This window comes from Malus domestica, chromosome 05, assembly GCF_042453785.1.
Source record: "Malus domestica chromosome 05, GDT2T_hap1".
Taxonomy (NCBI): domain Eukaryota; kingdom Viridiplantae; phylum Streptophyta; class Magnoliopsida; order Rosales; family Rosaceae; genus Malus; species Malus domestica.
The window spans coordinates 12,731,933-12,804,021 of record NC_091665.1 but is presented as its reverse complement, the minus strand read 5'-3'; the positions used below and the strand labels follow the sequence as shown (position 1 = coordinate 12,804,021).

The 72,089-nt window shown below is 38.1% G+C and overlaps 4 protein-coding genes across 5 annotated transcripts; 1 reads left to right on the top strand and 3 right to left on the bottom strand.

Annotated features, from left to right (window-relative positions):
* The first annotated feature begins 29,020 nt into the window (after positions 1–29,020).
* Positions 29,021–33,282, top strand: LOC103439151 (putative proline-rich receptor-like protein kinase PERK6). Its single transcript, XM_008377702.3, has 10 exons — positions 29,021–29,153; positions 29,416–30,438; positions 30,690–31,205; positions 31,331–31,417; positions 31,513–31,583; positions 31,702–31,778; positions 31,895–32,042; positions 32,284–32,445; positions 32,531–32,724; positions 33,069–33,282. Exons 2-10 carry the CDS (start codon positions 29,508–29,510, stop codon positions 33,070–33,072), a joined length of 2,190 nt encoding a protein of 729 aa, XP_008375924.1. The 5' UTR covers positions 29,021–29,153; positions 29,416–29,507; the 3' UTR covers positions 33,073–33,282.
* Positions 33,283–33,961: 679 nt separating this feature from the next.
* Positions 33,962–41,054, bottom strand: LOC103439150 (coatomer subunit gamma). 2 transcript variants are annotated; one of them, XM_008377701.4, is made up of 18 exons: positions 40,696–41,054; positions 40,135–40,229; positions 39,990–40,040; positions 39,728–39,841; positions 39,439–39,639; positions 39,266–39,367; positions 38,769–38,876; positions 38,463–38,693; positions 37,755–38,005; positions 37,452–37,623; positions 37,213–37,368; positions 37,039–37,089; positions 36,503–36,643; positions 36,210–36,407; positions 35,976–36,107; positions 35,727–35,900; positions 35,100–35,339; positions 33,962–34,527 (listed from the first exon to the last, which is right to left on the bottom strand). In XM_008377701.4, the coding sequence occupies exons 1-18, from the start codon at positions 40,739–40,741 to the stop codon at positions 34,330–34,332; spliced, it is 2,661 nt and encodes an 886-aa protein (XP_008375923.1). In that variant the 5' UTR covers positions 40,742–41,054; the 3' UTR covers positions 33,962–34,329. The 2 variants fall into 2 exon arrangements, with proteins under 2 accessions (XP_008375923.1, XP_017188797.1); XM_017333308.3 differs by lacking the exons at positions 37,039–37,089; positions 37,213–37,368; positions 37,452–37,623; ... (7 more) ...; positions 40,135–40,229; positions 40,696–41,054 and adding an exon at positions 36,850–36,864.
* Positions 41,055–42,135: 1,081 nt separating this feature from the next.
* On the bottom strand, positions 42,136–47,516 carry LOC103439149 (guanine nucleotide-binding protein subunit beta-1). Its single transcript, XM_008377700.3, has 6 exons — positions 46,967–47,516; positions 46,758–46,852; positions 45,253–45,677; positions 44,316–44,673; positions 43,137–43,250; positions 42,136–42,525 (listed from the first exon to the last, which is right to left on the bottom strand). Exons 1-6 carry the CDS (start codon positions 47,070–47,072, stop codon positions 42,490–42,492), a joined length of 1,134 nt encoding a protein of 377 aa, XP_008375922.1. The 5' UTR covers positions 47,073–47,516; the 3' UTR covers positions 42,136–42,489.
* Positions 47,517–56,131: 8,615 nt separating this feature from the next.
* Positions 56,132–61,425, bottom strand: LOC103439170 (glucan endo-1,3-beta-glucosidase 7). The gene is given in 5 exon segments (XM_017333235.3): positions 56,132–56,385; positions 56,639–56,901; positions 57,131–57,462; positions 58,955–59,631; positions 61,380–61,425. Coding segments are annotated over 5 exon segments (1,482 nt in total). The 3' UTR covers positions 56,132–56,221.
* Between the last annotated feature and the right edge of the window lie 10,664 nt (positions 61,426–72,089).

Below are 72,089 nucleotides of genomic sequence, written 5' to 3'. Positions count from 1 at the left end.
CAAACATTTCCCCTATGTAACAATGCAAACACTACACTCGTAGAAAGCTTCACACACTCTTGATCATGATAGTGTGAAGCAAAACCAATTTATGGTGCCAACAAGAGCTTCATTAAAGGCGTTCAACCACAATTCTCAAAAGCTTCATACACTCTTGATCAAGACAGTGTGAAGCAAAACCAATTTATGGTGCCAACAAGAGCTTCATCAATGGAGAGCAACCACAATTCTTAAAATCTTCACACACTCTTGATCAAGACAGTGTGAAGCAAAATCAATTTATGGTGCCAACAAGAGCTTTATTAAAGGAGTTCAACCACAATTCTCAAAAGCTTCACACATTCTTGATCAAGACAATGTGAAGCAAAACCAATTTATGGTGCCAACAAGAGCTTCATCAATGGAGGGCAACCACAAATCTTAAAAGCTTCACATACTCTTGATCAAGACAGTGTGAAGCAAAACCAATTTATGGTGCCAACAAGAGCTTCATCAAAGGAGTTCAACCACAATTCTCAAAAGCTTCACACACTTTTGATCGAGACAGTGTGAAGCAAAACCAATTTATAGTGCTAACAAGAGCTTCATCAATGGAGGGTAACCACAAATCACAAAAGCTTCACACACTCTTGATCAAGATAGTGTGAAGCAAAACCAATTTATGGTGCCAACAAAAGCTTCATCAAAGGAGTTCAACCACAATTCTCAAAAGCTTCACACATTCTTGATCAAGACAGTGTGAAGCAAAACCAATTTATGGTGCCAACAAAAGCTTCATCAATGGAGGGCAACTATAATTCTCAAACCTTCGAAGCAAATTCAAGACTGTTCGAAGCAAATTCAATTTATATGGTTCATCCAAACCTTCGATTACTACAAGGTGTGGCTTGCATCACAATCTCTTGCTCAACAGTGTGGAAGCAAAATTTGTATATGTTGTCTCTCCCACATTTTCAAATTTCTAGTTTCCCAAAAAAAAAATAAAATAAAATAAAATAAAATAATTGGGAAATTCAACAAAGCTTCATGAATGGAGGACAACTACAAATTCTCAAAAGCTTCACACTATCTTGATCAAGATAGTGTGAAGCAAAATCAATTCGGGGTACCCAACAAAGCTTCACCACAAAAGCTTCACCAACAAAAGCTTCATCAATGGAGGACAACTACAAATTCTCAAAAGCTTCACACTATCTTGATCAAGATAGTGTGAAGCAAAATCAATTCATGGTACCCAACAAAAGCTTCAACTCCAAAACTTCACCAACAAAAGCTTCATCAATGGAGGACAACTACAAATTCTCAAAAGCTTCACACTATCTTGATCAAGATAGTGTGAAGCAAAATCAATTCATGGTACCCAACAAAAGCTTCACTAATAAAAGCTTCACCAACAAAAACTTCAACTCCAAAGCTTCACTAATAAAAGCTTCATCAATGGAGGACAACTACAAATTCTCAAAAGCTTCACACTATCTTGATCAAGATAGTGTGAAGCAAAATCAATTCATGGTACCCAACAAAAGCTTCAACTCCAAAGCTTCACCTACAAAGCTTCAACTCCAAAGCTTCACCTATAAAAGCTTCATCTACAATAGCTTCACCTACAAAAGCTTCACCCATAAAAGCTTCACCTACAAAGCTTCAACTCCAAAGCTTCACCTACAAAAGCTTCACCTACAATAGCTTCACCTACAAAAGCTTCACCCATAAAAGCTTCACCAACAAAAGCTTCACCCACCATAAAAGCTTCACCCACCACAAAAGCTTCACTCATAAAAGCTTCATCAACAAAAGCTTCCCCCACAAAAGCTTCCCCTACCACAAAAACTTCCCCCACCACAAAAGCTTCACCCACAAAAGCTTCACTCACAAAAGCTTCACCCATAAAAGCTTCACCCACCACAAAAGCTTCACCCACAAAAGCTTCACTCACAAAAGCTTCACCCATAAAAGCTTCACCCATAAAAGCTTCACCCACCACAAAAGCTTCACCCACAAAAGCTTCACCTACAAAGCTTCAACACAAAAGTTTCACCTACAAAAGCTTCACACTATCTTGATCAATTCATGGTACCCAACAAAGCTTCAACCTCAAAGCTTCACCTACAAAGCTTCAACACCAAAGCTTCACCTATAAAGCTTTAATATATATATATATATATATATATATGTTTTTTTTTCGAAAATTCGAAAATTCGAAAAAAAAAATTGAAAAAAAAAATTCGAAAAAAAAATTGTCTAGGCCTCCTCTTCTTTGAGCCTAACAACTTTCATTACAAATATATATGAAGAAGGAGTTTTGGGCTACCACTTAGAAAGGAAATGCCTTATTCGTCAACTCTCTCGACCACAGACTTGGGGGACTCCTACCATATGCTATTGCACCTTAATACTCGGAAGTCTCATGTCCACTCAGTAACTTGAATTTTTCAAGTCTCCAAACGAGAAGTTTTCCTCACTCGGGAAATTAAGGGAGCACTACCTCAACCTACATGCTTCACTCACAAAGCTTCAACATACAAGCTTCAACAAAAGGAAAAATTCAAAGAACTTAGTGAATAAGGCCTTGGTGTATTTAACACAATACGTTGAAATGAAGCAAAGTTTGTTTATTGATATCTCCGATAAGTTACAAATATGTACATATACATGAATCAAAATAAACAAACAAGAGGGAGCCTTCACAAAGGTTGCTCAGGAGAAGTCTCAGCAGTAGGCAGAGCCCTAGAAAGAGGAGGCACCAAAGGGTGATTATTCGGAGCCTCAGTACTAGGTAGAACCCCAGAAGGAGGAGGCACCGAAGGTTGATCATTTGGAGCTTCATTACGCGATACAGCCCCAGATCACGAAGGTAATAAATGCCTTTGGAACAAACCCACAAACCTCTGATGATCAAGTAAAATCTGACCATCAGATTCTTGCAGCTGGTCGAGTTTCCTCTTCATGTTTGTAGCATAGTCAAGTGCGAGCCTGTGTAACTGTTTATTCTCATGCTTGAGCCCTCTGATCTCCTGTTTGAGACTTATCACTTGAGCCGCCAATGATTCAACTTGGCGGGTTCGAGCAAATAGGCGTTGGGCCATATTAGACATAGAACCTGCACACTGAACACTGAGAGCCAGAGAATCCTTAACAGCAAACTCATCAGTTCGTTTGGAAAGTAGTCTGTTATCTTTGGGAGTGAGAAGGTTCCTGGCCACCACCACAACAGTCATATCATTCTTCATCATAGAGTCCCCAACGGTAAGAGAACCAGTAGGGGATAAGAAGGATGAGCGTCATATGTTGTCTTGAGAAGGCATGGCTGCCTCTTCACCAAAGTTCAAGTCATAACGACGGTCGGATAGGCCAGACATTCTCAGAAATGATGAAGGAGAAATGAGGTGCAATAAATCTTTGAAGTAAGGGGAAAATTCCTACAAGCAATAACTCTCTGAATGTACTTCTTGCACACAATTGGTGCCCTTATAAAAGAAAGGGCAACAGGGCCGTTGGTTCAAAAATCGAAGAGGCACCACTTTCCGAATTTCGAAGAGGCACCACTTTCCACACGCAACATCAGCTCCTCGGGTACCATATATAACTTTGCCAAAGATCTCTGACAAAGTTTAGACACATAAATTTTGAAGGTCCAGCTATCCTACTATTACCTACAATGGTAAAGGAACAGTACCGCTGCTTGATAACTAGAAGGTCCCAATGTGTGTCAACCTCTGTGCTCTGTGGCAAGGCAGACTGGAAAAAATGCCTAACCTTTACTCATATTCGAGAAAACACTCCTAACAAGATTGCTTGCTCAAAAATTGAAGAGGCACAACTCTCCGAATCTCGAGAACTAGACTTCCAATAGGATTACGTGCTAAAAAATCGAAGAGGCACTACCTTCCAAATCTCGAGAGCCAGACTCCCAACAGGATTACTTTCTCAAAAATCGAAGAGACACTGCTATCCGAATCTTAAGAGTCGGACTCCCAACAGGATTGCTTTCTCAAAAATCCAAGAGGCACCGCTCTTCGAATCTCGAGAGCCAGACTCCCAACAGGATTATGTGCTCAAAAATCGAAGAGGCACCGCCCTCCGAATCTCGAAAGCTAGACTCCCAACAGGATTACTTTCTTAAAAATCAAAGATACATTGCTCTCCAAATCTCAAGAGTCAGACTCCTAACAGGATTACTTTCTCAAAAATTGAAGAGGCACCGTTTTTTGTATCTCGAGAGCCAAATCATCGACATGATTTCTTGTTCGAAAATCGAAGAGGCACCGCTCTGCGAACTTCGAGAGCTAGATTTCCTTGGATAAAGCTTGTCTGCAATTTTCACATGCAACATCAGCTTTCCAGATACCACATACCACTTTTTCAAAGTTCTTTGACAAAGTTAAAATATGTGAAGCTTGCAGCTCCCACTACATTGCTATGACCAAGAAGGGTTGAGGAATAACAGTACTACTTATTGTTAGGGAGACTCCTATATATGTTGACCTCCATCCTCTACAGCTAGGCAGACCTGCAAATAAAAAAAATGCTAAACTTTGCTTCACATCCGAGAGGGCACTTTCAGCAGAGTCTCTCGAAATATTCAACTTCTTTTCCTCCCGATAATACCTTTGCAAACAAGCCACACCAGAGCAAGAGTATCTCATATCATCAGGGTTAAAAGCAAGAGTATCCCATATCATGCTTTTTCCCTATCTTTTCATTTGGCCTTGTTCTTACCTTCAAGACAAGGAGAAAGAGAGCAATCAGTCAGCACTTGGAATCAAGCTTCCAGTCAGGGAATTGACTGCCTAGAACCCCTTGCCTGATTACTTCCCTGACATTGCTCTCGAGTACTCATCTTCAACATCTTATGCTTATAGAGAAGATACCACATCTGCCTGAGGAACAGATAAGGCATGTGGAGACAAGCGTAACATAACATGTGCCGATACATCCACTACCTTGTCAATAGCAAAAGTATTCCATATCATCAGGGTCAAACATACTCTAGATTTGATGGACTTGTTTTGACCCTCAAATTCTTGAGTCGGCCTTATACTTTGGAGGAAACCAGAAAATCCTCTAGCTCGGTTTAAAAATAAGCATGTGGAAAGTTACTTCTTCAAAAGCAAAAGTATCTCATATCATCTCTTCTCCATTTGCTTCTCCATATCCTTGTTGCTATTTACGACACAAGGAATAGGAGAACAATCAACAGGAAGCCGAAGTCAAACCTCCAATCCAGGTTGCTTGATTGGAAGTCTGATTGCTTACCTTGTCTGTTACCTCCTTCAATAAATCTCCTAGCTCGGCGACTTGGGGGACTCCTACTATAGGGTTTGTATCGCACTTGACCAAGCCCGAAACTACAAGTAAGCTTCAAGTGAAATTGATACATTACCTTGTGCATCTTCATCGGTTAAAGATACGACCCCTGGATGGAGAAAAAATACTTCTAGAGAAGATGCCACATCTACATATGAGACAAATAAGGCAAGTGAAAATGATACCACACTTCGGTACTTAGAAGTTTTATGATTACTCAATGACTTAGATCTTGCAAGTCCTCAACCGAGGAGCTTCCCTCACTTGGGAACTTAGGGGATCATTGTTTGTACCATACTTGACCAATCTCGAAACTACTGAGCACCGGTCAACGTTATACCGTCAAGGAGCCAGAAAAGTTTCCCTCCAAACAGGAGACCAATCACAACGCGACATGTGTCAACATCAGAAGCCAATCATAACGCGACACGTGGCAACATCAGAAGCCAATCACGTCGTGACACGTGTCGACATCAGAAGCCAATCATAGCATGACACGTGTCAACATCAGAAGCCAATCATAACACGACACGTGTCGATGTCAGAATGAAACTAGAAACTCTCTTCTATAAATAGAGATCATTCTCTCACAATATTTTCGAATGTCATTTGTACTAAATCATTCACTAGTACTCACTAAAGGAAAGCTTGAACCTATGTACTTGTGTAAACCTTTCACAATTAATGAGAACTCTTCTACTCCGTGGACGTAGCCAATTTGGGTGAACCACGAACATCTTCTGTTTGCTTCCCTGTCTATATCCATTTACATACTTATCCACACTAGTAACTGGAGCAATCTAGCGAACATCACAAACTTAACATTTTCTGTTGTACCAAAGTCCTTACTGATTTTGTGCATCAACAATAACCATGGAAGAGCTTTGACCATGGTTAATAGTAGTAGCACCTACTACATTGATTTCACAATTAGTGACAGGCTCAAACTTTAACTCTTCTAATCAACATTTACATTCCCAACAACCGACATCATGAAGTTTAACACAACTTATGCTTATTTACAATTTCAAAATCCTTTAGAAAGTTAGATAATGCTTGAACCATAAAAGATCATTGAACTGTACAACAAACATCACCCATTGTCCACCTCAAAACATGCAAGTTGAACTATAGCTCAAATATAACAATGTTACCGGAGTTATCTTCACCCAATCTCCACTCTACTTGAAAGACACAAAAATTATTCTATCCCAAACTACTGTCGAGAAGACAAAAGAAAACTAAAATAAACCCATTGAATGCATAGAATTCAAGATGAACCAAGGTGGAAAATAAAAGTGCAGTTAAATAGATTCAATTGTTTGAAGAAAAAAAAAACACAACTTAACAATAGATTGCAGTCAAAGAAAAATTAGTACCCTTCTCAGACCAACTGCTAATGTTGACATGACTAGATTGCAGTTAAATACGTTTGTTGAATTGAACTTAAACAACTCAAAGGAAGCCCTTCTCAGACCAATTGCTAATGTTGACATTTTTAACATGACTAGAAAAGCAATTAAGTATTTCATCATGTTGCTTTCTAGTTAATTTTCACATGATAAGAGCTTTTGTCACCCTTCTATACAATCAGATTCCAGAGATGTTCCCTAATTTTCCCTCGACTGCATGTTCATATATATGTGGTTTCCTAGGCCTTACTAAAACATGTTGTTGATAACTAATTAAATTGTTGCAGGTATTCAATCCATAAACTTGTCACACCCTCTTTTGATAGTAACAAAGCATAGCTCATCAACAAGCACAACCCATTAATTTAAATTTCCAATCAACAGAGTGTAGCTCTTCAACAAGCAGATGTTATAAATGGCATTGACTTTGTAATTGAAGGAAAAATTGTGAAAAACATGTTCATTTGAGCAACATCAATAGCATGCAATTAACAAATTTAAAGGTGGAATCATGCTTGTATGCACTCAAAAACAAAACATTACCCATGAAATTCAAAGCCTAGTAGATTGGTGAACCTTGACTCAACTTAAAACAACATTTGTTAGTTGAGAAATTATACCTTTTTAGATTCCTCTTTGCATAAGCAAAGGCTAATCACCCAAAGAGAGGGCCTTCATTCCTTGCATCTTAGATCTATGGATTTGGATGGATGAAATGGTTCTCCAAGTTCCCAAAATTGAGAACCTCTAAGTCTCTTCACCAAGGTTAGATTGGAGAAGAAATGAGTGACCTTGGAGTAGTAGGATTGCTAACTAAACCCTCCAAGGAGGCCGGCCACTTTAGAGAGAAAGGAGAGCTTATGTTCTCATCCTTTCCCCAAAAGAAAACCCTAAATGAATTTTGGCTATAAAGTCATATTTATACCTTAATTCATTAGATTGGCAAACTTGTAAATAAGTCCAAAACTCACTCCATCTCTAAAATGGCCGGCCTTAGGGTATTATTGGGCTAATTGGGCCTTTGTGAATCATTTGTCATTAAGTTGTCATACAACTTAAGTCAATAGGCTTGACGTTCGAAGCCCATTGGGCCTTGAGGCCCAAAACTAACCCGTGGTCTTTTAACGAACTTGATTCGTTTGATTAATTAACATATTAATTAATCCTTGCCATAAATAATTAAACCATTTAATTATTCTTACTCATCTCCATTGTTTCTTCAATCTATGCCTTACACGGTGTACGATCCATTAGGTTCCTTTTAGCGAGGCAGTGGGCGATTAAAACTCTTTCAAATCGATTGTGAATTGAAACTTACTTTCAATTCTCCCTTTAGTGATTATACACGTTTAGGGCTTCCACAAACCATGAGTGACACCTAGCAGTATGTCATGGTTACCCAAGCTAATCAGAAGAGGTGGATAACCTATTCAGTTTAGGATTACAATGCAATACGGTCTTTCTCTAATACAATACTCTTGATCACATTGTTTGGATTGATAGTTTATTCATGTCTACTATCCAATGTGATTCGTGTGTGCTTATATGATTACCTTGAATGTGATTTGGAACGACTTCCTAAATATCATTCATACTCTGGCCAGAGATTCTTAATCATATCATAGAGTATTCTCCCTCAAACGGTTTGAAGGTTAGAGATCCCTTGTTGCACATTCACTTGCCTCCATGGCTAAGTGGCTTAACCCCAACTATGCCGTGGACACCCTCTGACGGGGTGACTTTGACATAGTCAAAGATCAAGGACCTAACCACAAGACAACTATGATGCCTCAGGTCAAATGACTACTTTGCATTATCCCAACCATGAGTTCTCATGTGACATGAGTATGAGAACTCTTCGTTGATCGTGTTCAGTGAACTCATTCTCTATTGAGCACCTACGTACTTGTCTTGATGTCACACACACCAATGACTCGAGACTAGTCACTCTCCCTGAGAGAAGACACAGCACGTACTGATCTTAACGGACTGTCAATGCCCAATTGGCAATCCTATGATCAGGAACGTTTAGGATGTGTCTACGAAAGAATGGTCTCATGAATCTAACTTCTTTAGATCGCATTCTCCCAATCACATATTCCTTGGACTTATCGTTTAAGCGTATAACATTTAAATGAGACGGCACAAACAATAATCTTTGCCCTTGATATTAAACTAGATTAGTTTAACATGTGAAATGTCCGTAAAGTATCATCATATGATTGGTCTTAGGGCACATTTCCAACAGTAATACTACCTTTTCTCTCCTACCATGCATTTGCAGTCGACAGATTATGTGTATAAACATCAATTATAAAAATCAAAGCAATTATCATAGTAGATTATAATCAAAGCATTGGATTTTGAGCAACCATAAATCAATTAATTATAAAAATTGAAGGACATTAAAACCCTAATTCCTAAATTTACTAGAGTTAAGTAAATTGAAAATTAGCTCAGAGAGAGGGTTGTCATTGGAGGAAGATAGAGGGTTGTTATTGGAGGAAGAGAGAGGGCCATTAGAGGAGGAAGAGAGAGGGTTGTCGAAGGAGGAAGAGAGAGTGTGAGGGAAAGCTGAGGGAGATGGCTGTCGGAGGGAGATAGTTTACAGAAATGAATAGGTGAGGAGAAAGTGTTTGTGATTTCAGTTTAATCCCGAGGTTTTTGCACGGCGAACAGAAGATATTCGTTGTGCAAAAAATTCAAATTTTCACGAAATTATTTTCGTGCCCGCCAGAAAGTTAAAATTTTCAGCTCCTTGCGTGATGAAAGGGAAATTATTCATTGCGCAAATAATATTTGCGCGACGAATAATATTTTATTTGTCGCGCAATGAGGTGAAAATTTAATTTACTCGAGTAAATTTTTTTAAATTTATATTTATTCAAATAAAAACAATTTATTTATAACATAAGATAATTAAATTACAAAAAAATTCATTCAATATGTTTTACTTAGCAAGTCACAAATAAATTGCATTATTCATCATTTGAACTATAATAACTTTCGCTATCGTCACTATCATCACTTTCAGTCTCCCAATCCTCCTCGATAAGTACGTCACCGTCGTCGTTCGGGACCACTGCACCATCGTATCGTGGAATATTACCGAGATCAATTGTAATTGACCGAATCAGTATTTTGATTGAAGCCACTCCTTGTATCAGAAACAGTTATTGGATAAGATTTGTATCTTGAAGTGTTTCCGCATCATTTTTCATTGAAGATTCTAAACGTTGGTCAACAACGTTGTTGACATCGTCATCAGTAAGGTCTTGTTCTGGTATAGCATACACGTTCCTCTAATCCATCTTCTGAATAACTTTCCAACCTCTCTCGACTTTAAGGTCATCTAGATACATAATCTGTTTTGCCATGTTTGCCAAAAAATAAAGGTCGTCATTGTACCAAGTTCTGTTAGTGTTCACAGATAGTAATCCATGGTCGATTTTAACATTTCCCTGCCTATTTGGGTTTGTATCAAACCATTGACACTTAAACTTGATCACTCGGTATCGGTCTTTGTAAAGTAATTGCACGATAGTTGTTAGTTTGCCATAGAAATCAATGTCCGTACTTTCACCTCCACCTGGGACATGGACACCATTGTTTTGCGTACATAACTTATCATCTCATGCAATCCCCAAAAACTTGACGTCATTAACATGGCAACCCGAGAACAATTTAGCACGAATCGGGCCAAACGTCAAGTTATATAACTCTTCACTGTAAGTGGGGGAATTCGATGCTTTCAATTTATTCACCTAATATTATACAAAAACATACACATGTTAGTTTGAGAAAATTAAATAGTACAATATATATCACATATACAAAACACTTATAACTTACATATTCAAGAAACCACTGTGGAAACAATTCTTAGTGTTTCTTGGCATACAAATGTGATGGATGTTCTCGCTTCATCATCTCTTCATGCTCATGTAGGTATGCCATTATCTCATCACAATTGTTCAGTATGACCAATGCGCTATGTCTATGTCATTTTTGGAAAACGACTTACCTCATACAGGATCTCTAAAGGGTCATGTGCATTGGGCAAAAACAGAAAGTTTCTTTTTCTGACACCCCCGTCATTATTGCACTGAGGACGATTGAAAGTCGTCTCCACATCTTTTAAATACATTCCACTAAGAGTAAGCACCTCATATTGAACCCAAGCCTCTATAATTGATCCTTCGGGCTTCGCCCTATTGCGTACACTTTTTTTCAACTCCCCGAAAAGCCTGCCAAAATAAAACGATATGATACAAATTAGTAAACGTGGGTTAATGATGCATAAAAAATGATGAAGATTATATACCCTTCTATTGGACACATTCATCGATAGTTGGCAAGACCAGCAAGCAATGCCTCTTCGGGCAAGTGAACCATCACGTGGATCATACTTGTGAAGAAAGCTGGAGGGAATATCATCTCAAACTTGCATAGGACTTAGAAAATGTCATGGTGTAACTGATTAACGTCCGTCTTTCACAACGTTCTTATCGTCAGTTGGGAAAAAAAATTCTGGACAACAACATGATTGGCTTCACAACATCTTCTGGCAATAGGTGTCGAATACCCATAGGAAGTAGGCGTTGCATAAACACATGGCGGTCATGGCTCTTTAGTCCAGCAAATTTACCCCCATCAACATTCATGCAACACGCGATATTAGAAGCATATCCATCGAGAAACTTTATAGATGATACAAACTTTAAAAACTCTTTTTTGTCATTCAGTTTCATGGAAAAAAACGCAAGATCCCTTTTGGCTTTATCACTGTCCCTATTCATCCGTAAACCACTCCGTATCCACATTCTTTCCGAATCAAGACGGGCTTTGATCGTGTCCCTTGTCTTGCCCTCGATATCTAGAATAGTTCCCACCAATGTGTCAAATACATTTTTCTCAACATGCATAACGTCGAGGTTATGTCTCAATTTTAGTTTCGACCAATACGAGAGCTAAAAAAACATAGGCTTGTGCGTCTAGTTCATATGTGTAGCAGGTATGGTCCTACTCACTGTTTTCCCGAATGGAGCAAAATCCAAACGGTTAAGCTATTCCAAAATCTGATCATCGGACCATTCTCTAGGTCTGAGGCAATGCTCTGTTTTCCCGTTGAACTCTTTATCCTTTTTCCGCCACTCATCGTCCTTTGGCAACCATATTCGATAACCAAGGTAACAAAATTTTTCGGCGTGCCAACTAGATGTTACATCATCCTTGCATACAGGGTATGCCATATAACCCTTAGTGCTTCACCCGGAAACTATTGCATATGCGGGAAAATCGTTCACAATCCACATAACTGATGCCCACAAAGTGAACATCTTCCAAGTGCACTTATCGTCCGTGCGCACACCGGTTGTCCATATATTCTTTAGCTTATCAACCAACGGCCTTAAGTAAACATCGATTGACCTACCAGGATCTTCAGTTATCAAAATAGTCATCATCATGTATCTTTTTTCATGCATTTCCAAGGCCGCAAATTATATGGGAATACGAAAATCGGCCAAATGCTATGGTGTTGGTTTAGAACCCCGAACGGATTGAATCTGTCAGTGGTAAGTCCCAATCTAACATTTTGAGGATTAGCAACAAACTCGGGGAACGTTCGATCGAACTCTTTCCATGCCTCCCAATATGCCTCATCACATCGTCGTCTACCCGTTTTTCCTTATGTCATCTCATGTCGGTGGCAGTATGCATCGATATATACAGTCGCTGCAACCTAGGTTTCTGGGGTAGATAATGCATGACTTTTTGTGGGATCTTAGTTGTTCTATTCTGAGATGTCATTTTGAGCCTCGACTCATTGCATACAAAGCATTTATCCAATGCTTTATTCTCTTTGTAGAATAAAATACAATTGTTTTTGCAAGCATGAGAACCAAAATGGCCATGAGAACCGAAAAGCTCTCACACCCTGAGTATAATTCTTGGCTGGTATTTTTTAATAGTTTTTCATGTTGTTCGAATGCTGCAGTGTCCATTGGTTTAGGCACATCATCTTCCCCTTCCCAATTAGTGTTTGTCGATGCAAAATGGAAAAGTATCATTTATAATATCCATGACTTGTCCATTAGGATCCACAATAAGTTCAACATTGTCCACTCTTGTGGCGTTTGAAGATGAAGCACTGTCTAATTGTTCCCCATGATGGTTCCAAGTATTATAGGTCTCACTTACTAAATGAAATTGAACATTTTCAAAAGTCTCCCTTAACGTGTTGTTACACCTCCTACAAGGACACCGGATTCTAGTTGCACCCGGGTTGTGTGTACTTGCAAAGTCAATGAAATCCTCGATTCCATCCAAGTATTCGTCCACGCATCTATTCGGGTTATGTATACATGTCTTGTTCATAATTCCTGCAACCACAATAACAATACAGCAATCACAACAACTTCATACAAATGATAGTGTCATCTTATGCCTCTAGTAAGGGCCCTATCCCATTCGGAAGTGCATAGTTATGTCACATAATTTACGGCTACATCAGTTTAGAATTTTGCCATTGATGAATTTCGGCAGCATCTTAGTACAATTCTTCAGATGGATGATGTAGATATGAAATACCTATGAGCCACCCGAAAAAAGTACAGAGATGACACCGAAATCTCCACAATCAAAACCTAATCCTTCAACCATAAACTATGCACCATAATTGTGCATTCCCAAACTGTCCAAATAATGGGACAATTCAAGAATCAATTGGACTGCAGTCATGCTTTCACATCCATGGGCGAAATCCAATTAATCCTCGAACGGAAAACTAAGTTTTACTAAAAAAGAAAAAACAAGTACGAAGTTAATTACAATTAACTCCGTACATCACAACACAAATTTGTATGTCATGTACAAATTTAACAACATAATATAAATATAATTTCAAAACACAATATAAACATAACAACATAAGTTCAACATAATTTAATTAATTTTATTTATTTTTAAATAAAACGAAGAAAATACCTTCTCAACCGTTCTCCACCAATTGCTAATCACATACAATATCCCTATAAACAACGAAATTCATGGCGTTAGTATGAATTTACATTAATACTTTTACCCTAACAAAAAAAAAACGCTTACTAGACACACCGAGACAACTCGATCAACCTGGAGATGAAGATGAAGGGAGTATTAGATGATGAAATTGAAAGAATTTAAAATTAAATAAAAGCCAAATGACTTTTGAGTAGTCAAGCCACTTTCAATCCAATCTCATTTACTTCTTCACTTTACCAAATTATTTTTTGAACAAACGATATTATCTACACTAAGGGGGAGGGGTGGGCTTAGCCTCACAATGGGCTAGCAATAATGCAGTTCAAATTCGCCTTTGGTGAGAATCAAACCTAAGACCTTTCACTTACAAGTGAAGAGGAATACCATTAGACCTAGACCGTAGTACTAAGTGGCTTCACTTTACCAAATTATAATACCTAATTGGCCATCCACCATTCCCCACTCGCCCAATCCAGCCGTGAAGGCCACCAGTAGCAGCACCAGACTCCCTTTCCAATCTCCACGTACAAGACCAGACCAAGTCCACCGTGGGACCCGATGTTTGTTGGCTGTCTCCTCTCACTGTAATATGCTGTCTTTTTTTTTCCGATTCCACCACTACTTAATTCCCTTATTTCTAAATTTATGTAAGTTTCCTATTTTAGTGTTAGTTTATACATATTTATTGTTATTTGTTAGGTTTTTTGTGTTAGTTCATACATATTTATTGTTAATTTGTTTGGATTTTTTATTAATATTATTTGGATTGTGTTAGTTCATACATATTTTTTTTAGTTTCATCAATTAATATAGTTATTTATTAATTTATTAATTGATATGTGTAGAAATTAAAAGTATGAAACCATATTAGAAGCGATTGGGTTTATGGTGCACATTTCTAACAAGCACATCCTAATATGACAACACATCCTAATATGGTAGCAACTCCTAATGTTGCAGCAACTTCTAATATGGCAGCATCTCCTCACATGGAAGCATCTCCTCACATGGCAACAGCTTTTGATCAATCCCTACACACTACACAACCATCACATAATGCCACAAACAACAACTAATTCATCACCATCATTGCCTATTTTGACAACATCCATAGCATCAATTCACTTATTAATGGCACTTCTCCACATCCATTGCCTTATGCCTTGGCTTCCGCTATGGATGATCCACTTTCTCGTGAACCTTCAAGCTATGGTCAAGCTTCCAAGCACGTACATTGGCAACTTGCTATGAAAGCTGAATATGATGCTCTCATGCATAATCATACTTGATCACTCGTGCCCTATTCATCATCTTTGAATGTCATTGGGTGTAAGTGGGTCTTCAAACTGAAAGGGAAATATGACGGTTCTATCGAAAGTCATAAAGCATGATTAGTTGCTAAAAGGTTTAATCAACAAGAAGCTTTGGACTACGAAGAAACTTTTAGTCCCGTTGACGAACCTTCAATTATTCGCACAATTCTCTCTTTAATCGTCTCTTTAGGTTGGACGCTCTAATAGTTGGTTGTTTGCCATGCTTTTCTCTATGGATATTACAAGAGGAAGTCTATTTGAAGCAATCACCTGGGTTTGTTGATCCCAGTTATCCCAAATATGTGTGCAAACTCCATAAGGCTCTTATGGCCTTAAACAAGCCCCTCGTGCTTGGTTTCAGCGACTCACTTCATTTTTACTAACCCATGGATTTTTCCATAGCCACTCCGATGCTTCCATATTTATTCGTCATGATTCATAGTCCTCTATTTTTGTGCTTATCTATTTCAACGATATCATTATCATGGGCCATAATTCCATGAAAATCTCTTCATTTATTAATGTGTTGTGCTCCAAAATTAATTGTCGCCAAATGGGTGATCTTAGTTGCTTCCTTGGAAGAGATTAATCGTACCTCTACTACGATTTCTCTTTGCTAAACTCAATATGCACTTGATCTTCTCAAGAAGTTTAATATGGAGTCATGCAAACCGAGCCATTCTCCCTTGAGTTCCTCTACTCAACTATCTTCTTTGGAAGGTGACCCTTTAACTAATCTGTCTACTTATCGAAGCATTAGTGGCTTACAATATCTTACACTTTATCAACCTGACATAGCTTGCAGTTAAGCAAGTGTGTCAATTCATGCATGCTCCACTCACAACACATCTTCAAAGTGCAAAATGTATCCTCCACTATGTTAAGGGTACTCTTTCCCATGGTCTTCTTTTTACAAGGCACCAAATTTCACTCGTTATGGTTTCTTGGACTCCGATTAGGCTGGGAGTGTTGATGATCGTCGCTCTACAATGGTGTGTGCATATTTATTGGACCTAATCTTCTTACATGGACTTCTAAAAAGCAATCCAACATCTCAAGGTCTAGCATGGAGGCTTAATATGGTGTTGTTGCCACTACAGCCGCTGAAATTCGTTGGTTTTGCTACTTATTTTGAGACCTTGGCATCCATTTTCTTATGCCTCCCTGCATTTTTTTAGGACATGGATGCTCTTCATATTGCTGCGAACCCTATCTTTCACACAAGGACAAGACATCGAAATTGACTATCGTTTCATTAGGGCGCTGCTCACCTTTGGTGTTCTCCGAAAAGAGACACACAATAGTTAGTTGTAATATTGTTATAAGTTTGTTACAATTGTCCATGTAACTAATACTAGTTTAGTGAATTAACTAGGTTTAATTAGCTACTAAGCTATTTATCAAAGTGTATATAAACCTGATTGTAATTCCTTATTCATTAAGAAATGAAATACTAGAGTTATTTCACATATGGTATCAACCGCTTCTCTGCTCACGTACCGATCTTAGCTTCCTCTGCAATCTTCGATTTCTCTGATCAAATTTTCCTTTTTCTCTGTAAATCTTGATCGTTAAAGGTGTCTTTTACTTCTTCGCTTGCGAATCCAGAAGTTTTATCTCCTAATCCCACCCTTTCTCATCGAATTCTGCTTCGATGAACCCTAATTCTTTGAATTTCTTTCCAATTTATTCAATTTCCATCCAAAACATCATCTACATGGTTCCTACAAAGCTCAAGAGGGACAATTATTTGACTTCAAAAACTCTCTTCACTCCACTTTTCCAGTGATATAAACTCATATGCATCATTGATGGATCCGAGAAATGTCCACCACCTTTTGTTCTTAATCAATCTGGTATGAATACTGGAATACCTAACCCATAATTTGAGATATGGTATGAAAATGATCAAAATATCCTGATCTGGTTGAATTTAACTGTTTCTGAAGACCTAATTCCATCATTGTCGGTGTAACCTCATCTCAAGAATTATGGCAAATTATTGAATAACGATTTGGCGATATCTTGGTTGCTCATATCTATCAGCTCCGATCGCGTCTTCATGCGATTCAGAAAGGTGATCTACCTATCTCTCATTATCTGTAGCATATCAAAGGCATCTCAGACACTCTTCTGGCTGCTGCAGCCCCAATTTTTGAACATGATCTCATTATAGTCACTCTAAATGGCCTCTCTGATGATTACAAATCCTTCATTGATTCTATCATGCTTTGTATTTCATCTACCTCCTTAGATGAACTCCATGGATTACTCCTAAACAAAGAGCTCTTCATGTATCAGAAAAAGAAAGCTCAAAGCTCTACCACTACAACAAGATCTCTTACCTACGCCTTCTCTCTCACAGGCATATGTTGTTCAACATTCCAACTACAACAATCGTAGCAGTTTCCAGTGCAATAATTGTGGCCGATGTAATTTAAAAAAAAAAACAATTGAGGTAGAGGCAATTATCGTGGCAATTACAACACCTTTCATAATAATTCTAACACCTACAATCGTAATTCTGGTGGTTATAATTGTAATTATAGTGGCCGGACTCCCTATCAAATCTGCAACTCCTTTTATCATGAGGCAATTGACTGCTATGATCGAATGAACCATGCTTTTGCTGGCAAAATTCCACCTGCTAAACTTGCTGCTATGTGTGCCAATTCTACCTCTTCTTCTCAACCTACATGATTTATGGATTTTGGAGCTTCTTCTCATGTCACCAATGACATCTCATCAGTCTCTCCTCCCATTCCCTACTCTAGTGAAGATAAGTTTTATGTTGGTGATGGACAAGATATAACAATTCACCACACAGGTTCATCTGTTCTTAAAACACCACATGCTGCCTTTCGCTTAAATAATGTACTCCATGTACCAATGATGCAATTCAATTTGCTCTTTGCGTATCAATTTTTAAGAGACAATTATTACTCTTTAACTCTTGATTCTGATGGTTCTGTCATCAAGGACCGTTTCACTGAGAATATGCTTTTTCGGGGTCCAGTTAGGAATGGTTTCTATCCTTTCCAAGGTCAACCACTCAAAGCTTCACACTTTGCACTTGTCAGCACTCAAGCTTTTTTACAACAATGGCATAAAAGGCTTGGTCACCCTTGAACTGCCATTATTCTCAGAAGAATTTTACATAATAATAAACTTGTTCATGCTAGTTCTGCTTCTATTAAGTTTTTCTATGCAAATTGCGCAATTGGCAAAAATCACAAGTTGCCTTTTCCATATAGTACTACTACTATTTCTCATAGCTTAGATTTAGTTCATTGTGATTTATAGGGTCCTTGTCCAGTTTTATCTGTCAGTGGCTATAAGTACTATGTACTCTTCGTGGATAAGTTTAGTAAATACAGTTACATGTTTCCCCTAAAACCAAAGTCTAAAGTCTTCTCTATCTTTGTAATTTTCAAAACCTATGTTGAAAAATTACTTGGAAATAAAATCAAGACTTTCGTAACAGATTCAGGGGGTGAATTTACAAGTTCTGCATTTACTTATTTCTTACTTCAACATGGTATTTCTCATCAGTTTAGTTGCCAATGGGTGTGTTGAACGCAAGCACATGCATCTCATCGAGACTGCGAGGACATTTCTTGTTGCTTTAAAGGTTCCACATAGATTTTGGGTAGAAGCATTCTCTACTGCACTATATGTTATCAATTGGTTTCCCATTTCTGGTTCTTACAAGTCTCCATGGGAAATTCTTTTCACCAAGCCTCTTGATTATTCCAAGTTGAAAGTATTTAGCTGTAGTTGCTATCCTTGGCTCAAACCCTATGTGCACTCTAAGTTGGATGGTAAAAGTAAACAATGTATATTTCTGGTTATAGTCTACAACACAAAGGTTATATGTGTTTAGATGTGCTTTCTAACAGGGTATATATCTCAAGACATGTCATCTTTAATGAAGATCATTTTCCATTTCATGATCCATCTTTACTCCATGGTAGTCCCTCCCAGAGTTCTTCTACCTCTACACCAACTACATCAACTGAGCTCTTATTGCCATTTTCTCAATTACACACACCTGTAACACAACCACTTTCAATGTCACAATTACCTTATAGACAAAGTTCATGCTCTTCCCAGAGAGACTTTTTCTTCAACATCACTAGTCTCAGTGTTCCAACAATCACAACATCAACAACAAACTTAGGAGTCTACTTTATCTCAAGAGCATCACATTTCTCCTATTTCAGTTCCAGTTTCAACTCCTACCAATACTCATCCCATGACAACCACATCTAAAGATGAAATTTTCAAGCCTAAAGTTTTAGCAACTACAAAACATCCTATTGATCCAAGTTCATTTGTACCTACGACTTATCTGCAAGCCTCCAAACATGACCACTAGAATAAAGCAATGCTTGAATAGTTTCAGGCTCTTCAATCTACAGGTACTTGGACTCTTGTGCCCTCCTCCCAACATCAAAACTTGGTAGGCTGCAAGTGGGTATTTCAGATCAAAAAGAAACCTAATGGCTACATTGACAGATACAAAGCCCGCCTTGTTGCTAAAGGCTTCCATCAAAAGGAAGGAATCAATTTCAAGGAGACATTCAACCCTGTTGACAAACCTGTTACTATTCGAATACTTCTCACTCTTGAAGTGCAACATGATTGGTTTTTAAACCAACTTGACATCAACAATGCTTTTCTCCTTGGAAATCTACAAGAAAAGGTATTTATGTAACAACCTCTAGGTTTAATTGATTCCTCCAAGCCTTCCTATGTTTGCAAACTCAACAAATTTCTCTATGGCTTAAAGCAAGCCCCTAAGGCATGACAAGCTCTTTCAAACTCTAGTCTCTCTTGGTTTTACAAATTCACAGTCTAATTGCTCTTTATTTGTGAAACTTCACCCATTCCCTGTGATAGTACTTGTATATGTGGATGATATATTGGTAACTGGCCCCAATGTCAACAATTTATTCAACAACTTAGTTCCTTATTTCCAGTTAAGGATTTAGGACCATTACATTACTTTCTTGGCTTAGAGGTTCACTGATCCAATGAAGGTATTTTTCTGTCTTAAAGCAAATATGCTTTAGATCTCTTAGTCAAGACACACATGGAAGGATGTAAACCATGTGTTACTCCTTTAGGAACTCAGAAGCTTGATCATATTGGTGCCTTTGGCTAATCCAAAAGAGTACAGATCCATAATAGGAGCACTACAATATCTTACTTGGACAAGACCTAAGCTTTCCTTTGTAGTGAATCAGGTCTGCCAATTTCTTCACTGTCCAAGGGATTCACACTTACAAGCTGTCAAAAAGATCTTAAGATTTTTAAAGGGTACACTTGATCAAGGTATGTGGTTCAAGAAAAGTCCCCTACATCTTACAGCCTTCTCTGATGCAAATTGGGCAGGTTGTGTGTTTGATAGAAGATCCACCAGTGGATATTACATCTATTTGGGTAGAAATTTGATTAGTTGGAGTGCAAAAAAGAAACATATTGTTGCTCTATTTTCCACTGAGGCTGAATATAGATCTCTTGCACACAGTGCGGCTGAACTGACTTGGGCGTGTAAGATTTTCAGAGATATGGCATTTTAACTCACTATTATTCCCAAACTTTGGTGTGATAATGTTTCTGCTATAACCTTGGCCTCCAATCCAGTCTTTCATGCTCGCAGAAAGCACGTGTAATTGACTACCACTACATTCATGAACTTGTTCTTGCAAAACTACTTAGAGTGCAATATGTTAATTCCAAGCATCAGGTTGATGATATCAAGGTCTTAAATATCGATATTATTGGCGATATTTCACTGATAATATCGTTTTTTTGAGAGGGGGATATTTTCACACGTATCCACCTTATTTTCGTCAATATATCGGGATAATATCGATAATATCGGTAATATCGGTAATATCAGGATAATATCGATAAAATAAACATAATAATTCTGCGTGTGTGTGTCTGTGTTTGTGTGTCAGTGTGTGTGTGTGGTGGTGTGTGTGTGTTATGATTAGTTACATAATATAATATATAATATATATATATATATATATATATATATATATATATATATATAATATAAATCCCCTAAACGGGCCAACTTTTGATAACTTTTGACAACTTTTGACAAGACAAAAAGTAGTGGTGGTTGGTTTCATACTCAAAACCGTGTGCCACTTCCAACTCTTTCACATTAGGAGTATCAAATCATCACACCTCTATTACATTACACCTTTTCGTTTCTTCTTCTTCCCTTAGCCCTTTCAGAGCCTTTCCAGAGCCCTTTCAGAGCTTCAACACAAAGGGTTCCATATTTAAGGTAAGTTTACAAACTTATATTTATATTATTGTAATTCATACAACAACAAAAAACTTTGTGTGGACTCGTACATGTCATCTAAGAACCAAATAATACTTGCATGTTAATTTTTTGAAGTAATTAAGTAATGTTGTATAATTATTCCCTAGGATAATTTTAATATGTTTAATGTTATTTATTATTTTATTAATATTAGGTTTTATTATCAAATTGGATTATTATTCATTAATATTAGGTTTTTCTTATTATCAAATTGGATTATTATTCATTAAATTGGATTATTATCAGATTGTATTATTCATTAAATTGGATTATTATTAAATTGGATTATTATCAAATTGGATTATTATTCATTAATATGTTTAATATTAGGATTATTTTATTATCAAATTGGATTATTATTCATTAATATTAGGTTTTATTATTCCATATTATTTTTATAATTACTTAAATTCTTACAATCATTTTCTTTACTTCATATTTAATTTTTCTGTAGAATAATTTTATTATTTAGGTTCTCTTATATAACCGTCATCACTACTATATTTTTTGGCCAAAAAATAATTGCCTAAGTTCCATGAAAAATAAATATAGGTACGTTTAAGATGTCTAGTGGAGTTACTAAACGTGATCCAGCTTGGGAACATGGAGACCCAATAGACGGAAACAAACATGGCACAATTTGAAAATATTGTGGTCGGGTAATGATGTGGCAGCCTGTCCCGAGATTTTCATCGAGAAATGTGAAATGATAGAATTACCCTCGGACGTTATTTGGGGTGTGAGTTATGTTTGGTTTAATTTTGGGATTTTTGGAACCAATTAGAACTAAGATTCTTCTTAGTTTTGGTTGGTGGCTGTTTGGACCACACAAATCCCTATCACTCACTCTCTCTCTCCTATCCCGTACCTCTCTCTTTCGCAGAACTCTCTCTCTCTCTCTTCCCTCACGTATAGACCACACCCAAAGACCCTTAAATTTTCACAGATCGAAGGTGTTGAAGGTACCATTGTATTCCTCATGGTGTGGCAAGTCCAGGGGTATCATTTTCAGGTAAGAAACCTTTCGATTTCACGTCGAAATATCAAACTCCGAATTGAGCACTGTTCACGAACTTTGTAATGGTTGGTTTTTAGGACAATCCGAGCTCACAGTGAGCTCTAGGAGGTTCCCATGAAGCTCGGGGACATTCGTTTGGAAGTTTTGGACGTCGGGAAGCCCTAGTTCGAAGGTGGCCGGTTTTAGTGAAATTATCTCGATGAGTTTTCGAAGGATTTAGAAGTTTTATAAGGTATAGCCTTCTTCCTCTCGAAATTTTGAAGTTTTGGTGAAAACTTCATGGGAAACGGTGTAGAAATGAGTGAGAAATCGACATTTACAAGTTTGCCCAGTTTCCGGCGCCGGCGAGATTTTCCGGCGTCTGGAGGTAGGGGATGATGCGCATGGGGGCGCGTGGCACCGTGCCCCTCTCGGCGCGTGGGGGCGTGTGCAACGATGAAAAATTATTTTAAAAATATCTCAACGTCCGTGACGTCGAGTAGGTCACTATGTATATTCATATACTCAAATTGAGCAATGTATGAGAAGTTATTAGCTAGTTTTGCCTATGTGTTTTAAAATAACGTTTTTATAGTTTATTCGCATATAGGTGAGACTTATTCCGAGGATGAGCGTATCCACGGGTGAATCGGGGGCTACGACTCTTCGACTTATCGGTGAGTGGGCTTTTGTTTTCAGTATATAATTATATACTTGATATAATTCCCAGAAATGTGTTTTAAATGAAAATATGCTTTGAAATAATATATGCCAAATGCCATTATATTTTGAATATGCATTTCATGGTTACATATATATATAATTGTGGTGATGTGGAGGCACAGGTAAGTACAGGTAAGTTATGTTTGGTATATGTGAACTACGAACGGCTTGATCCCTGTTTAGGGTACGTAGGCAGCCTAACGAAATGTTAGGTGCAGCCATACAATATATGACATGAAATAATTGAGATATAAGTTTATTTGAAGAATTGAGTAGCATGATGAACATGTTTGGTTGGATATATGAGATGTGACTGAGAAACGATGAGCTCATAAACCTGCACCTCGGGTGATTACGATTAGCCAGAGAGAGTTGGCACAGGCCTGTAAATTATGTCACCTCCTGCACCATATGCTCACATTGGATCTAATTAGGTGCACAGTCTTGTCGTACAGACCACTATAGGTGGTTCCGACTCGTAGGTGATTAATGTATTATCGCACAGCTAGTATTGAGCATAACTGTATCTCACCCAATCTTGTCGTATAGACCCCTTTTTAGTGGTTCCGACTTATGTGCAGTATATTGCCGTATAGGTCATAGTAGTGACTCCCACTAGATTGAGTTTGAGCTATGAATTCAGCCATACAGACTACTCAGGAGTTTCGGCTAACATGTCATACTTCTATGAAATCATTATTACCTGGATTGTTACTTATTATATTTTGGCATGACATACATATGAAAATGATTATGTGAAGCATGAATTGAATGGTTATGAGGTCAGATATTTATATATGTGTATATGCTTACATCTTGATTCTGGGAAAATAATACATGTTTTACAGCGAGGGGTTAGATATGTTGATAAATGAAATGATTTTGTAAAACATTAGTTTTTGCTCACTCACGTTTTCTGTTTTGTACCCCTCCAGGTTTTAAGTAAGATTGTTGTTGGTGGCTAGAGAGGACATCGGCAGTTCTGACTTATCCTTATAATAGTAGGACATTCCTGGTACTGTATAACTAGTACATGTCCTGCTGGACTGCACCTAGACTTTATGCTCTGATTAGGAGTGTTACTGTTATGCTTAACTCCTACCACTTTCTGTTTCGAAGTGCACACTAGTAATATGGTTTTTAATTGTTCGTATATTTGCAATATTTATCACTTCCGCACTGTGCACATGGCTACGTCACTCTCACATGACGGCCAGCATGCCTTGACCTCGGTCGGGGTGTGTCAAATGAAGAGTGGTGGAGTGACACAACTTAAGTACCATCTTAGTGGACTAGATCCAGGAAATAATGTCCAACGATGCGATAATGTCCCCCCGGAAGTGAAGGCATTCATCACCACATTATTAAAAAATAAAAAACACCAGAAGGAAAAGAAAACACATGGAATGGAAAATATTCAAGCTGGGCTACGAGGATAAGTCATTGGCCAAGTGGTTGACAGTGATGATGATGACGATGAGGACGAATGTGATGATGACATGGGACCTGAAAAACGATGTAATTTCAAATAAGCATTACGTGCCTCCAAACAGTCAGCATGGGAAAGAGAACACCTTCATAAAATTCCTAATAGAGCACAAGGTTCCGGGACAAGTGGTGGTGCACAAATGAGATGGGGAGCAAGTGTTAGAGAATCACAACCAACACCACCAATAGCCCCAAGTTTATATAAGTCATCCAAAGCACGTCAAAAGAGTGTTTGGAGTTATTTCACGGAGGTAATGTGAAGGAGGGAATGGGGCGTCTAATTGCAAGTTATTTATCTATGAAAATGTCCCTGCTGAGAAGGCATCATCACATCATTTCAAATATATGGTATTGGGATGTCAACAGGGCGGTGTTGGAGTACAACCTCCCACTCTCTATGAGGTAAGAAACAAATATTTGGAAATGGAGTATAAAGACATTGGTGAGTATGTTAACAAGTTGAGGTCAAAGTAGGAAACTAATGGTTGCACAATCATGTGTGACGGATGGACTGGCCCGACCAGATTGTCTATCATAAACTTCATGGTATACTCCAAGGGAAAGACAATTTTTTTAAGTTCGTTGATGCTTCAAACCATATAAAGAACTACAAGTATATTTACAAATTATTGAGGGATGTAATCATGGAGGTGGGAGAGCATAATGTTGTCCAAGTCATGACCGACAACGGTTCTGTATTTGTCAAAGCTAGAAAAAAGTTAATGAAGCATCATAATGTGTTTTTGACATCATGTGCAGCACATTGTATTGATCTCATATTTGAGGCAATGGGGAAGAGAGAGAATATTTCTAATGTCATAAAAAGAGCTAGAACAATCACTAATTATATTTACAATCACGGTTGGTTGTTGGCAAAGATGCATGAATTTTGCAGAGGAGAAATTATTCGTCTAGCTACCACTCGATTCGCCACCAACTATATTGCATTAGACAGCCTACTTAAGAAGAAAGCAGGGTTGAAGCAACTATTCACTAGTGACGATTGGGCCAACCACAATTTCAGCCGCTTAATTGTAGGTCGTATGGTGGAAAGTATAGTGCTTGATCATGCTTTTTAGACTTAATCAGAACATGTGTGCCAACTGTTTGAACCTCTTTACAAAGTTTTACGGATCGTTGACACATAAGTCTATCTTACAATGGGGGCAATATATGAGTTGATGCGTGTAGTGAAGGAGACTTGGAAAGAAAACATGGTGCAAGGTGGGTCATAAAGATAATTGATGATAGATGGTATAAAACATTATACCACGATTTGCATGCAGCAGGTATAAATTATGTCATAATTTGCAATTCATTTCTTTAGTTGCATAAGTATTATTTCTCTTATTAGAGTATGTGTTTCTTTGAATAGCATATTATTTGAATCCTCGATACCAATACAGACGCGGTGTTGGAGATGATGGTACCCTTGTATGTGTTGTACATAATGTATACTCAAAATTAGACCCTGCATCACCAGTAGTTGGCCAATTTGGAAATGAGGTACACAATTACTTAAATTATAATAATTACATTGTTGGATTAAACTAACATGATTTATTGAATTCAGCTAACATTGTTTAAAGATGCAAGAAGAACTTTTGGAGAACCAACATCAGTTGTTGCTTGAACAAAAATGTCTCCTATTAAGTGTAAACATATTTCACTATCAGTTTATAATAAAATTTGTTGGAGTTATTAGGCTTATCAACATTGTTTTTCATTATAGCTGAATAGTGGATCATGTATGGGATTGATGCACCAACTGTGAGAAAGTTAGCAATCAAAGTATTATCACAAACAGCTTCCTCATATGCTTGTGAAAGAAATTGGAGTACATTTGCACTCATACACACAAAGCAAAGAAATAGGTTGGCTCATAGTAGGTTGGAAAAATTAGTTTATTGCCATTACAACATGAAGCTTCAAATTCGAGATAAGGAAGCAAAAATTGATCATGTCGACCGTGGTGACCCATTAGATGTGTTTGATATTGTTGTTGAAGATGATGATACAAAGGGTAACCAACTTTATCAATGGATTAGACCTCTTCATTTAGATGATGATGAAGGCAACCCAGCTCTAAGAGTTGCTGAAGAAGCACGTAATGAAGGGATAAATGTAGAAAGAGTATTAGAGAAGGAGGTGGGATCTACCAGCGCTGACTCTTTCGAAGAACTTTTTCGCCCAAGACCAAGAAACACTAGAATTCCACATTCTTCCAATCCTACACAACCATAAGATCCTGCTGATACTAATGATAGCTCTAGTACAAGATCAGAAGACTTACCTACCATCGGAGGTGGGAATGATGAAGGATATAGTGGAGCTGGAGGTAGTGGTGGATATGGAAACTATGTTGGGCCACCTCCCAGATTTATGAGCCCCTTCACTGGTGAGGCAAACTTCACGCATGCAACACAGGATGAGGACCATGGCAGTAGGCGGGCAAGACCAAGAATTGGTGCCATAGGTAATGACTATACTCGTAGAGAAAGAGGCAAGGGAACTTTGTCAAGTCAAGAAGATGACTCGTTATCTATAACTTCGAACTTTGTTGAAGTGAGAAGTAGTTACTATGGTTATACTTATAACCAACCATTTCCCTACCCTTCATATCTCATTCTTGTTGGGATGGAATCGAGTGACTCATGGAAAGAATCCAAGACTCAATCTTCAAATGATTTTGCTTATGGACAACGTTAACCAATCTCGGATCCATATGGGTGGCATGTTAACAATTACATGCAAAACTATTTTGGGGATTTATCATTTGATGACTACTCTTCACAATACACTTACTCTACACATAGAGATGATGAAGATAGTGAAAATTTTGAACCTCATAGGAACTCTATGTGGTACTAAGTCACTCATGTATCTTACCATGCAATGTATAAAGTTAAAATATTGTACTAATTCATTATATATAAATGATTATGGTGTGTTTAAACTTCTTTCATTAATTACTACATATTTTCTACACTCATAATGTTTGCCAGCTTGCTATATAATCAACTTAAATTAGTTAAATCCATCATGCAATGCATTTCCTTCCAATTTTTTTATGATAAACTAATAGATAATTGACTAAATAAACATCCTGCAAAGTTTCAATAAAAATTTCCAAGTTTTTCTTACAATTTCCGTGGTTTTTATTCAATTTTTATCGATATCGATAATATCCTGATATTTCCATCAAAATTTCCATGTTTTGGACTACCAATATTTCCGATATCAGCGATATTTTAGACCTTGGCTGATTTACATACCAGTCTCTTTCTAAAGCTCGGTTTCAATATCTTCAATCCAAGCTTTCACTCGGCCCTCCTCCGTTCAGCTTGAGGGGGTGTAAAGAGACACAATAGTTAGTTGTAATATTGTTATAAGTTTGTTACAATTGTCTATGTAACTAATACTAGTTTAGTGAGTTAACTAGGTTTAATTAGTTACTAAGCTATTTCTCAAAGTGTATATAAACCTGATTGTAATTCCTTATTCATTAAGAAATGAAATACTAGTATTATTTCACATACTCCGCACTCGCTACGTCTTATCTGCGCATCAAATTGCCGATGCCTTTACTACGGGATTGACTTGCGAACGTTTCATGCTTTAGTTCCCAAGCTCAAGCTCCACTATGTTTCGTCTCGCTTGGGGAGGGGGTGATGAGAAATATATGCCCTTGACAAAGCCATCAGCTAAGTCATCTCCTGAAATTATGCGAACTCAAGAAAGTCCACCCTCACAAGAATGTGGCTGATTTACTTTCCTTATAATTGCATGATTTGCTTTTTTTTGTAATTATTCAATTTGTTTTGATTGTGTAGATATACTTTCTGTATATGGGACTCTCTAGGTCCACTCTTGGAAATATATATGAATGAATACAATGACTGATTGAATAGTCAAGAATTCAGCAACAAAAGCTTCGTGCCACAACCATTCCAAAAACCTAAGCTGGTCCATATTTCGTGACTGCTGAATCACAATTATCCTGAGATCTGGCCTGTAAGACTTAGCTAGCGACTTCGTATTGTGTTTTTTTTAAAGTGCATTGGCCTCCACAAAAACAAGGTGGGAGTGGAATCAATAAATCCCACATCCAAACTCTCAGGTGTTGATCATGTGATCAGTTATTGATTGAGATTCGAGGTCCATAACATTTCAAGAAAAGATGACCATCCGATTCGGAGGGATGAAACAATGTTCAGTTTTTTTAGTAACTATTTTTGGATAAAATGTGTCTGTTATTGTGGACGTGTGTCGCTAAAATAGATTAAGAAACAGAGAGGAGGACAAGGTCAATGAGGGACAACAATATGAACTTCCTTAGGCCAGTTTTTTACCAAAGAATTAAAAGTGCAAACTAAAAATAGCAAAACGGAGAAATATTTGAATAAAAATAGAAGTTGGTTGGAGAAATCTTCCTCATTTGTCGGGGGAAGATTTATTTCCTCGAATTATTACCATAGCACTTGTTTTCCTCTCTGAGAATCCTCAATCCTCCCCTGTTGCAAAGCCCTTCTCCTTTGGTACAATCTCTCTCTCTCTCTCTCTCTCTCTCTCAACCCGATGCACGTAGCTAACTATGCACACCATGCAAACAACAACATACTTACGTGCATGCATGCATGATTGAATAACCTTTTTTTATATTTGATTGAATAACTTTGGACGTTCTTATTTGTTCTCTGCATGGCATGCATGCATGACCCGAACACACACTTTTTTGTATTGGATTGGTCTGTTTTTAACCCGTGACTAAGTTTTGTTTACATGTTTGACTAATGTTAGGAATAGGGGTCATCAACAGGCTCACCTAACAAAGGAGAGGGGGTTTCTCCGGCACTGACCCACGATAATCTTGGTCGGACATTCCTCCCGAAATGGGTTCCTCTGACGATCAGAATTCGTCATCAGATTCTCCACCGTCGGACTCTTCATCATCTTCGAACAACTCATCGCCTCCCTCCAACAGCAACTCGTCCAAAAATTCAAACAACAACTCAAAAGACTCGGATAATTCATCGTCTTCCAACAACTCGAAAAACTCGCCGCCTTCCAACAACAACAACAATTCCAACGACAACTCCAACAATTCCAACGACAACTCCAACAATTCCAACAACAACTCAAACGGGAACTCAAATGGCAACAAAAATGGCAATTCAAATGGCAACTCGAATGGAAACTCGAACGGCGACTCCTCGAATGGAAACTCGAACGGCGACTCCTCGAATGGAAACTCGAACGGCGACTCAAATGGAAACTCAGACTCAAACGACAACAATAACTCAAACGACAACAACTTGAACAATAACTCCAATTCCCAAAAGTCCCCTCCACAAAACTCCAACTCTCAAAAATCTCCTCCTTCTCAGAACAATGGAGGGGACAAAAACTCCAATTCCCAAAAGTCACCCCCACAAAACTCCAACTCCCAAAAATCTCCCTCTTCCCAGAACAACGGGGACAATAACTCCAACTCCCAAAAGTCCCCTCCACAAAACTCCAATTCCCAAAAATCTCCACCCAAATCATCCCAGGGGAATTGGTCACCGAAGTCGTCTGATGATTGGTCACCCCCAGCACTTGGATCATCAAGCAAGTCACATCGCTCACCATCATCAGACAATGATGGATCGCCGCCACCATCGCACTCAGGGAGCTCCACGCCTATCATAGTAGGAGTTGTAGCTGCGGCAGGGGTGTTCTTGCTTGTCATGGTTTTGTTCTTCTTGGCTTGCTCTAAGAGAAGGAAGAAGAGACAGACTTCTTCCCACCTCATGGAGAACCCTGAACCATATCGTCCAAATGGTAATTTCTTAACTCAAACTCTCCAAAGTCTTTCTTGTTCTCATAGCATTTACATAACTTTTGTTTTGCTTTATGGCTTAATTGAAATTTATACAACTTTTAAATTGATTGAATTCTAGATAACAACATGCATGGTCTCCCGGTAGCATTTTCCTAACAATATATATATATATATATATATATATATATATATATATATAAGTGTCTGGTACTAATATTTATGTAATAATATGGGTAATGTGCATGAGCAGGAAGCGGTGAGTATTGGCAAGGTGAACCTAAAAGCTCCGAGCACGTTCTTAATATGCCTCCTTCTGGCCGCGCGCCAAATGGAGGTTGGACTATGTCATCCGGTGGAGCACCCCCCACGATGAGCAGCGAAATGAGCTCCGCCAACTTCTCCGGTCCACACGGTCCCCCTCTGCCACCTCCACACCCTAATGTGGCATTCGGGTTCAACAAGAGCACCTTCACCTATGAAGAGCTGGCGGCTGCAACCTCAGGGTTTGACCAAGCCAAGCTACTAGGCCAAGGTGGCTTTGGGTTTGTGCACAAAGGGGTGTTGCCAAATGGAAAGGAAATTGCCGTTAAGAGCCTCAAAGCGGGTAGCGGACAAGGTGACCGTGAATTTGCAGCCGAGGTTGAGATCATCAGCCGTGTTCATCATCGCCACCTTGTGTCGCTTGTTGGGTACTGCCTTGCAGGAGAAAAGAAATTGTTGGTGTATGAATATGTTGCTAATAACAACCTCGAGTTCCACCTTCGGGGTATACATTCTAGCCAACTCTATGTCGTCAATACCTTATATACTAACTATATCATGTATCGACTTTCTAGATCTCAACTGATCTGACAATACTTCATTTGTTCATGTTCAAACATAATTTGACAGGCGCGAATCGGCCTCCCTTGGAATGGACCAACAGGGTCAAAATTGCTGTGGGATCGGCTAAAGGGCTTGCTTATTTGCACGAAGACTGTAAGTAGTTCGTGAAATTACTACAACTACGTATATTCCTTTGATCCATTGTCCTCTTATACGTTAGTACTCATATCGTTTTTGGATTCTTTCAGGTCACCCGAAGATTATCCACCGTGACATTAAAGCTGCAAATATTCTGATTGACTATAGTTTCGAGGCTAAGGTATGTAACTATATGCTGTTAATTACCTTAAATTTGTGAATGAACCCTAGGAAAAGCTTATGATATTAAAGGATGACTAATATTTTTGTTTGCTAATTTATATGCATGACTTTTTCAGGTGGCAGATTTTGGACTAGCAAAGCTAAACCAGGAAAATGTCACCCATGTATCTACTCGTGTCATGGGAACATTTGGGTAAGAAACTTTTTCATCAGCTCCTTAATTTAAATTGCATGATATACATTACAAATAAACCACAGAAGATGAAGTTAGGGTGACAGAAACAAGCTGATATAAAACTGGTGATGCAGGTATTTGGCTCCTGAGTACGCATCGAGTGGCAAGCTGACCGAGAAGTCTGACGTCTTCTCTTTTGGTATTATGCTTCTGGAGCTGATCACTGGGCGCCCCCCGGTGGACTTGTCTGGGGAATGTGAGGAAGATACCTTAGTAGACTGGGTTCGAACTCCCCCTCCCTAATAAATTAATATGCAATTACACATGAATTATGTTCTCTTGCTACTGTTTCACATGTTAAGTTGTTAGACTGTCGATCTGCACTATTGATTTGGTGAATTCGTATTTTTGGAGTCGGATATTTCAATTGTTTGCAACAAATTCAATAATTGCTATGCATCATGGCATGGAGAATTTAATGATGAGAAATCAATTTTGTTGCATTGTGCATGAACAACAACAGGCAAGGCCTCTCTGCATGAAAGCAATAGATACTGGGGACTATTCTGAATTGTTGGATCCACGACTAGAGAACAATTACGACCAGGAACAGGTGGCACGCATGGTGGCGTGTGCGGCTGCGAGTGTTCGACACTCTGCAAAGAAGCGTCCGAAAATGAGCCAGGTAAAAACAATTTTGTTGCTGATCTTGTGCTTGTGTATAAAACTTTTGATACTTTTAACTCAATATTTTAAATTTACGTACGCAGGTTGTTCGTGCATTGGAAGGCGATGTCTCAATGGAAGACTTGCACGAGGGGATTAAAGGGCACTTTGGGTCGTCTGGCTCGGCTTCCACCGATAGTGATAATGATTCGTATAACGCGAAATTGAAAGGGCTTAGGAAGCCGGCGTTGATGGACAGCACAGAATATCCAAGCAGCGAGTACGGTGCTACAACCGAGTATGGCCTCAATCCCTCTGCAACCTCTAGCAGTAGTAACTCACAACATATGGATAAGAAAGGGATCAACCGGCCACACGGTCCAGTTTGAGGAAGCGATAGTAACTCAAACTTGGACCGGAACGTTGGAACCAAGAAAATGAGAACTGGCTATAACCTTTAGTGTTAATAACTATCAATTAATGGACTTTGACAAAAGAAAAACTAAGAAAAAAATGGATGATGATGGTATATTTGTATGTATCTAGTCGAAAAAGTGGCAGACTCTCTGTGTGTATGTGTGTGTGTGTGTTCTTGGTGCACCAGCGCAGCTGCTTAACGGAGATACGTCTGATTGATTTCAGGTAGGTGGAAGATGACGGTAGAAGCGTAATTGCGACGTTGCGTTAGACAAGGGCAACAATGGAGGGAGGAGTTGTGATTTCTTTTCTTCCTTCTGTTTTTTTTCTGTGTTCTTTTTTGTTCTTTTGGACAAAGGATGAACCCTAGTCTATATGTGTTTGGATTTGCGACTGTTATAAAACAAACACATGCATTTGGAAGAATGTTTGATCACTACCTGATGTGTTTGTATTTTCTAATTTTTATTATCTAATATTATTAATGTTCAAAACTTGGTGAGATTTGAGAATAGATGGATATCCAACTTGGTTTTATCACAGAAGACATCGGTATTAGTTGGAGTAGGATTAGGATATTTAAACTATTCTTTTCCCACAAATACAATCGATGTAGGGATATTTCAACACAAACAAACTGGGTGACATTCACCATGGCCTTTGACACCATGCTATGAGTGTTCGGAGTTGGAAATTGGGGGTAAATAGAATTTTTCGTAGATAAAAGGACGAGATGATCCCTTGTGTTTCGGCATTTCGCTACACATCCATCTTCCCGACCTACTTCATGCTGTTCTGGATTTAGTAATGGGTGTTGTTATTGGTGTTCAGCGAAAAATTCAGTACAATTCATTTGACAGAGGTACGAGTTTTCTTTAGCGAGGTGATTTTTAACTATAAACGCAAAAGCAAAACCAACAAGCGTTAGTGACTTAATAGGGACTGTTTCTCTGGAAGGGTCAAATGTGTGTTTTGACAACCTATGACGCTTACAAAGTGTTTTTGGGTCGTGAAAGTATTTTCTAGAAAAGCACATCTTTAGAAAGCACTTTGAATGCTTGAGAGAGGTAATCGATGCCAACGAAGGTAAAGTTGTAAGGGAAGGAAGAAGAGGAGGATAACCAGAGGAACCAACCGAACACCAATACAGTTCAGTTCTTTGTAATTCAGACAGCCTCAAAATTCAGATCTTGAACATATTTGCACAACAAAAGTAATCTTGAATCAAAAAAGAAAAATAGGATTAACTTGTAAGTCAATCCAATGATATCTTGACGTGATTCTTCCGACAAAATTATTACTAATTCAACAGACGAGCGGGCAAACGCTCAATAGACGAGCAGTCAATCCAACTTCAAATGCAGTAATGTGCAATCCTTTCTACAAAATGTTTTCATCTGTATGCAGCCGTACTTCCCGCCAGTGCTCTAATTTGAGAAAAGCGAAAAAGGCTCTTGTATCAATGAAGTCCCACAGCATCAACCAACTAGCCGCTGGCTACAATCTCATGAATCGCATCACTAACAGCTCCGTCCTCAGATCTCACAGTGAGTTTCATCGCAACCTCCTTTGATGAACTATCAATTCCAAATAACAACCGCACAAGGACCTTCACATTGCCTATGTATACACCGGACAATACACAAGTGTGTGACCTTGAGTTGCTCGCAACGGCCTCTGTGCCCTGAAACCATGTACACAATGTATGATATAAAATACACATGTCAAAGTGAAGCTTCTAATGAGCGGTCCTGAGATAATAACATGCTTTAAGCATATCAGAAACATTCAAAAATAAAAAATAGCTATCATATTTACTATCCTGATTTCAAATTTCAGAAAAAATTGATAAAGTACAAATTGTCTAACCTTCAGTCTCAGAAAAATGAGGAATGGAGGGAATTACGTGACTCGCGTTTTTCCCGAAAACCAAACTGACTGAATTGTTTTTTTAGACTAATTCGAAACAGTTAGCAACGTGTAAGGGAATGTGTTCAAAACACAATTACAAGAAAGTGAATTTGAGGTGAAAATACAGGAACAGCAATATAACTTAGTCAAAAATTTAAGTTCAAAAGTCATATGCATTGTTAACTATCCAATGCAGAACTATAGAGGTATTGTATCTGTTATGCATCTGCGTGGTTAAAAAACATGCGATGAAAAGGCCTCAGACCTTTTAACATCCGGATCAACTGATTACACAAGTATTGTACAAAGACAAATCATAGACGTTTAATCTTAAAACAAAATTACCTCACAGGGTTGCATTCCAAGGAGGCTGATGACAGCATTAACAGCTTCAGTCAAGTTCTCCCTTGGCCCCAGGCCATATTCATCTACCCGCTCAAAATCCGCGCCCATGCTTTCCCAAGCATTCTTGAAATTGAAGACTGGAACCTTCAAAATGTAATCAGCAGCGACAACCTCAAGATCTTCCAGCTGGTATTCATCTTCCACACCATCTTCCTCTGCCTCACCAGTGGTTGGATCAACCTAGTGGCACCCCCAACTCATGAGAAAAGAGATTCAGCCAAAGCTCAAATGGTCTAAGGGCTGGCTATTTAATACGTGTACAATTTATTGTTTTCCTATAGGTTTGATATTGTATATCATTGTGTATATTCATACGAAAAATCTGATTTAAAGGTGCAGGTTATTATAAGCAGAGATCAAATATAAGCTTTGAACAATATCGCTGTGGATGTGATGGTTGTAGATGTGGCAAGACTTGCACATTATGTAGAACGTGAAAAATCACATACAGCTTTGAATAGTTTTATTAGCTAAAGCAAGTTGCACTCCAAATGACTGGTGCCAAATGATCCATTAATTGTCAAGGAACTCGGTCTATGAACAGGAATAAGGGGAAGAACTTGATACCTCTTTAACAATGAACCTCAACAAGTTTGTAAATTTTCCAACTGCAGGGATGCCTTCTGGCTTCTCAAATGCCAAAAAGGTTTGTCCAGGTGTATCATACGGAAGAGACCTGAGAGACCTGGATGCCACTTCAGAAAATTCCTCAGCTTCTGAAGCATCCACCACAACAATGACCTGACAGGCAGAGTGTTAAAAGGAAATTCTGAAGCATAATTACAAAAGTACTTTTTTAGTATAAAAGGGCATTACATCTTCCAGTAATTGCTCGGGAATGGTATTGGTGCAGTTGTACTGGAACACAACATGGCTATCAAAAATGTGCTTGACAACATTAACTGCATATTCGGTTTCTGGCTCTGTTAACTCCACAGGTGCTGAGGACTGGTATGTGAAAATAGTACGCAATTAATTCCAAAGAAAAATAAAAAATTCATGAGCTGTAATGTGCATGTAAAGTACAAGAAAATATTCACGTTGCAGAACCTTGAAGAGTTTCCCAAAGTTTGAAAACTCCGGAATAGAGGAAAGCAACGTCTCATAAGCATCAACTGTGGATGCAGGGCCAGTTGGAGGAGCACCAAGACCAGTTGGCTTTTTACTCTGGGCTTTCTTCTCAGCAAGTGGCTGCGACTTAACCTCCTTGGGTACAGATTTAATGTCAAATGGTTCTTCCGAAGCCTCCTATAGTCGCATTAAAACAACCCTCAAAAGTCAAAACATGAGATAAGGACCTTAAGGGTACAAAGATAAAAGCAAATGGAGGTTACGTTACTCACATAATTCTTCAAACTTGTCTCCAGATTGACAAGTGGGACATCCAGAGACCCAAAGAGGAAGTCCTTTACATCATTGTCAGTCTCAATAACTGAACCATCTCCGCCAAGCGTATTTAGATAGAGTGTTGCCCTATCACGAACCTGAGAGTGTAGCAAAAAGAAATTCAGTATATGCTGAAGCTAAAACAAATAAATCATGAAAGCAATGACACAGAGACACAGAAACACAGAAATCGGATGCAAATTTGCAGAGCCAGACACCTCGCTCTGGGTGAATGCCCGTACATACATGGTTATATATAAGTTAATATAACCTAAATGTAAGGCCTCAAATGTACATTTGACACCTCATCATCACTGTCAAAGAGTTCAGTATACTGAAGCTAAAACAAATAAATCATGAAAGCAGTGGCACAGGAACATAAAAACTCAGATGCAGATTTGCACAGAACCAGACACCTAGTTTTAGGTGAACGCTCATACATACATGTTATACATATCCTAAATGTAAGGCCTTGAATGTACATATAGGATACCTCATCATCACTGTCAAAGAGACATCTTCGCAGCAGAATAAACACTCGTGGCTGAAGCATAGAAGAAAACAAGTATAGTTCATTGTCATCAGTAACCATAGACAGAAACAAATCTTCTTTGTATAGAGGGGGATGGGGATCAGATAAGATATCATTCATTGAACAAGATGTTACCTTCAATGAATCGACCAAAGCACCAAATTTTGCCAATGTACTAACCGCACTGGCACGAACAGTGGCATTCTCAAGATGTACTCGATTATAAATGTACCGTATATATTTGCTTGGATCAGATGTTTTTGGCCCTTCAATACCCAAAAAGTGGAGTATCTAATAATAAAACATCTCAATCAGCCAAAAGAACATTAAGAGGAATAGATTGTTCACCAAGATTATGATAGAGAAAATCCCACCTGTGTAGAAAGATAGGTGAATTCACAATCTTCGATGAACTCACAGAGATGAAGCAAGCCACTTTCTTTTGCATCAGGAATATCTCTTATGAGAATCACAATTGAATCAACAATTGCCTTTTTGTACTCAAATCCACCTTCTTCTCTGAGAATGTTGCTCAAAAAGTTCATCCTGTAGAAAACGAGATGCAGGGATCATTTTTGAAAACAATAGAGACAAATAAGAATATGTGCACTGAAAGATGAACAATATGAAATCAAACATTCTCAAACAAAACTTTGAGTATGTGGTAGATCACTCACAAAGCTCTGAACTTCAATGGAAATTTCAAACACAACGATCTTATGGCTTCCACAACAACAATTTTGAACTCATCAGCAATATCTGACATGAAATTAGTTATCTGCTTCATCAATCGATCCACACTTGATTCATTTCCTGTCTTCAGAAGTGTTGTGATAGCAAGTGTGGCAATGCTTCTGTTCTGGTCAGAAATCAAACTCTCCATATCAATGTTGCAGTTTGTGACAGGCACTGGATGTGTCATTGCCACCTGGAAAAAAGATCAAAGTGATTATCAGGAATATCATTCACCGGGAAATAAAAAATGACCACAATCAACATAATTAAGTCTAACAAGCTTTGTTTCACATGCAGAATAAATAAACAGAACTAAAATCTACATAGTATCAGTAACGGTAGTGCTATCTTCACACCCATTTTTACTTCTCACACACCTCTCTCAATTTTCAGCCGTCGGATCGAATGAATTGAAGAAGATCAATGGCCAAAAATCAACAAGGGTGTGTGGGAAGTATACGGGTGTGTGAATAGCACTAACCTATCAGTAATTGCCTCATAGATTACACTCAAACTCATTTCATATAGGATCTCTTGATTCTCTCATTTATCTCAAAACTACAAAAGTAAAACTCAGGACGGCAGGTCACTTTAATTATCATAAATTTCCAAACACATTGTGTAGTAGAGTAAAAGGAGAAGAAAGATGCCTTATTCAAGGTGCGGACAGCAGCAAATCTTAAAACTGGTTTGGAAGAACTTAGAAATAGCTGCAGAACAGTGATTGCTGGAGTAAGTTCTCTGGGGGTCACACCATGGAGCTCTGTAATTGCTCTAGCAGCCTCAAAAATCACCATCTCTACTTTGTGGCGAAGACAACCCTCAAGATAATCGTAAAAGGGACGGTCCCCTGTTTGTACATTTCCAGACTCGCGGATAACCTTTAGGCAAACAATTGATTAAAATAGAGCATGAAAACAACGCAGCTAAAATAAAAGGTCCAGAAGAATAAGCACCTGACTAGTATAACGAATCAACAGGCACTGGGCCAATGGAGAGCGGACAGTCCCCCTTGTCAAGCTGGTAACCAACTTGCTAACAGCAAGACGGTCATTCTGTCGTATCTACAATTTTCAAAAGTAAAAGATTCTCAACACCTTTCAATTGTACAAATGATATTTACAATTATTCTAACAAAAGTTATTGGGCAGATGCAGAATCTTTCTTTATATTCCACTTTAAAACTTGAAAGAAGAAGGTAAACCTACATGAATTACATTATATGGAATGAATGCTAAACCATGTCTGTAAAAACAACAAATCACTGTACACCTAGCCTGCTTGCTACACTTGCTCACATCAACCAAAAATGTGTACAAATGCAAGTAATTAGTTAAGTAATGATATGGTAAATAGTCAAGTAATGGACTTCGACTAAAAACTTGCTCTATCTTTCGGGAAAGAAAAAATCCTGAATGTAAAGTCTGTAAACCAAACCAACAATGGCACATACCTGATGAAGTAAAGCCAGTGCATGGAATTGTACAAGGGCTGCTCTTGACTGGACAGATTCCTGAACCTCATTACTCCACCTTTTGACAATCTCTGGGTTAGTCTGTCAAAAGAGAAACATTAGGGTACACAGCCAACAAATAAATAAATCCTTAGGTATAGCAGAAACAGTACCTGGAGAAGATGGATCCCACTGACCAGAGCTGCACTCGCAACCACTGGATTCTTATCAACGATGGCTTGTTTCAAATACCGCTCAATCTGGGTAAGAAGGGTTCCATCCGTAATCCGACAGAGCACACGGATGGCATTTGCCCGATACATGTCAGTTTTACTATTCATATCCTTCATCAGGGAGCTTGTCACAATAATAACCTTGTTATGGGAAATATATCAGAAGTCAGTCCCAATTAGTGTGCATGCAAATTTATTAAGGAAATCAAATGATAGAAAGTCAAGTCACCTCATCTGCAGAGGGGGACAATTCTTTTATGATCAGGTAAACCATTCTCCTCAATCCTATATCTCTTGATTGGAAAAGCTTAGTCACAGAAAAGAAAACTTCTGTAGCTTCAACCTATTAATTCAATGCAAAATAACATGAATCAATTGACGGCCAAGTACAAAATAAAAAAATGTTGCAAGTAGATTAATAAAATTGACGCAAAAGATATTGGTTCTGCTCAAGGGAGAAACAGAACTATTCAGCACAGAAGGAACCTGACCTTTGTAAAGCTTTCCCCTTGGTTCAGTAGGTACAAAAGTTTTGTGATAACCTGAAATTTGACGAAAATGCCAAATGCACAAAATCAATTTCAGCCGAGCAAATAAGAAGACAGATAAGATAATCCAGTGGTGCAAAGCAATAACCTGGGAGCATCTTCTAGCATCGAGTTGAGGATCATTGAAAACTCTCGCTTCCTGAAGAACAGCACCCTTCTCAATCCCCAGAAACGGCGAGTACTCTGCTGAAAATCAACATCATAGCAATTACTACAAAATTCACACCATTACTCTCCTAAAATCAACATCATAATACAAAAATCACATCCTTAACATTTCTAATACCGCAAAAACCCGAACCGAATTTAACTGGCACTAAATCAAGACAAACCGAGTAGATTTGCCACAAGCTAACTAACCGCATTGCGTCATAACCGCAACGAAACTTAGATATTATCGAGATCAGAGTAAATTGAAGCAGATCAACGATAGTTAAACCGTAATTCACTCAAATCCGATTCAAATGCCTCACAATACGCAAACCGCAGAAGCAAAACCGCAATATACAAAGAGATCTGGGAATACGAATCGCCGATTCATGAGTTGCAACGCAGAGAACCGAAAATAGAACAAAAATTGCGAGAGAAAACCAGATCGAATTCGAGAGCGAGAACAATTGACAAGTCTGTGAGTGAGAGGGGGACGTACCTTCATCGTCACGATCGTCGTCCTTCTTCACGAGAGGCTGAGCCATCGCAGAACGAAGTGAATCACTGAGATCTGCAGAAACTGTACGAAGAAAACCTCTCTCTCTCTCTCTCTGTTGCTCGCTGGTAGCTCGGCTAGTGAGGTTTTCTGAAGGAGGAGAATCACAAGAGAAAAATGAGGTTTTCTTTCAAAAACGAAAGTACCGCACAGAGGGCTTCAGATGGTGAACGAAGATGTTGTGTTCGGGTGCGGCCGAGGATCTGGTGGTGAAGATGTTGTCTGAACAATGGTAGCGCGCCACGTCATAAATAAAAATAGTTACTCTCTCCAAAAAACAATGAAAAACAAGCAAGTGGCTTGTAGCTCTCCACCACAGTGGCAAGAGGAGTGTTATTCTTGCATCAAAGCGTGGTTTCGAACCCGTCTAATCCTTAATCTAATATCTATTATAACAAATATGTTGTTTAGTCACTTAGTATTACGGTCTAGTGATATTTCTCTTCACTTATAAATGAGAGTTCTTATGTTCGATTCTCGTCAAAGATGAATTTGAACCATATCATTATTAGTCTATTGTGAAGTTTAGCTAAATCCTTCATCTCAAAAAACAAAACAAATGTGTCGTTTGACCAAAAAAAAAATGTTTTTTTCCCCCAAAGAATATGAAAATATGTTGCTCTTCACCCTTTGGTGGTAGTTACTTTCTCTTACCCTCTTTTCTTTTCCTAAATTTTTCAGATCTTGAAATTTAAACTTATGTATAAATTTAGATTTGTCTTCTTTTTTTATTTCATTTTCAATTTATTTGGTAGGGGTAGCACCCACATTTCATTCACTATTGAAAATGTCATGTATTAATATGATGGACGGTGACTTTCTCATGAACATAACTCGACTTTTGTTATGAGAAAATATAATTCGATTACAATTTACGACCTGTTTAATAATTATTTTGGATTTTTTCTTTCTTTAATTTCTTTACGATAAAAAAAATAAAGCGAAAATGAGAGAAAGAGAAGAGAGACGAGGCAAGGGAGGGAACTGAAGAGGGAGAAAATGTAGGTGAATGTTGGGGTGTGTCTTGAGAGTTTGTTTTTTAAACTCCAAATAGTTGTTTTATGATGATATAGCAATTTCAAAATTTTATGTCAAACGTTGTCATAAACGTTTTTACTCATCAAACCGCTTGACAATTTGATTATGCTACAATATGTGCCCAAGGGTGTAAATGTCATATTTACATCTAAAAGTTACGTTTCTTTCGCTGCCAGAAAATACAAAAGTGGATTTCCCAAAGCATTCGCTTTGCGAAAAAAATTCAAGACAACAAATATATTTCTCGTGAGTAAACATGTCAATCTCTTAGTTTTTAAAACAACAGATAGCAAAAGCCCCAAACCAAGAAGAAGCGAATTGAAAAAATGCACGGGACAAAGAGAGTAGGAAAAAACACCATACATGGATGAGAGATGAGTCATTTACAAGTTTACAACATTCTTATGGAAGGTACATGGAGATGGTAGCTACAGATGAAATATATTCAGGCCGAAAGCACATGGGACGGTCTCTCAAGCCGGAGTTTTCGTCAAATGTACATCTTTTTCTTTCTCCCAATATTAAAATTGTCAGTTTTTCCAATGTGGGGTTACAACTTACAACAAGCAGCAACATATTACAGGACATTCTAGTTTCTCAAACCCAGTATCTTCATCAACGGATATTGAGAGCCACGGGCCTGCGAAAAAGACGAAATTCAGGATACAGAAGATGGAGATATCTGCCTCCGTAACTGGCTCAAATTATTTTCCTATGCCCTCCGAAGGCCCATATCTGCGATAAACACAAAGCAAAGTCATATTTCATGAACTTCAAACAACCAATATGGTTCTTTTTTAATGAACGATGCACATAGATTGATTACAACAACAACAACACCAAAGCCTTTTCCCACTAAGTGGGATTGATTGAGAATACAAAAAAGAAAACCAGCACAACTCCATGAATATCAGATTCAGAGCTATAGGATAACTAGAACAATGATAGCTATCTCCCGTTGTAGACCAAAAGCATCACTTCCTAGGTACATCCTGCATACAAATACAAGGGTACTGACATGTGACCAAGATTTAGTCCCACTGGTGCCAGTGTCCAATAAATGCTTGCCAGGTGTTCAAAAAGTGCACTAACCGTCCAATTGACTACTGACACATGGTGAATTGGTGATATGAACACAAGAAGGGTACTGACTTGCAACAGAAACGCCAAATTTACACTCTCATTTTTTATTTATATTTCCTCTACTTTTATTTGCATTCTGATTGCAGAAAGAAACGCATTAAGAGATAAAAATTAACAATTATCAGTAAAGATGATGATTCCCATGCACGTTCCATGCAGCATGGCCTAAGTGAAATAACGGATACAGGGCTAAGGAAAATAACCTTTAAATTTGTATCCCAACTTCCTGTACACAAGGCACTACCATCAGCTGACAAACCCAAACAGCTAATCTGTGCCTCGTGTGAGTTTTGGAGGGATCCCAGGTTCAAAACCACCTGCCACAAAATGAAAGAGCAATTAGAGCCAATTTCATCCATTTAAAGCACTGCCATAAAAATCCATACGCACAAGCCAATATTATAAAATGATGCAACAAAAAAAATAAAATAAAAAAGCAGGATTTACAGGACTAGTTTATAACCACGCATTCTGAAAGTATTACGATTGTATTTAGGAAACCTTTGCAGCATGATATCTCATTTGGCAGGATTAATTTATGACACACACAACATTTTACATTTTTGTTTATAAAAATATTCTAAATATGACATTTCATATGACACAGCATGGACAACCATAACCGTCCAACTTGGAATCCAACCACTACTCTTTTACCTTTTCCTCCATCCTAGGTGGTTTACTAAACTTTCTCAAATTGCATGCAAGTCTATAGGCGTTATTTTGACATGATGATTGATCACAGTATAGGCAGGGCACGTGGCAATAAACCTTACCGAGAAAACTTGACAATCCAAGATGCATTTTCTTGTTTTAAGAATAACTATCACAAATGATATTGTTAACTGTATTTTCAACCAAGTGAGACTTATTTTAAGATTATCTTAAGTGCAAGAAACTAAGAGAAACACAATCAAGGGAGAAATAAGATCTAAGCTACAAAATTTCAAGTTATCAACTACTAAACGGAACTAGTTGAGTAGGATGACTTCACACTGTGAACAAAAGATTCTGCTGTGTTTAGCATAACAGAAAAATGCAATCAGACATAGGTAACCTAGCGTAGCTCCAAATTTACATACTTTTATGACCGGAATTCATACAATGCACAAGTAATTTATGGGAAATAGAAATTCACTTAAATAACTCTGGTCTATCTTAATTACAATAAAACATGTAACTTTATAATTCAAATGTATGTGAATGTGAAGTACACCCATGCAAGAAGTTGACAATAAACATGCTGAGTAAAATGCTGATAGACCAAAACTTGAATCTAAAGTACAAGGCAATTTATTAGAAAAAGCGTGGTCAGCTGATGATGCAAAAGCATATTGGTATTCGGTGAAGAGGTAGACTGTGGTCAATTAAATTGGCTTTACCTTTGCCAACAAAGTATCCCATACATAGCAATCCCCATTTGTGTATCCAGCAAAGAGAAGCCTTCCTGATATTGAGAATGCAATGGTTTTCACAGGTGGGATATCATTATCACCATGTGGCTGATGGTATACTTGGAGCTGGTGCCCGGTTCTAATGTCAAACAATCTGCAAGTTCCATCATCTGAGCCAGTTCCAAATCTATTTCCATCTGGAAAGAACTTTACCACATTAACATCCCCCTCATGACCATGAAACGTCCGCACTGCTCGACTTGCAACACGAGTATCCCACAATCGGGCAGTTGTATCACAAGAACCAGACACAAACAATCTCGAGTTGCTTTGATTGATGGACACACTGAAAGAATGCAAAACAGTTTACTTAGAATTCCATGACCAATAATATCCTTTCACAAACACTAATGTTTGTGTGACATTTAAAGTGCTCATGATGGAAAAGCTAAAGGTAAAGGAGGCTGTACAGATTAGGAAAGATTCTTTTAAACTCAAATACAGAACAGAAATTCTTGTCTCGGGATTAACCAATAAGACGTCACTTTCCAGGACAAAGTTATCAATGTAGACGCATTTCTAACAGCATTGAATAAATTAGAGCAAACAATTCCATTACATTGTAAATTCACAGACATGAAAATGGGCAGAAACTTTAACTGCTAAATCAAAGGATTCCAGAGCAGACAAATTAAAAGAACAAATTTCATGCATTATATTTACAGTGGTATCAAGTAAGTTCAATCACTACTGTTCAGCTAAATATAAAATCATGTACCAACTTTTAAAGCCTTTTCTTGTCTTTCTTTTTGCTTCATGTAAGGCTAAAAATTTAAATATGAGGTGCTTATTGAACACGGCCACCTAGAAGAACCAGATGCAGTAAATGTTATACATATAGCCATTTAAAAACCACCCGATATACCTCAGTACATCTGCAGTGTGTCCAGACTGAAATTCACCTCCAAAAACTGAAGTCCTGAGTCCAGTAGTAATATCCCATAAAACACACGTTTGATCTCCAGATCCACTAATCAGGTGAGTGTCCTCATCTGGAACGTATTGACAGGAGGAAACATAACCCTTATGCCCACTAAGTGTTCTTGATACAGGTAGATTCCCATCCTTGTCACACAGGGAATTCAAGTTGAAAATAGAGCAAACACTATCAAGACCACCGCAAGCAACAGATTGACCAGTCGGTGAGAAAGCACAAGTCATGACCCATGCACAAGGTAGTTTTATGGCATGAGTCTTCTGGCTTGTTAGTGCATTCCACACTATTAAACGCCCGTCTTGAGATGCACTGACAATTCGATTCTTTTCAGAGGTCCAATCTAACGAATACACCTGCAGCAGTCATGGTGAGCATAAATCTTATTGAACCTTATCCTATCCGAACTGGCATCACAAATACAGTAACTAGACATGAATTTTAATTATTTGTATGGCTGAAGAGTAACACAAATGTTGTTCTATAACTTTTAATTAATCTAGTACCTCTATAATTTTGCATAGTTTTGTATATCCACTTTATTATTACAAACTTCAAAACCAATATGCTTTTTCTCCACTCATTTTCCATTGCACCTTCAATCAGAATTAATGAAATAACTTAGTTAGCTACTCACCTCCCACAAACTCTATAGCAATTTTATCAGCAGGTAGTTGCTCTATTACACCTGAAAGTTTCTTAACTGGCCAATTTATCATTCTACACCCACAATCTCAAAACAAAATGAAAGACGCCATGTCCGGACCCAAACCCACCCGAAAATGACTTCTTTGCAAAGAAACTATTCTTTTAGTTACTTTTTTGGGACTATGGGTGTAGGAGGATACAAATGTTCAGTTAAGAAAGAGAACTACCTTTTTGGTGTCAATAGAGCTACCCTTTATAAGTGTTGAATCTAGTTCTTCCCAATTACTATAGGTCAATCTCCTAGTATTGATTGGGCTTGTTACTTAAAATGCCACTGCCTATTAATAATACTTTTGACCACTGTCTTGAGTACATTTAACTTATTCCAATTATTCAACTTTCTCTATATCCCTAATCAACCTGTCCCTTTTTGTTTTACTAGTTTGTTTGTAGAGGTCTTTTCACCTCTTTTATACCTAACTTTCTCCGTATCCCTAGTAGTGCATTCGTGCACTTTTTTGTTTGGTATGATTTCACTCTCAAAAATTACTCAAACACTCTCCCAACTAGTCAAACCCCACAATTGCATTTTCACATATTCAAAGCTATAAAAAGAAATTAGCTTTGTAATCCGAATAGCACGCTTCAAACAACCAACGCCCAACAAGTCCATTAACCCATATGAATGAACAATCGAATGAACCGAAAGAAGCTCGCTTTTACAAACAAAACGCACCACAGACCACACACGCACTAAAAAACATATAATTACATGTGGGTAATCATACCTTTCCTGTATGACCTTGCAAGGTTCTGCAGCATACGAGATCGGTGGGGCCAAATGTGACCGGAGTCTTCCCCTGTGACCTTGCATACTCAGCCACTGCAACAATTCCACCACCACAACCAATTAGATCTAAAAACCCCAAAAATTACAATCCAGTACAAAATTATTCAATAGTAATTTAACAAACCAGCAAACCCACCACCGCCATACCATCTGTGTCCAGCAAGGAAGCGCGCTTCTGCTTCAGCCGCTCTCTGAGCGAGTTGACGGTGTCGCTGGCCGCCACGTGGCGCTCTTTGAGCTCCGCGACTGACATTGCTCGGAATTCGAGCTCAGGATTCGGTCATGGAGCGGAAGTCGAAAGAGGCCTCCGATTCAAAGCGAAATTAGGGTTTCCATTTCTGCTACTGGGATTTCAATTGGAAGCTCGAACTCACGAGGAAGTACGGTGAAAGGTGAAAAGGAGAAGAGGGTCGTTGGTTTGTGGTCTCGTCTCTGAACGAGTCTCTGAGATTTTGTCAGAGAGAGAGAGCTGTGACCTGTGAAGACGTTGTGGGACTTTACGTTGGAGTCGTGAGGGCACAGGTGTAATTTACACTGGCGGCTACGGGTCCCACGAGTCCACTTGTCAATTTTTAATTGGAATGTGCTGGCTATGGGGGCAACTATCTTCAACAAAGCCAAGGCTACCACGTCGTTGTATAACACTAAAAAGAGCCCAAAGTCCATGCTGGCTGTGGCTGCCAAGGGATGTACGGACGTTTGCCCAAAAAAGTTCACGCTAAGAGCAACTCCACCCATGGAGCCTTTCCCCTGATAATCTACTATTGAATCCACCATTTTGAATAGTAATTTCCTTTAATGAATAGTAACTATCATTAATGAACAGTAATTGCCATTTGCATTTTCATCCTTGGAGCTCTCCCCCCTGACAATAGGCAATAAAATATTAGTTTTTTTTGTTTGTTTAAATAATACAAAATAAAATTATTTGTAATTTCGGATAAGATTTTTTAAATCGTTCTCGTTGCGTCACGTGTCATTTTATAAAAAAAAAACAATTATTTAGCGATTGATTTCGATAAGATTTTTATCCAATGTCATCGTGTTATGTGTCGTTATCTTTTGAGAATCTTTGACGATAGATTTTGATCAGATTTTAACTCATTCAAAATTCCGCCACTGTCATTATCCGAAAAGATAATTATTGGAGATCGATTTCGATAAGATTTTTATCCAATACGATCGTGCCACGTGTCATTATCTTTTCAGAATCTTTGAGGATAGATTTCGATCAGATTTTTAACGAATGACGGCATGCCACGTGGCCTTATCTACAATCCAATCCTTTCTTAATTGTCCATATAATCCACCATCTATCCTCACAAATCTCACACCAATTTTCTCAACATATTTATCTCATTATTCATAGTTTCTGTTTCTTCTTCACCATCCATCATTACAATGTCTTCTTCTTCATCAAGGATGATGTGGGAAATCGATCAGCAAGAGGAAGAATTGTTTAACCAATCTGAAGGAATGTTCAACCTTCAGATTGCCGAAAATGAGATGGAAGAGGATGAGAAGCGTAGAAGGAGAGATGACGAAACAAGAATGGCCAGAGCCTCACATTCCCGTCGAGTCATCCAGACTGTTACTCAGATATGCAGGCCCAACCGTTCAAGCAACCTTGATAGAAGCAGGCAACGACGGGGTGAAGAGCTGTTGGACGATTACTTTGTCCATAACAGTGCATTTCTTGATACGTACTTCAGACGTCATTTTAGAATGGAACGACATTTGTTCAACAGAATCATGACTGATTTTTGCAACCATGATTCTTACTTTGTGCAAAAGACGGATGCTTGTGGTGTTATGGGTCTCCTGCCTGAGCAAAAAATCACTGCTGCGTTGCGGATGCTTGCGTATGGAGCATCTGCAGACCAAGTGGATGAGATAACGAGGATGGGGAAATCAACCATTCTTGAGGCCCTGATGAGGTTTTGCGGAGCAGTCGAATCTTTGTACACCGCAGAGTACCTCCGAAAACCTACTCGCAGGGACTTGCAAAGGCTTCTGAAGAAGGGCGAGATGCGAGGTTTTCCTGGGATGATAGGAAGCATCGATTGTATGCACTGGACGTGGAAAAACTGTCCAAGTTCATGACAAGGCGCATATGGGGATAGAAAATGATCAAAATCTATCATTTTGGAGGTAGTGGCATCTTTTGATACATGGATATGGCACGCCTTTTTCGGGGTTCCTGGGGCTCAAAATGATCTCAACGTCCTTGCCCAATCCCCAGTGTTCAACGACGTCCTGCAAGGAAAGGCACCAAAAGTCACATACGTCGTCAACGGACGTAGGTACGACGGGGCATACTACTTAGCTGATGGCATTTACCCACGGTGGGAAACATTTATCAAAACAGTGCCACGTCCGTGAAGTGCAAAGGAAAAACACTTTGCAAGCTGTCAAGAGGGGTGCAGGAAGGATGTGGAGCGTTGTTTTGGTATCCTTCAAGCTCGTTGGGCGATCGTCAGGGGTGCTGCCAGAATGTTCGATGTAGAGTCACTTCGATCCATCATGATGACGTGCGTCATTCTTCACAACATGATTGTGGAAGATGAGTTTGATTATGATGCGGTTGATGAATATGAGCCAGAGCCAGACACGATGAACAATTCAAGAACACGGATATATTGTGCACATGATGCCACCGAAGAACCCGTGCAATACGAGCCATTAGAAAGGGATGGACGTTACAATGAAAGGGTCATTCAACGATATACTGCACTTCAAAGGTCATCTATGCATAATGATCGGCAAATTGACTTGATCGAGCACCAGTGGGCATTGAAACAAGTTGAAGATACTTAAGTTTATTTAGTATGTTTGTTTGTATTTGGTGTGTTTATGTAATTTTATTTGGTGTGTTTTTTGTAGTGAGTTTGTTTGTATTTCGTATGTTTATGTAATTTTATTTGGTGTGAATTATTTGGTGTGTTTATGTAATTCCAATTGGTGAGTTTTTTAGTTTTATTTGGTGTGTTTTATAATTTCATTATACGTGAACAATTTGATGAATAAAACTTCTATTATTAGGATAAATATATTACGAAATTAAATACATGTACTCTCACTTTAAATAAAGTACTAACTTCAATAAAATGGAAACAACATAAATAATAAATTACAACCCAAAGTGATTGGAAAACTATGGGGTCCGATTACAAAAGTACCCTATTCCTCACCACTTAACCAATCTGTGGTGCTAGGATCATCTTGTCTTGTTGTGCTAGGACCATCTTGTCTTGATCTCACTTCTCTTGCACGCCTCCTTTGCACCACATCCGCTTTCTCCAACTGCCAAAAATATTTAGAATTTGGAGACATCCCTTCTAAACGCGTGTTCATAATGTCACGATCTCGTTGTGCAATTCTTTCTTCTCTAAGCAACTCCCTTTCTTGCCTAAGTAGCTCTCTTTCCCTCTGTTCAGCTTGAAATGCTTGTTGAATAGCTGCAGCTTTTACCTCATCTCTAGCCTTGTCAGCTTCATATTTCGCCAATTCCCGCGCCAACGTCAATTCACCTTGACGAGCAAGTTCTTGCATGTACTTTCCATGATCATTCTTGGAAGCACCCCCTTTCCTCTTTGAAGCCTTCTTACCTAGAGGCCTAATTGGATAACGGGTCAACCCCGACGCTTGTTCAGGAATGGGCGTTTCAGGCATTTCTTCTCCATCTTCTTCATCAACATGGGAGCCATGATCGGGTGTAGAGTGTGGATGGGTGCTGTGTACAAAGGTGTTGTGCAGAGGGATGCTGTTCATGCATACTTCTGGACCAACAGGCACAACTTTGAATTTAGGACAATCTTTAACAATATTCCAACATTCCCACCTGGTGAATGATTTGTTTCTTGATTTGATTTTGGCACCATACCATGCTTGTGCTTGAAGTTGTTACAAATAATAATATTGAGACTATTAGGTAACAAATAAATAATAATAATAATGAAATTAGGTAACAAATAAATAATACAAATAAATAATAATAATGAAATTATTAGGTAACAAATAAATAATACAAACAAATAATAATAATGAAATTAGGTCACAAATAAATAATACAAATAAATAATAATAATGAAATTATTAGGTAACAAATAATAATACAAACAAATAATAATAATGAAATTAGGTCACAAATAAATAATGCAAACAAATAATAATAATAATGAAATTAGGTAACAAATAAATAATACAAACAAATAATCTTACCTCATCCGCATAATTTGCCCCACTTCGAACATTACTACTAGCTTGTGTCAAGGCATCTCTCCACGTACTAAAGGAATGGCAAAGTATTTTCCAACGACTAGACATCGATTCTTTGGTTCTTTTCCCACTTATTTGCTCAAGAAATTTGGTATGAATTAAACTCCACATTTCTCGCAACTGCATCTCATTACCCGTAAGGGAATTATGAGTAACTTCAACCCAGCTAGTGCACAACACAACATCTTCAAGAAGCGACCAATTCGTACCTGCATCAGTAGTCATTTTGTGGAAAAAAAAATTGGATTGAAACTTTGAGAGAAAGATAAGAATTTGATTGAAAGTGGTTGAGAAAATATGAAATTGTTGTGTAAGGTAGATGGAGAAGAAGTGGTATTTATAGAAAAGTAAAAACAATTTTTTACAATTTTTTTTTCAGATTTTTTACATTTTTTTCGGATTTTTTCCATTTTTTTAATTTTTTTTTCAAATAATTAATTTCTGCCGTTGGATTTAAAAAAATTTGAATTCCAACACTCCAGATTGTGCCACGTGTCACAACGGTAACTTTTCTTAATTTTAAAACTATTTTTTCTTTATTTATAAAGCATATTAATATCGACCGTTGATCTCAGATCGAACGGTTGATATTAAATAAGATTTTTTTTATTTTTTTTACCGTTGAGATCCAACGGTCCAAATGAAGGAGCCGTTGAGATCGAACGGACCGTGGGAAGCCACGTGGCTTCCCAACGGTAACTGTGACATTCTGAAAAGTCGTCTGCTTTTCTGAAAAGTTGTCGGGCGACGCGCCCCCACGTGCGAGTGGGGTGCATTCGCCTGACAGAAAAAAATAAAAAATGGGCTTGGAGCTCGTGCTCCGGGGCTGTCACAAATTGACAGGCCCCCTGCTCGGGCCTTCTCCACGAGCTCGGGCTCTTCATGGCTGGAGCAACTTGACAGGCCCTCAGGCCTTTTCTTCTCCCCTGTCCCCCGGCCTATTTACAAGGTTGGAACTGTTCTTAGTGTGGCTACCAAGGGATGTACTGACGTTTTGGGTACTGCTTGAAAAACATTTACACAAATAATCGATCAGCAAAGCCCACAAAGATCATCATTCTCGCCCCAAAGACGTGTTAGAAACGTGCATTTAACCTACGTGTTGTGGCTCCTCACTCGCTCATGAGAAAGACAGAGTGTCAAACTCATGTGGAAAGCCCGGAATAGAGGTAGAAGGTAGCCTGGCAAATCCTAAGAGCAGTTCCACCAGGAGGTGGTTAGGCCGGCACTCAGCCAAAAAACAAGGCTAGCACTCAGCCAATCCTTTCCAGCCCGTGTTCTTGCCTAGCACCCAGCCCAAGCTGGTCTCCAGGCCAGTCCAAAATCGACAGAGGAATGGACTGGCCCGTATGACGCCAACATTACATCAGCCATTTTTTTTTTCCTTCCTTTTTTCCGCGCCAGGTCGGGTCAAGGGGGAAGACCCTCCTCTCTTTCTTCTCCACCAAACGACTCCCCACGGGGCAAGACGACGCCAACCCTATCGTCGTCGACGACAAGCTCTGCAGAGCTGGCACCAAGAGTGAGTAAATACTACTAAACGACTGCTTGTTTATGCGTTTTGGGAAAATGGGTCAGGTCTGATTCGATTGTTTGTTTGTCCAGATTGAAAAAGATTGAATCTTTTTTGTTTTGCAGGAGTTGGGTGTGAGCTTGTTGATGACAGCAGAGGAGGAGGGGAAGAGTTGGAAGATGGGAGGGAAGTGCAAGGGTGCAGGGGTGTACAGCGGTGAAGTTGAGAAAGGAACTGCAGAGGTGCAGCGATGAAATTGAAAAACATTTTAATATTTTTTTTTATAAAGTCAGAAATTAAAAATAAAATCATTATTTTTTATTATTTTATAATAAAAAATTATAATATTTTAATAAAATGGACTAGGCTATTTTTTGTTAGGGGTGGAGATGCTTTGGTCTATTACTATACACTGGAGTCTATTACTGTTCACTTGAGTGGATAAATGCGCTAGGTGCTGGCACAAAGTCTTTAGGGGTGGACTTGCTCTAATACGACACGACACGAAATTAACAGATATTCGGATCGATACGATAACGAATCGGGTCATTATCGGGTAACCCAATAAGCACCTGTTAAGATGAATGGTTGGTTCTGATATACACATGGGTAACACGATACACGATAAGAAAAATATTAATTTTATAACCCTAAAAAACTATAATAATTATATATATTAATTTAACAATTTTATACCCCTAAAAACTATAATAATTATATATATATATATATATATATGTATATATTAAATTAGATATTAAAAATTGGTGACCATTGGATCGGCTTAAATATGCATATCATTCAATTTCTTAAGTGTTATACGTACAAAATAAATAAATTTAAATATACTTAATAAATATATAAATATATATATATATACACACCATTGAACTTGATGGGATACGAATTCTACGAAACTAATTTCAACGATACAACCATCAAACTTGTTTGTATATACTTCGAGATCGCATACGCCAAAAATTGTAAAAAACAAACATTCAGAGATAACGGAATAAAACTTTTCGAATCTTATCAACGAAAAATCACGATTTAACGGCTATTTTAACTCCAATTTTGATGATTTTTTATAGCTACACTCTTTGACCCTATATGAATACAATTAATGAATTCGATCTTCAATTTAAAATATTTACACTAGTGGATACTACAAAATCTTATGTTATACTTAATGAAAGTATAAATAAACTCTAAGTGTTAGTGAATCTATAGTTTTGATGAGATACGCATTCTACGAATTTAATTTCAACGATCCAACCGTCAAACTTGTTTGTATATGCTTCAAGATCGCATATGCCAAAAATCACATAAAACAAACATTCAAAGATCAAGTAACGGGACAAAACTTTTCGATGGTTATCAATGAAAAATCATGATTTAACGGTTATTTTAACTCCGATTTTGATGATTTTTTATAGCTACTCTCCTTTACCCTATATGAATACAGTGATTTCATTCGATCTTCAATTTAAAATATTTACACCAGTGTTATACTTAATGAAAGTATAAATAAACTCTGTGTTAGTGAATCTATCATTTTGATAGGATATGCATTCTACGAATCTAATTTCAACGATCCAACCGTCAAACTTGTTTGTATATGCTTCAAGATCGCATATGCCAAAAATCACATAAAACAAACATTCAAAGATCAAGTAACGGGACAAAACTTTTTGACGGTTATCAACAAAAAATCATGATTTAACGGCTATTTTAACTCCGATTTTGATGATTTTTTATAACTACACTCTTTGACCTTATATGAATACAATGAATGAACTCGATGTTCAATTTAATATATTTACACTAGTGGATACCACAAAATCTTATGTTATACTCAATGAAAGTATGAATAAAAACTCTTTAAGTGTTAGTGAATTTATTGTTTTGATGGGATACGAATTCTACGAAACTAATTTCAACGATCCAACCGTCAACCATGTTTGTATATACTTCGAGATCGCATACGCCAAAAATTGCAAAAAACAAACATTCAGAGATTAAGTAACATGACAAAACTTTTCGACAGTTATCAATGAAAAATCACGATTTAAGGGTTATTTTAACTTCGATTTTGATGATTTTTTACAACTACACTTCTTGACCCTATATGAATACAATGAATGAATTCGATGTTCAATTTAAAATATTTACACTAGTGGGATACCACAAAATCTTATGTTATACTTAATGAAAGTATGAATAAACTCTTAAGTGTTAGTGAATCTATTGTTTTGATGGGATACGCATGGTTTGTATATATTTCGAGATCGCATACGCCAAAAATTGCAAAAAACAAACATTCAGAGATTAAGTAACGGAATAAAACTTTTCGACGGTTATCAACGAAAAATCACGATTTAACGGTTATTTTAACTCAGATTTTGATGATTTTTTTACAGCTACACTCCTTAATCCTATATGAATACAATGAATGAATTCGATCTTCAATTTAAAATATTTACACTAGTGGATACCACAAAATCTTATGTTATACTTAATGAAAATATAAATAAACTTTAAGTGTTAGTGAATCTATCGTTTTGATGGGATACGCATTCTACGAAACTAATTTCAACGATCCAACCATCAAACTCGTTTGTATATGCTTCAAGATCGCATATGCCAAAAATCACAAAAAACAAACATTCAAAGATCAAGTAACGGGACAAAACTTTTCGACGGTTATCAACGAAAAATCACGATTTAACATTTATTTTAACTCTGATTTTGATGATTTTTTACAGCTACACTCCTTGACCCTATATGAATACAATGAATGAATTCGATGTTCAATTTAAAATATTTACACTAGTGGATACCACAAAATCTTATATCATGCAAGCATTGAGTTCCATTGACAATGTTTAAACTTTTAAGAAATGCTTCACAACCTTGAAATTAAAAACTCTTTCATTTTGCATATCCTTGCACATTTAATATTTTGTAATAGACTAGTAGTGTATGGATGTTTGTTTATTAGGCTGTTATTTTCGAGTGTAGATGTAGTAGTACTTAAACAACAAATGTGTTTTAATGTTTTGAATTAATATTTATGTGGCAATGTGTGGCATGTGCAAATTTAAGAATTTTTTTTTTCTTAACGGGTGTGATCCTGTTAAGGACCCGTTAAGATAACATGTGTGATACGACACGACCCGTTAAGATAACAAGTGTTACACGAAAACGACACAAATACGACAGACATGACCAGTTTGTCAGGCCTAGTAGAAGGAGATAAACAACTACCTCCACTACGGGAGAAGGAGCGAGGGACAAGGTAGTGGTACTTGCTTCTCAAGCATTAAAGCTTTATAAAAGGGGAAAGGAGTCAAAGAACAAGGTATGCAAATGAAACCCTTTGACTAGAGAATAACAATTCATCTGACTAACTTGAGTGTCAGAGTACTATTTGCAGGTACAACAACCCCCTCCCCTCTCTTTTAAATGAAGAAGCTTTGGGACGCTTCTCGATTAGGGATTCACCAAATGTGCGGATTACAGACAACAAATTTGTGGAGATATTTCTTCGTGTAAGAAATTTCGTTCTAACAATATCCCAAACAAAACTAGGAACCTTTACAATTAAAGGCCTACATGTATAAATTAAAAACAACAAAAAAGTACACCAATACCTTATTCCTTATATCCAATTGATTTCTAACCCTAACGAATCCGTTATTTGATATAATATTAACCTTCCCTGCTTCCACAGGTAGTCCTGTACTTCCACCAGGGTAACTGCAACCATTATAACCTGCAATCAATTGATAAATCTAATTAGAAAGTGTTCCAAAACAAATCAAGCAGACATGTAATGCTGGTTTATTATATGTTCCAGTTTTACACCGGTCTAAACTGAGCGAAAAGAAAAATGCCACAGATTTTTAGTGCAATCATTCACAAAAGGTGTATTATTAACTATGGAAAGTACCCTTTTGTGTAATGTGCGTCCTCATCATGGTAAACCTGGGCCATTTCGATATGTGCTCGTGTTAAAGAAAACTTATTGGGATTTGAGGATGTGAGCGTTGCTGTTTGTGAGAAATTACAATTCAAAGGAACTGTGACAACAATATGATAATATAGATTCATGGCATAGGCAGCGTGCGATGCAACAGTGTTTGGATCAAAACAGGCGCCTCCTGGTTGGATTGCGCTGCAATCAATACCATGGCCGCAAGCATAGTCAAGATTTGCCTGCAATTGAGCAATAAAAACGTCGGATTTGGGCACACACCACTGTGCTGAAGTAGGCTTGGGTGATGGAGACACTGTTGGTGTTGATGGAGTCTGAAGGGTAGAAATTCAAGGGTTATAATTAATCATGCCGATGGTAAAGAATAAAATAATAGGCGTTATAAGGTTTGGCCAGATAAAGGACATGTTATGTTCTCATACGTATTGAACCATCCATATAACGAATTATCTAGATTCGCAGTCAACAATATAACATGTCAAAATGGTGCGGTATGAGAACATTTCGCTGGAAGGTTTTTAAATGCGTCATCTGGCTACTCTTTGTGAGACCAACGTCATATGTCGCAGTTAGATCAGGCTTGAACAGACCGAAGTATCGCTCAGAGGCTGGACCAGGTTTCAAATCCTCATCATAGAGCGCGAAGATATACGTCTCCACAGATTGTCCAGGCATTAACGGAGTCCCAACCATGGATCTAAGATGTGCAATCAAATTTCCATTATATGCCCTTGCATTCTCCACACTAGGTCCAATTTCGTTGTCATCTCCATGGTATGGCCATCCAGTCTCAGCAATCAAAATGTCAATGTCTTTGAATCCAACTGCATTCAAGGCTGACCGCACGACATCAACCTAAAGACAGTAAAATTTGTCATTTATATTAATGCATCAATCAACGACTTCAAAAACGTAAGGGTTAAACTATTGGAACTCTCTAATTACTTAACTAGCCATTATCAAATTGTCATTGCAAGAAAAGAAAACAGTGCACATAGTTAAACAAATTATGCATTTACTGTGTTGCAGATTAACTAATGATACCAAAAGGATAAATGCTTCAAAACCCAATTTCATTTTCCAATTTTCTTTCCAATTCTTTCACATGGGTAGGACCTTATGATATCGCGAGAAATTGATAAAAGAATTAGGTCTTATAACATCATCCAACTGCAAAAGATTCGAATGTGTGCTATCTCGCGGATCTGCAAAAAAACCCAATGCTGCTAAAGTTTCACTAACATTTCCTCCTAAAGTAAGAGATAAGAGGTTTATACTTTATATGGTGGTCCCAAATTAAATTTTAGGTTCTATGAAACAACAAAATACATTGTACTAAATTCAATGACAATAGAAATCATGGTTATATGGCCTCATCTAAAATTATAGTGACGGCCACTAGCTAGCCTGTGACCTTGTCACCATGCATCAAATTGCATATAGAAGGTCACATCAGGTAAGTTTCAGTGTTCCCATCATTTCATTGATAATGCAAAGGGCAATAATTCATACAAGAATAATATGTATGGCACTAATTAAATGACCGTTGAAATTAGGGTTTCCCAAAACCAACTTTTCGGGCTCGTTTGAAAGTAAAAATAACTGAAAGAGCTTATGGTGAAATCGATTTTAGGTTTCAAAAGCACTTCAAGTGCTTTTTGAAAGAAGCACAAGATATTTACTTCTTACAAAAAGCACTTGAGGATCCACTTGGATTTTTACTGATGATTGGTTTTAAAAGAATCTTCATCAAAAGTGCCTTCAGTTATTTTAAAATTTCCAAACAAGCCCTTCATTGATAGAAACAGCTAAAGTTTACTATCTTGCTATCTATTAAGCTATGTATTCAAATAAAAGACCTAATGGTTAAAGATATAGTAATATTTTCTTTCATCTTCCTTTTCAACTAATCCTCACACCCTAATTTTCTCTAATCTAGCGTAACTCTAAACACATGCAGGGTGCATATTTGCCTTCAAGTAACTACAAAAGCAAGGAGATAGAGAATGCAATTAAGGATTTGGTTGGAAGTGCAATTAAAATGGCCACAATCGGCCCCTGTAGTTCTAGATAATAAAAGCACTTTTCTAAAACTTTCTATTGATTTAGCTTCTAACAAAAGTGCTTATGTGTTTGTTTTACCAAAAAAATCCATTAGATCTAAACTCTTGTGTCAATGTTGTGGACTCATGGATTAAAGATCAACGTATGAGTTGTCGTATGATGCAACGACCAATCGTATAGGATCGCACTGACGGTTGACCTAGAAGTCAATTTTCAACTGGGCCTAGACCCGTTTTAATAAAAAAGCCTAAACCCGGTCCACTAAAGTGTTAAACTCGCTCACCTAAGCATCGAACAAGTTCATGTACTTGATCCCATTCCCCGAGTTGACTCTTCCCGCGTTAGGCTGGAACAAGCAAAACGCCAGTGTTTCGGGCCTCGGGTCGCTCTGGTACGCGAAAAACGGGTACGGGTTAACCGTAAACGACGATCCATTGTCCCTTTAGAAGGAGAGAAGTCCTTTGAGGATGTCCTGGAATCCCAGGTTGAACAGACCCACAGAAGGCGGGTCGGACTGGACCAAAACGGCCATGGAGTGCACCGTGGAGACCCGGACCTTGCCATCGAGAGACGCAGCGGTGAGGGCAGATTGGACATTTCGCATGGCAAGGAGGAGCTGGGAGATGAGGCCCTGGTCGTTGGATAGGAGGACCTCATTGCCGACATTGATGAGGTCGATTTTACTGGCGGGGTAGAAGGGGAGGACGTTGGAGTTCACCCACTGCCCCGTTGCGTTGGGATCGGAGGTGAGGGCCGGGATGTCACCGTTGGCGGCGTCGATGACGATGGTGATGCAGGAGCCAGCGAGGGCCTTGATGATGGCCGGGTCGACGCTGTAGAGATGGACGCGCTTGATGGAGGTGGACTGGAGGAGCTTTGCGGTGTTGGAGGGCGGCGAGAGGTTGTTGGCGACCTGGTAGTTGACGCCGATAAAGGATTGTGAGTCTGCAATGAAAATGACTGTTTAAGTGGGGATATTGACGACATAGAAGGGGAGTTAAGTAACTGAAACTTTGGTGGAATAGATCAATCAGCAGTGCTATTATTTAAAATACGATTTTCTTTTTTCCTTTTTTTTTAAGTGCAACTACTTCTGTTTATTTTCCGAGAAAGTTTTGGGATTGAAGGGGAGTGAGTGATAACGTACCTGCAGAACGAAAAATAGTGAATAAGATGGAGAGGAGGAGGATGGGGAAGTGTGAAAGCGACGATGCCATTGATGATGATGGTGATGGTGTGTTGTGTCGATAAAATCGATACTATTAAGAAGCTCTCTGCTGCTTTGTGCAGGGTGCGGAAGATGATGCAAGAATATACACGGAATGAAGCATCAGACTTCAGACCCAAAAAAAAAACAAGATGAATTGGGAGATTGTCGATCGAAATGCTTTCGTGGGATGGGACCCACCTGTCCCTCTCATTGACCAGAAATTTTTACTAGGCATAATACTTGGGTACTCACAGGGATAGAAGCGTATCCAAATCATGATCAAATGACATGAATCAATAAAAATTTAACACATATAATTTTTTCTTTCAAAAAAAAACTAGACCCGTTCATGCTTAGAAGCCCAAAGATTAACGGCGTCTTCTCCCAATAATGTAGGACTCCAATCGTCCTTCTCCCTCTCCCTCTCTCTCTCTCTCAGACCAACATCCACCCAGAGTGGTGATGGCGAACTTGTAAGAATCCTTATTGAACTTAACTAGTTGTGATAAAGATGAGTTAACATGTTTTAATTATAAATCAGTATGAGTTTTGTATACATGTAAAACCATTCCTTATAATTGAGGAGTTACATCCATAGTGTTTCAAACTAAAACATGTACTTGATCCCACTCATCCATAACTCATCCATGATTGGAACTGAAAGCAATTGGGTCTGTAACCAACTCCCATGATAGATGGAAGTTGTGTAAACCTTGCTTTATATATTGGATTCCCTGCTCATAGAGAAAAACACTCTTCGTTTTTTAGACTATCACCATAAGAGTATATTGGTCTCCCAGTAAGTAGAAGAATCTTCTTGAATCAATACCATGTTTACTGCAGGTTAGAAATTGAGATGTAATTGTCAAAATGGTGTTCTAGGATTTCCTGTTAGTCTAAAGTATATATGTTAATACATTCCAACATTTGGTATCAGTGCCATCTAACAGGCCCTAAATCCTATATGATTTCACTGCAGTAAATTGTTATGTTTGGCTTGTTTTATTTAATAGCCATTTTTGAGTTTCTTTTACTTTAAAACCTAATGAAGGTACTGTGATGTTAAAACTACTGCAATGTCCATATTCTTTCTCAAAAGAAAGAATGTATGAGCAGGCAAAAGTTCTAAATCGCAAATAAAGTGTCTTTGCTCAGTCACCATTCTTGTCCAAAGACTTGAATTAGATGCATGAAAATATTTCTTTCGCAATGGCAATTTATACCTCTTGCTCAAGGGTGTGGTATAAACATGCATTGGTCATTTACTAATAATTATTAATGTCTACTGCAGTGAATACACCTGCTATGAGTTTGTCCTCCATTGAACCACTAAATGAAGGCAATTACAAAAAATGGAAGTAAGACATCGAGATAGTTCTGAGCTTAATGGACCTTGATTTGGCACTAAGGGATGATGAACCTGCACCTTTCACTGATACTTCCACCGCTGCACAAAGACTAAAGCATGAGAAGTAAGAGAAAGCCAATAGGATGTCACTTATGGTCATGAAGAGGACCATGAGTGAGATTGTGAGAGGAGGCATCACTGCTTGTGAGAAAGCAAAGGACTTCATGGAAGTTGTTAGGGCAAAGTTTAGGGAGTCAAAAAAGGCTGAGATAGGGAACTTAATGACCACACTTACATATCTCTAGTTTAATGGAGACAAGAGTGTCAAGGAGCACATTTTCAAACTAGTTAAGGCTGCTACAAAACTCAAGGACTTGGAGGTGCCTATGGATGATGCTTTTGTGGTGCATATGACACTCACTTCACTACCATCTAACTTTGATCAACTGAAGATCTCCTATACTACATAAAAGGAGAAATGGACATTGGATGAACTCATATCCATTTGTGCTCAGCAGGAAGAAATGATGAAGATGTATGAGACTATCAACCATATCAACTTTGTTCAAAGTGGCAAGGTTAAGGAACATGCGTACCAATCTGGTAAGACCTCTAAGCAGTTGTCCTCTTATGGTAATGTTATAATTGCCTCCTCCTCTAGGGGACCTGATATACTTAGGGATAATTTGGACAATGTCAAATGTATTTTTGCAAAAGATATGGGCATTTGAAGAGGGATTGTGATAAACACAAGAATTGGAAAATTAAGAAAGGTATTTCTTTTGTAGAATTCTTTGTTTGCTTTGAAACTAATCTTGTTGAAGTCCCTCCAAATTCTTGGTGGTTTGACACTGGGTGTTCAGTGCATATCACCAATTCCTTGCAGGGATTCGCAAGAGGAGTCACAACAACAAAAAAAGAGGTCCTTCAAGTCTATGTGAGCAATGGAAATAAAGTGGCAGTGGAAGCGGAAGCTATAGGCACTCTATGTACCTTCGTTAAGAAGGAATTTAATTTCCGCATCTAAACTTGTAAAATCTAGTTATGCTTTCATTAGTGACGATGAAAGCATTAGAATTTTCTTGAAAAATAATCTAAACAATGTTCTTGGAATTTGTTTCTTAATGAATGATTTATGGCAGTTGTTGTGCTTAGTTTTATTAAATTCAAATTGTTTGGTTGTTGAGTCAAGTTTATCATGCAAGAGATTGCTCACAAATGAATCTTCGTCCATGTTATGGCACAAAAGGTTAGCTCACATATCTAAGGCAAGAATTTAAAGACTAATAAAAGAAGGAATTTTGCCGACCTTGGATTTCAATGATTTAAAAGATTGTATTGACCATTGCAAGGGAAAATTAACAAAAATAAAGAAGAAGAGTTCAATTAGGAGTAAAAAAACTTTTGGAGTTGATACACACGGATGTGTGGATCTTTTCCAATTAAGACTCTTTGTGGAAATATGTATTTTGTCTCTTTTATTGATGATTTCTCAAGGTTCACTTATCTCGTTTTACTTAAGGATAAATCTTGAGTGTTTGATTGTTTTAAAATCTTTAAAAATGAGGTAGAGAACCAATTGGATATGTCCATTAAAGCTTTAGTTCGATAGGGGATGAGAATATTATGGCAGGTGCAATGAGATTGGTCAGGCAAAAGGACTTCTGGCGCTTTATCTAGAGCAATGTGGGATCCAAGCACAGTACACATCACCAGGCACACCACAATAAAATGGTGTGGCTGAAAGAAGAAATAGAACTTTGATAGAGATGGTGAGAAGCATGATGTGTCGTACTAATTTACCACAAAATCTTTGGGGAGAAGCCTTACAAATGGCTAATTACATACTGAATAGGGTTCCCATGAAGTTAGTTTGTAAAACTCCCTATGAGATTTGAATTGGACGAAAACCAAGCTTGAATCACTTATGAGTTTGTGGATGTCGAGCAAAAGTGAGGGTATATAACCTTAAGGAGAAGAAACTTGATTCAAGAACCATATCATGCCATTTTGTGGGGTTTCCAGCAAGAATAAAGGGATATAGGTTCTACTCTTCAGACTTTCCCATGAAGATCTTTGAAACTGGGGTTGCAAAATTTATTAAAGAAGGTGAAGCAACATATGATTCTTAGTTGGAGTCTTCGAGCTTTGAATTTGTTGAAACTAGGGGTATTTTACCTGACAATACTCTTGGTGATTTTCAAGGAAGTGAAAGAATTAAGATTACTGGCAATGGTCAGGGAGTTATCAATGAAGTTCAACAACAAATTGAATTTCACTTTGATAGCTTTAATCAGTCTCTTGGGAGCATTAATGATGATCCGCAGACCGGAACATCATCGCATGCATGTAATGAGTTGCTTCAGCAACAAGTTACGATAGAGAGGGAAATGCAACCAGATATTGGGACTTCGTCAAGGATTTCTGATGAGTTGCTTGAACAACAAATCACAATTAAGAGAAAAGTGCAACTATAGAGAACTAGAAAGTCAGCCATCCCTAGCAATTATTTTGTATATCTTTAGGAGATTGAAGCAAATGAAGGGATTCAAGAAGATCCAACCTCGTTCGATGAAGTAATGGAATATGAAGAGTCTAATTATTTGAAAGAAGCCATGCTCGACGAGTTAAATTCCATGAAAATGAACAGTGTGTAGACTTTGGTTGAGGCACCGAAAAATGTGAAAGCGATTGGTTGCAAGTGGGTCTTCAAAGCAAAAAGAGACTCAAGTGGAAAATTTGAGATATAAGGCGAGCCTCATGGAAAAATGCTTCACTCAAACTGAAGGCATAGATTATATTGAGACGTTCTCCCCAGTCTCGACAAAAGATAGTCTTAGAGTGATTATTTCACTGATTGCACACTTTAATCTTGAACTCCATCAAATGGATGTCAAAACAGGTTTTGCTTAATTGAGAGTTGGATGAAGACATATATGTGCAACAACCCTTGAGTTTTGAAAGGGAATGAGAGGAAAATATGGTTTGCAAATTAAATAAGTCCATATATGGTTTGAAGTAAGCATCAAGACAATGGTTCATGAAGTTTGAACAAAAGGTGACTGCCTTGGGTTTCACTGAGAATAAAATTGATGATTGCATATATCTTAAGGTATGTGGTTCTAGATTTGTCTTTCTTATCTTATATGTGGATGACATACTCTTTGCTAGCAATTGTATGAATATGTTGCTGGAAACAAGAGAATTATTGTCAAAAACCTTCAAAATGAAGGACATGGGTGATGCTTCTTTTGTCTTGGGTATTGAAATTCTGAGAGATAGATCAAGGGGAATGTTGGGACTCTCTCAAATGGCTTATATAGAGAGAGTGCTGCAGTGTTTCAAATAACAATGTTCCCATGGAGAAGTGCCAATGGGGAAAGGTGACCGACTCAATAAATCTTAGTGCCCGAGAAACGAATTTGAAAAAAAAAAGGACGTCTACTAAACCTTATGCCTCTTTAGTAGGTAACTTCATGTACGCACAAGTTTGCACAAGACCTAATTTAGCCTATGCAATAAGTGTGCATGGTAGATGATAGGAGCATATTTATGCGACTTAGTTAGCTTGTTCTTGTGCATTTGTGTTGTTATTTCTTAGTTAATTATGTATTTTAAGCTATTTTCGTGTGTTTGTAGGTCATAATAACAAAGTTGGCAAGAAAGTGCATTTTGGAGCATTTTAGAGCATTTTTTAGCCAAGATTGGATAATGCAAGCATGGAGACATGAGGATGGACGTTTTTGAAGATTTGAAGGCTAGAAATCAGCATGTGTGTGTGCAAGTGTGTTGACCTACAACTCTAAACATCCATCCACTACACTCATTACATCCACTCATTACCAAACACTCATCCACTACACCCATTACATCAACTCATTACCAAACATCCACCCACTACACCCATTACATCCACTCATTACCAAACACTCATCCACTACACCCATTACATGCACTCATTACCAAACACTCATCCACTACACCCATTACATCCACTCATTACCAAACATCCACCCACTACACCCATTACATCTACTCATTACCACAACACTCACCCACTACACCCACTACATCCACTCATTACCACAACACTCACCCACTACACCCATTACATCCACTCATTACAACTCCATACACTCCTCTCCCTAGCCTATAAATACATCCACCCTTCACCATAATTTGGGGGCCATCATCCAAAGACACTACATTTCACATCTCACAACTTCATTCACAAACACAATTTCCTTGCCGTGACCTCCATCCATTCATCTAGCCATACTACATCTCACCAATCCATACACCTTCATCTCTTAGCCGTGCAAATCCATTCCATCCATATATCCATACACATCCTAGACACTTGTGCTACAACAAGGTGGTGAAAACAAAGGTCTTTGACGTTTCAAGCTTGGAACTTTGGAGCGTTTTAGGTGTACTCCGTTCTTGCTTTCAATGTCTACTTTGTTATTTTCTAATTTTGTTGCAATTATGAGTGGCTAAACCCCTATTTGGTTAGGGGGAAGTTTGAAGCCATGAACATGCTTGAGATTTGAATTAATTTCTTCCAATTGTGATTTGATAAGTTGTGATTGCAATTCAATTATCTATTTTATTCATAACTGATTTTTGTATGTTTATTAAGGATGCATACTTAGTTTTCATGCATGAATTAGATGTTAGAATATAAACGAGTTTCACCTAATCGTTACAAGTTTATATTCATGAGTAGTGAAGGTTGTCTATCACAATCGCATTAATTGAATTCTTGGCAATTGTATCATGCATTCATAGTTATAATTGCCTTGTCAACACTTATGATTTTCATTGAACATAATGATCTCTGATTGTATCTCTATTATGCATTCATATAGGGGACTTTTAGAGAATGATTTGGGTTGTCGCATGCATTCATCCAATTTAATGAGTAAAGGAAAATCTGAGGGTTAATTTGTGCATTACGGTTAATCTGGGGTGTTGAGTATCATAGTTTATTGAAAAGCAATTGGAAATCGATTCATGTACAAGTGTGTCATGTGTGAAGAACGGACCTCTAACTAATCCATCCATCATTTTATTTCTCAAATTCATTTTATAATCTACCTAGTTTTATAACTTGCTTGTTTATTTCAAATTCATCCAAATCAAAACCCCCATTTTACTTTCTTGTTCCAAAGTGTTTAAAATCTGTTTTGTTTGTGTTTTAGAGTGTTTTGATTTAAGTCAAAACACTAAATTCGTCCAAAGTTGTGTTAGAGTCAAATATGCCCAGTTTGTGTTTTAGGTAGTTTTGAGTGTTTTTAAGTTGTTTTGAGTCTTTAGAATCTGTTTTGAGTCCCTTGAGTCTATTCAAACGTTTTTAACTTTGTTTTTATGTTTTTGAGTAAGTTTAGAGGTTTTAACAAGCCCTCATAATCCCCGGTTTAGAACGATCCATACTTGTATTTATACTACAATTTGACAACAAAAGGGTTTAATTTGAGTGCTTAACTTTCATCGCATCAAATTTTGGCGCCGTTGCCGGGGATTAGCAACTTTGCTAATCCCCTGTTGTTTGTTTTTCATGTCTTTTGTTTTAGTTACTGACTTTGTTTCTAGTGTCTTTTATTTTTACTTATGATATTTGATTTAGTTTTGTTTCCTTGATTTCAGGTACTAGAGAAGTAAGACATGGATTTTTCTACCATTCAAGCTCAATTGGCGAAACTTACTTCTCAATTGTCACAATATGCTGAAAGGACCACAATGCAAAGTGTCCCTACATATGGTATGTCCTATGGGCAAGGATATCCAACTCATCAATGTTCTCAATTCGCTGCGAATGAAGATGCTTGGGATTATCAAGGCCATAGCCAATCATGGGACAACATGTTTTCCAACGCTTACAATTCGGATTGGAGAAATTATTCAGATTACATGTGGGGAGAACCTCAACAATTCCAACAAGATGGGTATTGGCAGCAAGAAGAGGAGTTATATTCAAGACCTATGCAGCCACCATGACAATCTACCCAATTCAATTCAGGTACGTCTTTGGATAATGATATGTTTAATAAGTTACTCACCTCTTTGAACTAGGAAGTAGAAAATGGAAACAAAGAGATGCAAAATCAAGGCAAGAAGACGGGTGAATTGGAGAAGCAAATTGGGCAGATTATGGAGTTCATGGCACAAATTCAAGAGCAAAGTGAACTCTCTAACTCAACTATTGAAAATTTGAAGGAAGATTTTGAAATCCATGATGCTATCACTTTGGGAAGTGCTATGGAGGTTAGAGGTGAACCCAAGACATCCAAACCAAGCCAAAACATAGATGAACAGCTGCTGCTCAAAGAAGAGGAGAATAACAAGGCCACGACAAGGGAAGAACCACCCTTGCCGCAACCCCATATGCCCTCTATGCCGTCCACTACAACCAAGGTAAGCCTAAATTCAATTTGTCCTGACCCCGTTTCACCAAATGTCTTTATTCCTTGCAGGATCATGCAATCCAAGGAAGAAGAAGGTGAGAAAGGCATCTTCGAAACCTTTCCAAAGACTCAAGAGCAAGAAGTGGATAGGGAATGTCTAGAATTCATCAAAGAAGATACACTTGAGACGAAAATTCCAAAAGAAGTTGGATTTTATGACACGGGACAAGTCATAACTCTCAAAACACCAAATCTGGCCAAGTCCTATATCCCTACAACCTTCAAAGATGTGGTGTTCGTAATTGAGTTTATGTTGGAGCAAGCAAGTAAGCCATCTTCTCCAACTTCGATTTTATTATATACTAACTTGCTGATTTTGATGATTCAGGCACCTACACTAGAATTTAAACCATTGCCGGATCACGTCAAGTATCACCGTCCATTCAAGGATCAATTCCATGCTATGGGCCCTATCCAAGTTTAGAAGGAAGTTTCGTCCGGCTGGAAGACGTTAAAGCAAGCGCTTCTTGGGAGGTAACCCATGTATTCAAAAAAGGAAGATTTTTGAATCGCTCCACAATCAGTTTTGCGTTTCTAAAAACCTTCCCTTTTCTGCAGTTTTATTTTTCCATGATTGTCATTTTTATTTGTTGCTTGTTTAATTGTTTTTGGTGTGGGTTTATTTTTCAAACACTGACATATATGCAAGGTATTTTACATTCATTTTCATGAAAAAAAAGAACTTTAAGCAGAAAATACAAGAGGGAGCCTTCACAAATGCTGCTTAGGAGAAGTCTCAATAGTCGGCGGAGTCTCAGCAGTTGGCGGAGCCCCAGAAGGAGGAGGCATCGGAGGTTGATCATTTGGAGCTTCATTACGCGGTACAACCCCAGAAGACGAAAGCAAATGCTGTTGGAACAAACCCACAAACCTCTGATGATCAAGTAAAATCTGACCATCAGATTCCTGCATCTGGTTAATCTTCCTCTTCATGTTTGTAGCATAGTTATGTGCGAGCCTATGCAACTGTTTATTCTCATGCTTAAGCCCTCTAATCTCCTGCTTGAGACTCATCACTTCAGCCGCCAATGATTTAACTTGACGGGTTCGGGCAAATAGGCGTTGGGCCATATTAGACACGGAACCTGCGCACTGCACACTAAGAGCCAGAGAATCCTTAACAGCCAACTCATCAGATCATTTGGCAAGTAGTATGTTATCTTTGGGAGTGACAAGGTTCCTGACCACCACCGCAGCTGTCATATCATTCTTCATCACCGAATCCCCAACGGTAAGAGGACCAGTAGGGGATATGAAGGATGGACGCCATATGTTGTCTAGAGAAAGCGGGACTGCCTCTTCACCAAGGTTTAAGTCAAAACGACGATCGGAGGGGCCACACATTTTCAGAGGTGTTAAAGAAAGAAGAGGTCGGACAAGGCAATATCGTAGAAGTGCAAGAAGGGAGTTTCTACAAGCAGAAATTCAAGTGTGCTTTGAACGTCCTGCGTACCTCTATAAAAATCAGCACTTGATGAGATTTCAGAGATCGAATAGGTGAGCTCAGAAATCGAAGAGGCCAACTCAAAAATCAAAGAGGCGCTAACTTTCTCAAAAGCTGGGCTTGCTCAGAAACCACGGCCAATCTTTTTTCCCAGATTTGTCCGCACTTGTCACTTGCAACCTCTGCACTCGACGGGATTTCAGAGATCGAAGAGGCAATTCCATATATCGGAGAGGCATCTGCTTTTCCAGACGTGTCAGCATCTGTCACATGCAAAGTAAGCTTTGCGAAAATCACGGGCAGTTTGTCGAAGCGCCGATTCCAACCATCTGCTTTTCCAGACGTGTCAACATCTGTCACATGCAGAGTCAGCTTTGCGGAAATCACGGGCAGTTTATCAAAGTGCCGATTCCAGATATCGAAGAGGCACTTATTTTTCCAGACGTGTCAACGCCTGTCACATGCACACCCAGCCTTGCGGAAATTACAGGCAATCTGTCGAAGATCTCTTGTGAAGTAGAAAGCACGTGAAGTTTACTATTAAATCATCCAACGGTTGCTGACAAGAGTGAAAGAATAATACCGGTTATTAATTCCTATAAATGTCACTCATCACCATCCATTGCAAGGCATACATACATAACCCTTCTTCTTCTCTGAGAATGCCTTTCCAACAAACCCTCTCGAGTCACTCAGTGTTCTTTATTCCTTGGGGTACCTCTGCAAACAACTCATCCAAAGCAAAAGTATTTCATATCATGAAGGTTGAAAGCAAGAGTATCTTATATCATGATTTCTCCCTGTCCTTCTCCTTGTCGTTGTTTTGGGACAAGGAGAAAGAGAGCAATCAGCCAGCACTTGGTATCAATCTTCCGATTTGGAACCGACTGCCTGGAACCCCTTCCTGGTTGCTTACCTAGCCTTGCTCTCGAGTACTCATGTTCATCATTTTATGCTTCCTCTTCGTCTACCACATCTGCCTGGGGAACATATAAGGGAAGTGAAAATGATACCTCGAAGCATGTGGAGACAATTTGCCAATTCATCCTCAGCTAGGGACAAAGAGAAAGAAATCAAGAGGTGGGCACTTGGAAAGATTGAAGAAAGAAACAGACCAACACCTCTACCTCGTGCCTGCTTGCCGTGCAGAAGAAACAAGCAGAGAAGAATGCAGACTGCACAATCAAATCAACCCAGCAGAAGAAGTCTGAATTGAAACCAAGGAACTCTCATATTCCTCGCTCAGAATTCCAAACTAGTTCGAGATCAAAGCTGTGGAAAGACAACAAGATCATCTATCTCCAAAACCAGATTTGCGTTCTTAAACTCTACTCTGTCTGGTTTTTACTTTGCCATACTTGTCATGTTTATTCGTTGTTTGTTTGTTTGCTTGTTTTTTGTGTGAGTTTATGCTTGAAACATTGAGGACAATGTTTGATTTAAGTGTGGGGGGAGGGGGGGTAACCAAGTTGTTTTACATGAAATTCGTAGGAGTTTATCACCCATTACTTCTAGTGTTGTTCCTTGTTGTTTTTTAAGTGTTTTTAAGCTGTTTTGGAGTGTTTTAGTGTGTGTTGACATAAAAATCCGAAAATCTCATAAAAATTTGAAAAATTGTTTTGAAAAAACCCAAAAAGAGTTGTTTTTGTGTGTTTATTTGTGTCTTAGGGTACCTTCCAACACAATGATGAAGATTTGGTTTTTAATTGCATGACTGTTAAAGAGAGTTATAAACATGGATGAAAATTTGATTTACTCTTTGGTGTATGCTTGGTTGTGGTTATAATTTATGAATTCACATGCAATCATAAAGGAAAATTCTGTTTTTTTTTTAACATGCTTGAAAGAAGGAACTCAAACTAACGTTACATCCTTGAGAGACTTGGGCCTAAACGTTTATTTGGAGAGTTATTAATCTGTGTAATTTTTTTGTTTTCTAAAGTCGTTGCATGATCTCATTATTCTTTGCTTGGTTGCTACTTAGAAGGCATTTCATCATTTAGTTCCAAATGCTAGAACTCATGCCTATTTTATTCAAAGCATGTTATTGATTTGCATAACACATATTCAAGATGAAGTTGTTTAGTGAGCCAAGAGCCAAAAAGCTTATCCCGTTCATTATGTGTTTAAGTTTAACAAAGAGTTCTCATACTCATGGCTTATCCCGTTGAGCCTTGTGTTGCCTATGTTCTTTGTTACCCACACTATCCTCACCTAGCCTAGATTAGGACCATCCATACCCTTGTTCTTGAAGCATAGTAAAGCATAATTTAGAAGGAATTCCTTTTGTTGAACTCTTGCAGAAAAACAAGTGTGGGGGAAGTGATTCTTGTGTGTGTGTGCCAAAGTCCTTCATAAGGCACGGGTAGAAAAGGAAAAGAAAAAGAAAAATTAGTGGAAAATAGAATGAAAAGAAGAAAAGTTGTGAAAAGAGTTGAAAAATTTATGAGAAAGAGCTCTAAAGTGTTGTTTGTTGAAGAAAGGGTCCAAAGCATTAAATTCGACCCTAAGTGTTGCATGAATCTTCCCTTTGTGTTTAAAAGTTGATTTTTGCATTCTAAAGTAAATTCTAAGTGTCGATTCCATTACTTTGCTTGCTATCGCTTTAAGAACATTTGTTATTCCTATCCTTTCTTTGTTAGCCATTACCCCCAAGCCCTGTTACAACCCTTGACTTCAATCTTGAGTGTTGTGTGTTTCAATTTGTGGAGTTTGAAATTGATATGAGCATATGGTGTCACTGTTGGAAATGTGCCCTAAAACCAATCATATGATGATACTTTACGGACATTTCAAATGTTAAACTAATCTAGTTTAACATATAAAGGGCAAAGATTATTGTTTGAGCCGTCTCATATAAATGTTATATGCTTAAACGATAAAGTCCAAGGAATATGTGATTGGGAGAATGCAATCTAATGAAGTTAGATTAATGAGACCATTCTTTCG

Coding starts and splice junctions, on each gene's coding strand:
- LOC103439151 (XM_008377702.3), top strand. CDS start 29,508: ATGGGTTCCTCTGACGATCAGAATTCGTCATCAGATTCTCCACCGTCG. Junction 30,439..30,689: donor TGAACCATATCGTCCAAATG/GTAATTTCTTAA, acceptor GTGCATGAGCAG/GAAGCGGTGAGTATTGGCAA. Junction 31,584..31,701: donor ACTATAGTTTCGAGGCTAAG/GTATGTAACTAT, acceptor TGACTTTTTCAG/GTGGCAGATTTTGGACTAGC.
- LOC103439149 (XM_008377700.3), bottom strand. CDS start 47,072: ATGTCAGTCGCGGAGCTCAAAGAGCGCCACGTGGCGGCCAGCGACACC. Junction 45,678..46,757: donor TGCAAGGTCATACAGGAAAG/GTATGATTACCC, acceptor TGACTGCTGCAG/GTGTATTCGTTAGATTGGAC. Junction 43,251..44,315: donor GGGATACTTTGTTGGCAAAG/GTAAAGCCAATT, acceptor ATTTTGTGGCAG/GTGGTTTTGAACCTGGGATC.
- LOC103439150 (XM_008377701.4), bottom strand. CDS start 40,741: ATGGCTCAGCCTCTCGTGAAGAAGGACGACGATCGTGACGATGAAG. Junction 39,368..39,438: donor GTGGGATCCATCTTCTCCAG/GTACTGTTTCTG, acceptor CTCTTTTGACAG/ACTAACCCAGAGATTGTCAA. Junction 37,369..37,451: donor TCACCTATCTTTCTACACAG/GTGGGATTTTCT, acceptor TTTTATTATTAG/ATACTCCACTTTTTGGGTAT.